This window comes from Podarcis erhardii, assembly GCF_964252035.2.
Source record: "Podarcis erhardii genome assembly, chromosome: 6".
NCBI lineage: Eukaryota > Metazoa > Chordata > Lepidosauria > Squamata > Lacertidae > Podarcis > Podarcis erhardii.
This window is the reverse complement of record NC_138510.1, coordinates 38,913,675-38,985,763: the sequence shown is the minus strand read 5'-3', so window position 1 is coordinate 38,985,763 and position 72,089 is coordinate 38,913,675.

Genomic DNA, 72,089 nt, shown 5'->3' with positions numbered 1-72,089 from the left:
CTGTAAAAACTTAACTATTAAAAGTAGAAATCCGAAATCAGCAGGGAGGGAAGTCAGATGTTTTATGTGTAATGTATTAGTTTTTTTCTGTTTTGCGGCTTTTTGTGTTTGTCTTTCTTTTTTTTATAATTTTTTTTTTGTTAAGTTATTTGGTGACTAGTTGTATCTATTCTTTTCTATACAACTGTATTTGCTTTTCTCTTTTTATTTTTATTTTTCCTTTTTTTTTTTGGGTATATTGTCTCTGTATGTGTGTCTCAAATGAATCTCAATAAAAAAAAATCAAAAAAAAAAAATCCCATATCGTCCCGCCCCAGCCAGAGGACCTCTGTCTTCGAAGGATTTAACTTCAACCGGCTCCCACGTAACCATCCAGCCACAGCTTCCAGACATCTCGCCAGTGTATCGGGGGCCGAGTCAGGATGGCCATCCATCAACAGATAGAGTTGGGTGTCATCGGCATACTGATGGCAACCCAGCCCAAAACTCCGGACAAGCTGGGCGAGGGGGCGCATAAAGATGTTAAAAAGCATCGGGGAGAGAATCGCACCCTGAGGCACTCCACACACCAAGGAGTGGCGCGATGACAATTCCCCCCCCGAGCGCCACCCTCTGTCCCCGACCAGAGAGAAACGAGCGCAGCCATTGAAGGACTGTGCCCTGGATCCCCACGTCGGCAAGGCGGTGGTCCAGGAGTTCGTGATCGACCATGTCGAAGGCTGCTGACAGATCTAGAAGAATCAGCAGCCCCGACCCGCCTCGATCCAGCTGAATAAAACATTATTCATCCCTAGTAAAAAAGCACCATCTTGTTCTATCAGCTCCATGTTTACCATGTTTGGTTAGTAACCTTATGGATATGATGTGGTTAGCTCACCTCATCAATATAGATCAGCCAAGTGGATAACTTTTGAGTGTTACAAATTCCTTGTCATAACATATTTGGTCTCTAATTATTGTTTGTTATATAAGTTCGACATATATATTTTTTTTTAATATTTATTAAGGTTTTTAAATATAAATGCACACATAATAAACGATCTTACTTCTATCACAACAATTTCATCACTTCTTTGGACTCCCTCACGTCTCCCGCTCCCATTTACATCGTTAAAATTTTTTTCCAAACAAATTATCAACTTGTTTACAATCTCATGTCCACTCATTCAAATATAATCTAGCACTTCTTCCAAAAATTTTTATATTTTCTTTAGTCTCACTTATCATCAAATTTAAATCTAGTTTAGTGGTGGCCAGTTTTTTATAATCTAGCATCCTTCTTAACATTCAACCAAATTACAATGTTTTTGTAGATACATCTTGAATTTCTCCCAGTCTTCCTCCATCTTCTCTTCTCCCAGATCACGGATTCTGCCGGTCATCTCGGCCAGTTGCATATAGTCCATCAGCTCGACATATAGACATCATTTTGGATAGATGAGATCAATGTCATTATAATTTCACAATTTTTATTCATGTTTATTGTATGATCATTTTGGAGGGATTAAAACTGTATTTTTTAAAATACCTTTTAACAAAATTCTTATACATTTTTTTTGCTCTCATTCAATTATGTGTCTTAAGTCCAAAATTTTGTCTCTTAACATTCCTTGCACAGTTGTTTGGGATAAAATGGGGAAGAAGAGAACCATGTACATTACCTTGAGCTTCTTGGAAGAAAGTTGGGAAATAAATGCAATAAATAAATAACTTGTATGTTGTCCCTGATATACTTTTGGACCCTATACTTCATCACAACAGCTTGTGTTAACATTTTGAAGGCTATGGTGAGCTTTTCATGAACTAAAAGTTTATTTGGATGAACTTGAACTGAATTAGTTCATTTTGTAAAATGACAAACCTGAAGGGAAACTAGTTCCTTTTGGGACAGGATGAACTTCAACTAGAATGAGTTCTTTTTAAAAGTGAATTCTTTAAGCACTTGATTTTTGGGGGGGAGGTCAGGATTGTAGCTGGAAAGGGAAAAGATAAACTTCTCATCCCCAAGTGCTTACACGACTTTTTTGGGGGGGGGGGAATGATTAACAACTATGCACATACCAATTTTCAAGAGTCTTGCTTCTGAAGTAATTTCTGCTACAGTCTGCATAATACTTTCTCTGGAATAATCTCATAGAATTCTTGTGGAAGGGTATTTGATAAACGGAAAACAAAAGTAATTTGAGTGCTGCAGCCTGTGTTAGTAATATTCCTGTTTATCATTGCTGCAAAACTGTGACCCTAAGGATTCAGTCTTTGGGGCTCAATAACATCCTGGCTCAGGTTTCATTGTAGCTCTCCTGCCATGGTCAATAGCATCTTTAATTTGCCATCTGAGCAGGTCTAATTCCATTTTAGTGCTTAGTGGTATTTACTGGCATCTGGCTACACAGTTCCGTCTGTTTCCACCATGTGCCCTCTATGCAAATGAAGAGTCACTGAGCCCAATCCCCACTGGGAAGTGGTCTTCTGCAGCTTCCACTCATTTCAGTGGGGCCCTTTCCATTTCATGTCCCCACCCAATCCCACTGTCTCCAATGCACAGCCTCTAAAGGAAACAGAGGACTTTGTGTTCATAAAGAGAAATGGAAAAACCATTTACTTGTCTTTGAAAGCACTAACAAGGGCTGAAATGGCAGGTACAGCATAATTAAAGGTTATGTTGATGAGATCAGCAATAGTTGTGTGTTTTCCCCCCTTTTCATTCCAATAACCCTTTTAAATCCCTGTCATCTTTGGTCACTAGTTTTACAGCTGTGACAAGTAATTTTAACAGAAACACTATTAAGGGTTGTAAACTTTAACGATTTTTTTTCTCCCTTTCTTTCTTTCTGTATCCTTGTTGTTGGTTGTTGTAATTAACCAGGTCTATGCACCTTCAAAAAGGGGGGGAACAAATTTAATATTACTATAAAAATCAGCACGGCACTTGGCGATACAAACCTTAACAGTCCTCCAACCAAAGAGCCAGCCTGGGCTGACAACGCAAGAGGAGTCATTATTGTAACTAAATTAGACCGTTTGTTTTCTCTCCCTCAAATCGAAATGTGTAGAAGCCTGCTTTATTGCAAAACAGACATTAAAATTCCAGCAAGACCTCAGAGAGAAAGTAATTTCTATTTTATCAGTGCTGTAAAGCTGTCTTTATGTTCTGAAGCAGGAAATATTGCAAGGATATTTATAGCTTCAGCACCAAAGCCAGTTTGAATAGAAATGTTACTGCGGTCGGCAGAGCTGTCATGCTGCTCAGTGGAGCAGGGAATTTTAGTGAATTTGTGAATTACTGTTGCAGTCTTGACAAGTCTTTCAGTGAGGCTGGTGTGTGACTGGATGTTCTGTGGGACTGGGGTAATGATGAAAGCCTTGGGTTGTCTTCAAGAGGCGATTGAAGTGATATGGTGGAACTAATCAATTTCATTAGTCAAACACCTCCCACCAAAGTCCAAGATTCTCAACATTTGTTGTTTGTCCGTCCCCCCAATTCTAAATGCCTCATTCAGTGTGCATTACTATCCAACACACACACAGAACTATAGGAGTAGTTCAGTCCTGAATAGCTGGCTGTTCTCTATATCCAGTGGCTGAATTTTTCCTGTGGGAATATTTTTTATTTACTGATTACGTTGTTATCACAATCTTCCTATACAGGTCAGCATACATGTCCTGTCCCCAATTTTGTCCTCACAACAATCTTTGAAGGCAGAATGGGTGAAATATTGTCTTGCTAGTCATCTGCTGAGTGTCCTGGTTGAATAGAGATTTTCACTCAGGTTAGCCCAAGTCCAGCACTCTATCTACAACCTCAGACTGGCACCCTTTATACAGAGGTGGCCAATGTGATGTGTTTCAGCTGTTGTCAGACTCTGTAAGCCATCAGCCCCTATCAGCATGGCCAGTGGTTGAACTGATGAAAGTTGTAGCCCACAACCTCTGAAGGACACCAAGTCGCCTACCCTAGTCATACTGCATAGGAGCAGGACTACAGGAAAACTATTATCTATGCTATGTTTAGTACTTATATTCGATGTTTTAGCATTCTTCTCCTTGTTTACTTAAATTATTCACATTTTTTTTTTTTACCTCAGTTCCTTAGTAGTCTGTGTGTTCTGGCAAAACTGCCACTCATGGCTAAGACCACACACAAACACAATCTTTAGACAGGCAGATTCAAAAAGAAAAAAGAAAAAAAAGGCACAAACAATAGGATGACGATGACCAGACTAAACACTGGCATATTAGAAATAGTAAAAATCTGCATAAAACTCAAACATGCAGATCACTAAAACAACTGGACTGTCAAATTAACACTAAAAATAATTTATTTTTCTGTTGAGTCCAAAAGAGAATACTATTTTTGTTAAGTCACTGTTTTGTGTTAATAACATCATAGCAAGGATAGTTATAAACAATTATATGTCAGCTCGGACGTACTGTGTATTCTACTCAATAAAGTGTGTACCTCTTTTGCTGATGGAAATGAAAGACTACAGCAGAGCTCTGAGCTCTCTATAGGTTAAAATCCTCCCCCTACCGTTTCCTTTAGAGATTGAACTGGAAGCTTTGCAACTCTTTAATGTTCTCAGCATACAATTCAGAAATACACAAAAGGCAATACTATTAAATTTACAATAAATTGTTACCTAAAATAGCAAACATTTTTATACCATTGTCAGCAATCACAAATTACAACTTCTATTAAAACTAACTAGCAATTTTCTTTTGGACCAATCATATATCAGCCACATCTCAGAACAGGCACTATAAGCAACAGGATCAGCCATAGGGCTTCACCTGTGTTCAGTGGAAGAATCTTCCTGCTGAGCCCAGCTGAAGTGATTGGGGACTTTGTCCTCACAACTGCAAGACCTACTGGGAAGAGTTGTTGTGATCACTAGGCCTGTGCAGTTTTTGTTTCTTTGAATAAAGAGTTAACTTCATTGACATGTTTTATTACTGATCCACCCCTGACTGTCTCCTGACACCATCCCACAAACACAGACAGCTGTGGCATTCGCTTTCCACTGAGGTGCATCTGGTATCTTCATTATACAGTTTCTGTTGTATGCTGAAGATGTACCTTTGACACCTGAGATGGACATTTTTAGGACCCACCCTATTCTTGTGACTGTAGTTTGTTTTAAATTATTTATAATATTGTATTTTCTATAGTTGCAACCCATCCAGGGACCTCATGGGGAACGATGGGTAATAAATTAAATTAGTAAAAGTCATAGTAATGATAACAATTATTATTTGGAAGTATGTGTGATAATGCGTTCAAGCTACACTCCTATACACACTTATCTGGGTATAAGTCCCATTGAATTTCTGTAGACCTGTTATAGAACTGCACTGCAAGCATTGCTTGTATGGGACACAAACTGTTTAAGCAAAGAGAAATCCATGTTTTCTCCTTTCCATTAGTGGAAAAGGAACCAAATATCTCATTTGAGTAGAAAAAGTGGCAGTGACTGAAAAGATGGGTTGCAAAGATGGGCGGTGGGGGTGGCAGTGTTAAGAGCAGGAAGGGGGCACCTATTCAAGCTTCACACACTTCATTACAGAAATGAAGAATTGGAAGAAGAGGAAGAGACCAGCTGGGAGTAGAATTAGACTTGTCAAGTGTCTGATAAATCCCAAACCTGACAGTAGTTTCTGGTCCATAGGCATTTATGGCTGGCAGGGAAAGCCTCCTATTGAACTGTGAATGTCAATTCATGACATCTTCCTAGTCTTCTGGGGTTGAAGTGGATGACCCTGCAGAATTTGTGCTCTGTAGGGTTGGGATACAGGCTTCTGATAGATAGCACTCCTCAAGGCTAGAATCGTTGCACTGTCCCATCTTGATAGGATTGAGCTAGTCTCTAAACTAGGTAAGGGGCACAATATGAGGAAAAATTAGTCCAGATCTATTTATATGCTTACATTTATGAAGGAAATGCTCTTCCAAATTTCTCTGCCCTGCTTAAAGATTTGACCTTCCTGGTTTGTGCTGGAAGAGCAAAGTTTGTCTGAAGAAATCAGCTCTGGTGCTTGTCATTTGTCTTTCATTCTGCTTTGACACATATGTCTCAATCCTGTGAAAAGACAGGAGCTGTGACTTCTAATTTACTTACCTGACATTTCCTTAGCAACAATCCTCATTGATTGATTCATATGAGGTAGTTTTATCAGAAGTCACAGCACTTTGATTCACAGACTTTCCGGACAAATACAACATGGACAGCTTGTGGACTGTGCTTACAATATTGGTCTATTCCAGAGCCTTTTTTTCAGCAGGAACTCACTGGAACTCAGTTCCGGCACCTCTCAGGTGGGCACCATTGCCATCATAAGAGAACAAGGGATGTATTCATGGTGAGTCCTTGCAACTCTTTTTCTAGAAAAATAGCACTGGTGTATTCCCTTTGTGTGTGACAAAGGGTCGTGAGCCAAAAAAAGGGCCTGGATGAGCTCCCTTACTCCTTTGCCCGCTGTGTTGATAATAAAATAAATTATCCCCATCAGAACACCTGGGACAGCAGATGAAAAACCTATAAATGATTATGCAAGAATTATTCCAGAGACAAAGGCCAATAGCTGAATTGAATAAGTGCTTTCTAACCATGCGAAGTCCCTGTTATTGAATCTATTCCAGAGATTTAAGCATGAATCAAGTGGAATTACTCTTCTACCACCACAGTTCATGATAAAGCTCTCTCTACTAGCAATCTCTCAAGTTTCCCCACAGCCTGCACATAAGTAAGACTTCAAAATTTCAAGATAATTCTCTGTCAGGCTATGTTTTTCAAACCCTTCTCTGAAAGGTCTCACTTATCAGGAAGATTGGCATATACCAAGGATGTGCACTGGCTCTGTGTGGGTAGTGAATGATGAGGCAAATCACAGTGGTCCAGGAATCTTCTCCCCTTAACCAAGCTGAAACACCATGTCAATAAACTTTGACTCAGGTCAGGATCTTCAGAAACGTATTGTAAAACCTTGCTGTGTTGCCACAGTGTGCAGCTGTAAACATGCCCAGAAGACGGCAGGGATGGAATCCCCTCATATATTACACTTCACCATATTTTTGATTTGGTTAATTTGGCTTTATTAGACTGGCTTGCAGATTCTCTAATTTGTTATATTTTATAAATGTAAGCTGTTACATTCCAATAATGCTGAGTCTTCTTTCCAGTATGTTGGCAAGACCTATTTGTCTGCAATTTGAAAGGCTTCATCCACTCTAGGAGGCCTCCTGGACTACTACATTTCATCTGCATGGCCAAAGGGGGAGAAAGTTATGGATTCCCTGTTGCAGAGAATGGGGAAACATGGAGCTTCATTATAAACAGAGTGACTTGGTGCCTGAATTACAAATCAAAGTGAGGGGAGCACAGAAGAACTCAAAAGCAAATCAGAATTTTTAATTTTTCAAAGTTAACATCAGGAATTTAGAATTTAAATTCAGGATTTTTTTTAGTCAAAGAAGTGTGTGTGCATATGCATGCATAAACAGTATATTGTGTAACAATCTGATTGTTGTTGTTTGGTTGTTTAGTCGGGTCCAACTCTTTGTGACCCATGGACCAGAGCACGCCAGGCACTCCTGTCTTCCACTGCCTCCCGCAGTTTGGTCAAACTCATGTTAGTAGCTTCGAGAACACTGTCCAACCATCTCATCCTCTGTTGTATATTGGGATCCACTAGTATTTATCAAAGCAGCCATACTGCTGTAAGCCATGTTCTGGGCACATTACACACAGGGTGATTTTGTCCAGTGGCATGTGACTTGGAGAGTGGCAAGGGAGAGCAGAGTTCTTTCTCCATGTCTAGGCTTTTGCCTCCCACAGAGAAGTCCTTTCCATGAGATCTCAGAAGAGAGGGAAGGTGGGCAGAAGTTCAAGGCTATTTATTTCCACCCACACTTGGGTTAGATTTTCCCCCTCTCAATCTTAATTGGCCCTTGGTTGGGTTTTTTCAGCTTTCCCTCAGTGAAGCGTATGTCTTTAGATTGTTAGGAATCAATAATGTTTGTTATGGACAAGGTGGAAATGACATTGGGCAAGATCAACAGAGTGAAGGGCCAACCCTTCAGGGGTCTCAGGGGATGATTGTCTATGGCATGCCCTAAGCTCATGTTGAGGTCTCTGCCTGGCTGGAATCTTCACCCTAGTCACCCAGTGTGACCCAGGGATCTTGGCTTGCACCATGACAAGGTTCAACACTGGGCAATTCCCATGGAAGGAGTTTGTCGCTTCCCATCCCCAGAAAATTTCAATTCAGCAGTAGGGGGCTGAGGGGAATGATGAACTGATCCTTGCCCTACTGCCATGCCAACCCAGGTTAGAGAATGCATCTGCCAGGGCAATCACGTCATTGCCCATAGCCAATTCTTAATTTTATTAGGCCGCAATAGAGACACTGAAAGAATGCATGACTAATATTTAAAACTTAAGAGTCCTACTTCCAGTCTTTAAATCTTTACTCATCGTTGATTCTAAGGATTGGTTTCATTTTCATAAGTCTAGTAGCTGAAACTATTTTTAAAAACTTCCATAGATTTTCTTCAGGGCAGTTTTAAAGTTCTGATTGTAGGCACTAGATACCCTTTATGAGCTAATATGCATCCAGTACCTTTCATCTGTGATTTCCACTGCTATAAACTGATAAGAGTTTTGTGCACCATATAATTTTGATAGTGATGTAGTCTCAATTCTAATGATAACAACCAGTTATAAAATAGCCAGACCTGAATAATATGTTCTTTTTATAAGTGCTGCCTCATAGTCTTTTGCATTTTAATGCAGCTTGGTCATTTTAATGCTTAATGTACTAGCAGCTAAATAATGATTTAATTCATTAGCTGCTTCAAACTCATTTGTGCTTTTCCCCACCAAGTAGACCTATCTAGTTATAACTTCTTTAGGCCTAACAATGTGATGTTGACCTAAGATTTGTGTCTCTTTGAACTCAAAAACACAGAAAGTGCTGGCTTTATCCATATTATAGCCTGGGTCCCTTCCTGTGTTTTTGAGTTCAAAGAGACACATATTGATTGTTATTTGAAGTCTAAAATATATTAATACTTCCCAAAACCAGCATCATTAAGATGCCATCTGGATTTATGGAAAATATTCTGTGAATAGTATTAATCCGTAAGAATCTATTTGTGGACAGGACATGGAGCAGCTTTACCCATAAAACTCTTCCATTCTGAAGCAACAATGATAGCCACAATGTCAAAAAGAAGCTATATAACACAGGCTCCGTGACTTTCATGGTCAGGTTCTAATTGATCAACATATTTGAAGATGAGACAACAATATTGCTTGTTATATTAATATCTCACCTTCCCTCACTGCGTTATTTTTAAGTATCTCGAGCAAGTCAGAAAGAATATTCAAAGGACCATATTTCTGCCAGCTGTAAATGAGATGCAGTAGCTCTGTAAGCTGGGATGGTTTATCCTTAATTGGAATTTGTATGTACTGTATTTATCTCTCCCCCCAATCTATAAATAAGTCTTGTGTTTTGGCAATTACTGATGTCTGCTGTCATTTCTCAAGGCTGGGCTTTTGATGAAGCACTCAGTGTTATAGGCTAATATTTCTCATTCCTATCAGCTCCTAATTCTATTTCTGTATGGAAATATAGCCAAAGCTTTTTGCATGATGATTTTCTTTTTCTTTTTTTGCCTCCTAGAGAAATAAAAAAGATGGAGATGGGAAATGATTGAGGGCTTCGGGTTCTACTCTACTCAGTTTTCTTGAGGGGAAAGGTTCCATGAGGCAAATCTTTTCTTGAGGAATCACTAAATAAAGAGATGAGTCCCCCTAGCTTTGTCTGTTGTGCCGTGAAATTTTATTGCAGAAGAAGTTGGGGGAGATCTAAGCCAGCATTCACTAACCCTACAACAGGCTACAATTCCATTTATAAACATGTATTCTAGCAGGTTTCATATTTATTTTTATATTTGATATGCTCTCTAAATTGAAACAGCTTTTAATGCACCTCCTTTTTTACCTTTGCTCTATACATCTCTCTCTGTGTTGCTCTTCCTCATATCTTTCTTTAGCTTCTTAGTCCTAGTTTTAAGATTGGAATATTCAACATTCAACAAATATTATTCACATGTCTTTATACCTCATAGAGGAGATGGGCTCCATGCATTGTCAAACTAGGGATGGATGAATCTGTTACGTAATTTCAGTTTCTCTCAGTTTCTCATTTTTTCACTCTTAAATTCAGTTCACTTCATTTCCACATCAGCTCGTGTGTTTTTTAAAGCCTGCATGAAAATGTGTACACATATTTCCATGCTTTTCACCTAAAATACATTTTTTCTAGCAATCCTTTCCTAATGATCCATTATTTTCACTAATATAATCATTTCGGTGCATGCTTTTTCCTAATACATGTTTTTCTGCACTCATTTTTGCTTGCAAAAATTGCACTGTAAAATTCAAATAATAGCTGTCTTTTGGTTGGTTTGGTATATGTGAATTAGGTACATTTGTATTAAATGCAAAGTGAATTAATTCCCCCTTCATCTCTAGTCCAAACACACCATTTTAGTTTGATGAAGTTTCAACAAGTCTGATATACTGACCAAAGCACATCACCCTCAGATCTGTAATTTCATTCATAGCTTAAAGCCATGTCTTTCACACATGCAAAATAATTATTCAGCATGATATGGGAATTATTACATGTTAGGATTGATATGAAACCTGACATTCTTGCTCTTTTTCACTATAACACTTCTTTCTGTCTCTAAATTCTGCTATGTTGATTTTCAATAAAGGCCCAGTATTCCTAACTGTAAAATGTAGTAGATGCTAGAGGGCACCTGGGCTGGATCTAGACACATCAAATAAGCGTTTCAGTTAAACGTGTTGCAAATTTTGTATGAGAAATTGGGTTGACAAAAATGAAACTCCACAGCACCATCTGATGTCACAGTGTTAGAATATATAAACAACACATATAAAGCCCTTTTTCTTTGTCAATGTAGCTGAGTCCTTGGTAGCTGTCCTCCCCAAGCATATTTTCAGTTATAATTTGATCCATCTGCTTATCCTAAGATAAATTTATGGGGTACCCCAGATTTCCCTTTTCAAGGGTAGATGGCAGGATAACAAGAATGAGTCTTGTGTGTCATAATGGTCACAAAGAGACGTAAAGCATAAGTCTGGTTGGTTGGATAAATCTATGCTGTCTATCATGCAATAGTCCCAAAACATTAATGCCCTTGCTACATATGAACATACTTTCTATGAATACTGACTTCACTTCGATACACATATGGACATTTAAAAGGCATGTACTGATCTAGATGTGTAAGCTGAGATTGATGCACTGGTGTTGAAAGCATTGCTAATGTGAGCTGGTGGGCAGGTATTTTACCCTTCTTTTTTCTTCTCCTTGTGTTTTCCTTCTTACTTACTTCCTCCCCCCCCCCCCTTCATGATTTTGCAATAAAAATAATGTAAAAATGAAACAAACCGGTCTGCATTTATCAGGACTGATGGTGTGGTGTCATAGAGCCATCCTCCCCACACTAGCCTTGCTTCCACACAACAGGACATTGTGGGGGCAAAGCAGGGTGGCAGCCAGGTTGGACTGTGCAGGCACACTGGCAAGAGTGCCAGATAGCTCAACTGGTGTGCCCATGCAGCCCCGACATTGCTGCCACCCTGGTAATTGGCAGCTATGCCAGTGTCAATAGAGTACCTCTGCAGCACCACCCTAACATGCCAGTCTGGAATGTATTCCTTTCTGTAGGTTGATCTTTCTTCTCCATTCAAATGAATGAGAATGCCTTTTGAATGAAGGGACTTCGTATCTGCAGTGGGAGACAGGATTCTTTAAAAAGTTGAATACTCTAATAGTTCAAACATTTGGGTGGGGGGATATTTCCTACTCACTTGAAAGAAATAACTATTTTTGGTCCCAGGATCAAATGGGAAAATATTCAGCACTGCCCTATTCATAAGATCCCACTGCAGAACTGGGTGAATTATTTGTCTTTAATTATGATGAGCAAATTTCTTTGCCTCCAGCGAGCTCAATAAGAAACCATTCCTCAGAAAGAGCTTTGAAGAATGATATATGAAAGATGCCACAAAACATCTTGAGACCAACAGCTATAATTATCCTTTGAATAATTTCCCACCATTATTCAGCCCTTGCATATTGAGCATATAAAGGGCCCTTCCAGGCCACCAAGAAGCTCTTGGGTCTCAGGATTTACGGCTCATTGTGAAGGAGTCCAATTTTGTTTGGTGCCCCCAGGAAATGTATATTTAAATTGTCAATGCGATAAAGAAAAATGTGGTACTTTATTCTTTATGTTCTTTGTCTTCTGATAATTTTGGTACATTGCATTTCTTACTAAGCCTGTGAGAGCAATAAACATGAAGGCCTACACCTTAAATACGCCCCTTCATTCACACAAACACCCTGGAATGAAGATCAAAGCATATATGGAATGAATAAAGGGCCACAATTTTATTGTTTATTCCAATATTTATTATCTAAATCACCTTTCAAGCAAGGCATTCAAGGCGGGTTTGCAATTTTAAAACACTAAAACAGCAAATGGAACAAAAATATAGAACAAAAGATTTCTTTCAGGCTAATGGCAGGTGTTATGGCATGAAAACTATGGTCTAGGCTTCCTGGCTTTTGGCTTCCCTCAGAGCACGTAGATCTTAACTATCTCTGGGAAAGGTAGTTCTGGACACAAGAACTAGGAGGGCACTGACTTCTTCAAAATGGTCAAGATCACCCTTGCTTCAAGCATCATATTCATGATTTTCTTTGCTGCTCATCCAAAGGTCTGCCAATGATGTTTTCTTTCACTGTAGCTGGTGATCTAGATAGGACAAAGCTATCCAAATCTCACATATTATGCTGCAGGAGCTGGGACGAAGTTGTGCAGACCCACAAACATTGGACTGGAAAATGAGCTTCTAGGAATGATATAGAGAAACTCCCCCAACCTTTACTGCTATGAGTTTCAAAAGAAAACTAGTGGTGGAGGGAGAGGGGGGGAAACGTGGGATGAGAAGATTCCAAGGTAACTAAGTTTCAGATCGGTGGTGATAAGTGAAACCGAAGAAGTGGTGGTCAGTGAAGTGGTGGTTCTGTTGTTTCAACAATCTCATCCATTGATCTGTTTTCCACACCCCTTTGTGAAAGGGTCTGAAGCTGTGAGCAAAAAAGCTCTATCAGAAGAAAGATGAAACAAATTCCCACTGCAGATGCTACCTTTCCCTAATACTAAGGCAGACTCTTTATGAGCCAAAGTAAACATGGATACCATTCATGCAATTAATTTTTTTGTGATTGGGTTTTTGAAAAGTAAATAGCAGGCACATGGGGGTGATTTGGATAGGAAGGCTGGAGAGGACAACACTTGTCCTATGTCTGCTATTTGAAATGGCAAGAGCAGAGCACCAGATCTGGATCGGGACCGTATTGCATGTTCTCAAGCAAAAGCCATTTATTGATTGAAACATTACCTGTAGAATGACTTATTTAGAGTTAATACATAACTATTTAGTATAATTTGTGTAGCGCTGAACTGAGATCTTATCTGCGGTATAATTTGTCTGTACTTTGTAGGAGACACATTTGTTATCAAAAAGATGGAAAATATGTTTAAGCATTCAAGGACTTGTTACTGTTTCTCCTCTCAGCTGAATAAAAGGAATTGTGGAGTGGCAATTATCAGTTCAAGTTTCTTCTTTTCAATAAGGGATGAATTTTGAGAAGCAAAAGGGAACTGGTATTAACTTCTACTCATACTTCTAATCTTGTGCTCATAATAATCATACTTGGATCCACTGATGCCTCAGATTTTGGTCTGCATGCTTTTTATAAAGCATTATTTAAGGAGCTTGAGAAATTCTTTGATGAAACAATCATATTAGTGGAGGGCTCCAGTGCTGTTTAGAATGAAGAACAAAGTAAATTTTATGGAACTGGGTCTATTTAGCACTTTTATTACCTAATTCTTTTTGAAATCAAGTTAGATAACTGAGTATAACAGAAAAGATATGCGCAGCTATATCCATAACTCAATGATTATACTTTTTACTCATCAGGATCATTCTTCTTTTTCAAGAATAAACTTTTTAATGGATGTTTAAGACACCAGCAAGGGTAGATCTGGAAAATGAGAAACCTGAAAAATAACCAAGGTCTTCTTTTGTGTTTTCTGTTGTCATTGGTGCCAGTATGAAAATAATAGGTTTAGAAGATCCCATGGTGATTGAACAATATCAATATTTTAAATGAAAACATTTTAAATGACAAACAATATTTAAATGACAATATTTAAATGACAAACAATATTTTAAATGACAATCTTTCAGAAGGAGAATTATCAAAGAGGTTAAGATTTTCATAATAACAACACACAAGGTCCAAAGTTTGGGAGGGAGGCAGAAAAGACCTCAACCAAATAGGAATTTTGTTAAAGAAATAGAAGCAATTGCCTAAAAGAAACCAAGAAACTGGAAGAAAAATATAAACTAAAGTGGAAGCATGAAGCATTTTAGGGCACAGAAAGAGGCTGTGCAACACACCTACCCACCCTCCCACATACACCCTTTTTTGAGAATTTCAATGAAATATTTAAAAATGTTTTTAATTTACTAGTAAAGTTAAAATTTGAACATTGTATATCTCCAATTTTCTAAAAAGAAAAAAATTGGAAGCCATTAGCTACCATGTAACTGAAAATTGCTTCAGAGTTTAAGATTTATCATCAACAATTCTATTTACCAGACAGAGCCAGCACCTGATTCAGGGGTCTCTGGGCAAGATGTCCTCAGTGCAGAAGTGGCTCGTTGGGTGGGGCAAAGTTGCTGTGCCAGTTTCTCATAGGTGGGTCACTGATGCTTACTGGGAGTGAGTGTGGGAGGTAGTAGGGAAGATTGGCACAGTGCAAATGCACCGGTGGAGCCAATCTGGCATTCCTGCTGGTGTGCCTGAACCAACCTCCTCGCCAGTTTGCCACTACTCCTCTCCCTCCTGGTAAGCAGCAGCAACCCACCTGCTGAGAACCTAGTATAGTGGCTCAACCCCACCTGCTGAGAAGTGTCTGCCTCAGTGGGTTCTCATCAGTCCTGCCCAGGTGCTCTGGTCCCATTCCACACCAGTGTGTATAGGGAAGTAGCCAGGAAAGTGGGGGCTGCTGCTGCTGCTTCTCCTTGATCCTGTTCTGATCTCCTTGATTGCTCACTCAGAGCTAGAAGTGACAGCAAGGGGAAGGAGCAGACCTGTGCAGTGGCGGTGGCGGGGGCGGCGGCGGGGGAGGCAGGCCAGGAACTCAGATGGTTAAGCTGGCTACTTTTTTGTTTGAGTATTATAACTTTATTCTAACAAGACTCCCACCCACTGCAGTGGACTGAGAAGGAGCAATGGGCCCGGTGGCATCAGCAAGGGCCTTGGCAGACACCTGGTTATGCAAACTCCTAAAGCCAACTTTGCTAAGTATTCTTAAATCATGTGTTTCTATATCTTTTCTCAAATAGCATGAAGGTGCTTTAATTCACTCCTGAACATAAACTTTCTGTTGAATAGTCTGGTAAGCACCCACTATCCTATCAGATGAGAATCATCCTATTGGATTCTTTTATTATTGAAACAGCATTTCGAAGTTAATTATTTTTCCTAATCATCTAAACTCTTTCATAGCTAATTATAATTATGTCAATCAGATGGATTTATTTTGGTCAAGGGAATGACTGATTAATATTACGTGAGTTACTGAAACCATTTTATAGTCAAATTCAAAGCTGTTCCATTTCCAGATCTTGGACTTTTTTGTTAAGTTAAAAAAAAGGCTATTGATAGATTAAATTGGAAATATATTGATTATACTGTAAATGTTTTTGAGACTGGTCTCATTAGGAGATTGATTGGAATGAATTTTATCTCACCAGAAGCTAATGCAGCCATTAATGGTTCATCGTCTAGTACGTTTTATTTGAGGAGTTGAATTTGACAGGATGTCTCTACTGCCTCTCTGGTATGCTTTATGTATAGATGTGGATGAAGTAAATTGAGTTTTGAGATATAAAAAAGTAATGATGGGCAGATCAGTCCTGTGCTGTCCCATCAGTCAACTGAAATTCTCTATACTTTGCTGTGTCTTGGAAGTGGGAAATCATTTTTGTGTGAACTGACTGATAAATTTCCTGGTTGGTGAATTATACCTTGCTATACATTGCACATAATGTGCCAAAATGAAGTTGTATGTACATTTTTAGAGCATGTCTGATTAAATTAATGTTTGGATGAGGTCCTTTGTGTGTTCTTTGTGATGACAAAACAATGTTCATGAAGAAATTACTCTATGTTGTTCATAACATGCAGAATGACATATAAATGATTTAGTTTCATGCAAGAATAAATTCCTGCATGTGCACATTTACAAGTTTAATGCTGGGAACAAGTTGTAGCATCATAATGTACAGCAAGATGTTATGCATCATTCACGTTCCCATCCATTCTCTCACTGGCTGTTTCCACTGTGTGATCCCTCCCTATGTTGTAGGCACTGTCCTATCAAAAAATATTGTAAAGATTGCTTTCCAGAGTTAGCTTTGCCCAGCAGTGGTTTGGGTGGTGCAGGCACGTTGGCACTGCACACTTGGTTTCCCAATGCTGAGTGTCACTGCTGGTCACTGAGGGGTGGAGGGGCAAGGCATGGGGAGCTCAGCATGATGCAAGCACAGTGGCAGGAGCATCTGGTTGTATGTGCCATTGCACCTGGGCTGAGCTCTCTGTGCCTTGCCCCTTCCAGTGTCCCTCTCAGTAATCAACAGCGATGCTCTGCATTGGGAAGCCAGATGTGCAACACCACCACTGCATAACTCATGGCTGTTGGCTCTGCTTAGTCCTCCTGCTGATACAGTCATTGTGTCTGTTTCTCACCCCTTTTGATTCTTTGTTCTGCAACCTAAACTCCTTTTTCTTGCCTTTATTTCACCCTTGTCTTCCCTGAAGCGTCTTACTGCAGTATGAAAAGTACACCTTTTCTTTCGTGCTGGGAAACATATTATTGTAAATAGCCAGGAATTCTTTTTCACAGTACATATGGCCAGATTCAAGTAATGAGTCCTGCTAGTGGAAGCTCGCACAAGGACTCCCACTAACACAACAGGCCTTTTCACATCAGGCAAGCAGAATGATGGAGTGATCTCCTTAGCACTACATTGAATTCTACCCATAATATTTTATTTGGACATGTTTCCTTTAATCAATAGTACATGATTGGCTTTCAATATGTTTTTCATGCACACCCCTTGACCAGTTTACATGGTGACTGTTCTTGTGTGTGAGGGATGCTCACATTGGCCCTTTGTGGCCCTTTGTTGAGCTTACATGATTTTAAACTTAATATTAAGTTAATATTAATTATTAGAACCAAAAGATCTCAGTGCACAGACATCTGACAGATCATCAATAATGTCAATAATGTCTTTAGCATGTTACAAACATTTTTGCATGGCTGTATACAGAAAAATGGATAAGAGCATTATACAATTTTTGCAAAGCTCCATGTCCCATCCTACATCTTCATTGTTGCACCAAAGCATAAATATTAACAACAAATGAAGCTGTGTTGCCTGATCACTAGGACCTAAGGCACGACCCCTATCGGTGGCCCCAGGGGAGCTCCTAGTTGATGTGCATCAGCAGGACTCCCCCTACTGGTGGTTAACCCTTCACAGACTCCGCGCAGATGGGCGGGAGTCAGATATAGTCGGTTAGCCTAAGCCAATACCACTCACAATCTGCAACCAATAAAGTTGTGGCCTTTTTAAGCCCATTAACCTAAAATACTGGTGTCAAGTGTCTTTATTCAACCTCGGGGGGGGGGGGTCGGGACCTTGCCATGCAACTGTGTAGTCATGTTCTCTGCAAGCGTTCTCTATCACCATGAGAAAATATTGTAACAAAATGTGGTGTGGCTGGGTGAGCACGATCTTTTATTTAATAAGGCTAAACAAAATAAAAAAATTCCTTCCAGTAGCACCTTAAAGACCAACTGAGTTAGTTCTAGGTATGAGCTTTCGTGTGCATGCACACTTCTTCAGATACACTGAAACAGAAGTCACCGGACCTTTCTATATAGTGAGAAGGTGGGGAGGGGTATTACTCAGAAGGGTGGTGGGAATGGGTGATTGGCAGATAGCTGCGATGAGCCTGTTGACGACTCTTAACGACTGCAATAGGTCTAACAGGAAAAAGCAAGGGGTGAGAAGGTGAAAAATGGCTTTGTCATGTATAATGAGATAAGAATCCAATGTCTTTGTTCAAACCAGGTCTCTCCATAGTTTTAAGTTTGGTGATAAGTTGCAATTCAGCAGCTTCTCTTTCCAGTCTATTTCTGAAATTCCTTTGTAATTTGTAATGTCAATAGACTGGAAAGAGAAGCTGCTGAATTGCAACTTATCACCAAACTTAAAACTATGGAGAGACCTGGTTTGAACAAAGACATTGGATTCTTATCTCATTATACATGACAAAGCCATTTTTCACCTTCTCACCCCTTGCTTTTTCCTGTTAGACCTATTGCAGTCGTTAAGAGTCGTCAACAGGCTCATCGCAGCTATCTGCCAATCACCCATTCCCACCACCCTTCTGAGTAATACCCCTCCCCACCTTCTCACTATATAGAAAGGTCCGGTGACTTCTGTTTCAGTGTATCTGAAGAAGTGTGCATGCACACGAAAGCTCATACCTAGAACTAACTCAGTTGGTCTTTAAGGTGCTACTGGAAGGAATTTTTTTATTTTGTTTTGACCATGGCAGACCAACACGGCTACCTATCTGTAACTAAGGCTAAAGAAGAGATTAAAAGTTGTACTACCAGTGAAAAAACCAACAGGCACCGAAGAAGCTAACAGGATGTCATAAAACCAGCCAAACGAAAAGGCCCAGAGGAGGAATAGCGAAGACACTGGATACTTTGACCACAGAGGAACAGTTAATGGAATGTGGAAAGATGAAACCATCAGTGACAACCTGCCAGAGGTGCTTCCAAATTCAGAGACCTGGGTCATGGGAAATTCCAGTATAACTAATGACAAGAAGTCTAGGTCCAGTGAAGATAAATGCAACTGGATTCTGGTTAAGCTGCATAGTAAATTGCCAATGATTGCCCCTTCACCAAATCAACTACAGCAGGGCTGACTCCCTGATCATGTTCTAGTGTGGATAACAATCAGAGATGTTATCAAAACACAAAAGCAGCAACCAGCAGATCAGCAATCATATATATATTTGAAGCAGAAAAAAATAGATAAGCCACACAGCCTGGAAGCCGCAAAACTGAACAGAATGCATTGCTAGTTCAATGTTGCCCTTCAACATTGTGGAAAGCAAAGGTTTTAAGAAGTTTGTAAGCACACTTTGGCTCCAATTTCATATAACTACTAAGCAGTCAGTACATTGCTGGCCCTGTCACAGAGCACAGAACAAAAGAGGAACAGAAAATGCATTAAGGAAATCAGTTGAGAAAGCAGTCTACTTCACAAGTGACTGTTGGATTGGTAACCAGATGAAATCATACCTCTGCATTGGAGTGCAACTTCATTGATTCCTGTCATTATTAACAAAAAACCAAAAACAAAATTGCAACGGTGACACTTGGATTGTTTTATGGAACACACGATGGTGACAATATATCCAGACAGTTGCAGGAAGTGATAGATGACTGGGTGACTTCATTGATTTTAGTGGAGGGCTGTATTGCTTCCGATAATGGTTGCAATTTCTTTAAACCTGTGAGACTAAGCAGCATGAATCATGTGCAATGTATTGAACACTGCCCACTTCTGGGTGTTCATTCTGCTTTGCCTCTGTAAGAGTGAGAAAAGTACTGGTTAGCTAGCAAGAACAAAGCTAGCAAGAATAATCTGTGTGCACTTTAGATAGCTGCAGGCTGCAATGGAGACCATAAGAGCAATTCAGGTATGACATGGCCTACCAGAATACTAATTCATACTTGATGTACACATGGATTCCAGACAAACTTCAACTAATACCAGAGGAGGAGGAGGAGGAGGAGGAGGAGGAGGAGGAGGAGGAAGCAGCAGTAGCAGCAGCGGCGGCATGGAACTTTACCAGACATGCTTCCAGTAATGACAATGATACTGGGGTGGAGGTGGGGGGCAACACTGGTGATGATGAAGGCACATTGTGTGATTAATTCTACTGGGAGGACACCACAGCAACAAATGAAAGTATTCAAGTTGACAATATATTTAACATGAAAAAAATTGGTGGTTGTTTGCATACCTGCTGTTAAGCTTCTCTATGGTAGTTTGTTATTTTTGAATAAAGTGTGCTAATGGTAACATTTACTTCAGTGCTAATGAGTTATTCTGTATACAAATACTAAAATAAACTACAGGCACAATGAATTACAACCCAACATGCAGTGCTGATCAAAAGAGTTGAATATGTGAATAGATAATATTTTGAGCCTATTCATGACCTGCACACGTCTGCAAATGGAATGATTAGTTTGAAACACTGTCTGCTATATCTTCATTGTAATATTTTATTGCTGTAAATGCATAGTATTATGTCAGATTCATACTTAGTACTGTATAAGTCTTGCATTTAAGAGTGCCCCACTTAGGTAAAGGTAAAGGTACCCCTGCCCGTATGGGCCAGTCGTGTCCGACTCTAGGGTTGTGCGCCCATCTCACTTAAGAGGCCAGGGGCCAGCGCTGTCCGGAGACACTTCCGGGTCACGTGGCCAGCGTGACGAAGCTGCTCTGGCGAGCCAGCACCAGTGCAGCACACGGAAACACCGTTTACCTTCCCGCTATAAAGCAGTACCTATTTATCTACTTGCACTTAGGGGTGCTTTCGAACTGCTGGGTGGGCAGGAGCTGGGACCGAAAGACGGGAGCTCACCCCACCACGGGGATTCGAACCGCCAACCATACGATCGGCAAGTCCTAGGCACTGAGGTTTTACCCACAGCGCCACCCGCGTCCGCTTAGGTGTTTGTAAATAAAAGTACTATAATGAGGCCATTTTTATTTTATTTTTAAACATCAGTCTCATGCTACCATAGATTCTATCACAGCATAGATGTATATGATGGCATTATCACATTATGCTATCAGCAGTTTCATTTTCAATTCCTTTTCTAATGATCCCAACATGGAATTTCTCTTCTTCACCACTGCATCACATTGGATCAACATCTTCCATGAGCTATTATGACCTCAAGGTCCCATTGTTTACTCTGAATTGCATTTGCAATTTTACCACCCATTCACTCAGTTTGCTTGTTTTAACAACCCTGAACAATTCAGTATCATCAGCAATGAGGCATGATGACTGTTGCAGTCCAAGAGCAGATGGAGGGCCACAGATTCTTCATTTGGTTCCAGAAATTTCTGCACTGAACAGACCATAACCGATGCTCTAGATATACCACAAGACAAGCTAAATGCATGAAGATTCACCAGCTAGCATAAAGTAATCTTTCTGAAGATGGCTGTGAACAGGGCTATTTTTCTAGAAAAAGAGGTGCTGGAACTCACCATGAATACCATCTTTGTTCTTTTAAAATGGCAATGGTACCCACCTGAGAGGTGTTGGTGCTGAGTTCCAGGGAGTTCCATCTGAAAAAGGCCCTGGTTGTGGAATTTATGTTGTACACTGTAACATGGTGTTCTTCTCCACTGATGAGTGCTGCACCCCATAGTTGCCTTTGACTGGACCTAACTGCCCAGGGATCCTTTACCTTTACCTTACATTGACCTAATCACTTACTTGATCAAATCCATGGTGCCCTGCTTTCTTGAGTAAAAGTATAAAAGGCACTATCTCTCAAAGCTTCTGCGACACATATATTTATTTAATCAAATTTATATACTGCTTGATTGTAAAACAACAACAACCCTTGCAACAATTTACAAAAATATAAAACAAAGCATTTAAATGATTGATAGAAACAGTTTAAAACAGGTATTTGAAAACTCTCAAAAGATAATTAAAATCAACCAAAGCTAAAAAGCAGTAAAAGGAGATATAACTTCTACATGTCTGGATAGGCTAGCCTAAACAAAAATGTTTCAAACTGGTTCCAAAAAGGACACTCAAGGTGCCTGTCTGATAACTGATGCCTGCAAGTTATGACTTCTGTGCACTGTCCCTTCAGGCTAAAACCTGCAAGAGAAAATCACACTAGGAAATGAATTTAATTGGATTTTGTTTTTTTAAAAATATATTTTATTTAGTTTTGTTTGAAAAGTTCACAAGAACTTTTTGGAGCTTCATAGGCAATTTTGTGTGGCTGCAACAGCAAAAAAGTGTGAAAGAAGAGTCATACAAGCTCCTTAATTGGTCTTAATTCATAGGACTGAGCCTAGTGAGCTAGAAAATAGAAAAGAAAAGAAAACTAAATGTGATGAGATAGATGTGCCTGCAGTATTTCAGCTAGAATACATTTCTAACTGATAATGGGTCACTTCCAGTGGTCAGAAAGTTCTGTTTTGTATCAAAACCACTTCAATCTGAAATCAGCTACAAATACTTCAAAGTTTTGAAATAATCTAATGAGAGATCTGTTTCTCAAAATGAACTGCACCATAAAACACTCACAGCTTTGTAAAATGACAGTCTACATGCACCCAGGCAGACGTTTTAAAGGAAGAAAGGCAATTTGGAAGCTACTCTTGCCTCTAGTTTGAAGACAAGAACAATGGGATTCTTGATAAAACTGAAAAGCCAGCCACTTCAAGGGAAAATTCCCTTCCATATGTGTAATTAGATTGTTGAATTCACTGTCACAGGAAGTGGCAGAGGCAATAAATTTGACAAAAAACAATTGGGGAATTTTGGATGACAATAATAGCTGAGGACTCATTAATAGTACCAATTTGGGGTAGAGAATGAAAAAGTCTGATTCATTATGCTTTAGCAATATTAGGCATGAAGATTAGACCTATTCAGGGTCTGCTTTCCACATCCGCATGACACTGAGGGACTTACAGCTAGAGATGAGGGCATTTCACCCATTTCAGCCTGTTCCTTGGTTGTTGTGTAAGTTTTGCTTTTGTCCCACTCCTCACAGATTCCTGTTCTAGAGCTGAGTCAACATTTTGAAAAAAGACCAATTCCTGGTGCAATGATTTTGGAGATTTTTCTTTCTCACACCCCTTGTCCCAGAAAAATGAGACAAATTCATTCCAAATATTCTCCACCATTTTCCCAACCCCAATGAAAAGAAAAATTCTCCTCACAAATAGGATGGACAATTTCAAAAGTTCATTTGTTCATTGCACTATGGAAGAATTCTAAAATAAACTTCAGCAGTGGTGAAAGCAATTTGCATACCAATCCAAAATTTCTCCAATAAAAATGGGGCGTCCTATTCCTATAATAATTTTATTATTTATACCCCACCCATCTGATTGGGTTGCCCCAACCACTCTGGGCAGCTTCCAACATATATAAGAAAATAATAAAACATTAAACATTTAAAAAAACACTTCCCTATGAAGGGCTGCCTTTGAATGGTGCGGGGGTTGGATAACTCCATACCCGCTAACATTTCTCCAATGAAAATAGGGACATCCTAAGGAAAAGTGGGGCATTCCGGGATCAAATCAGAAACCAGGACAGCTTCTGTAAATCCAGGACTGTCCCTGGAAATTAGGGACACTTGGAGGGTCTGAATTTGCCACATCTTTCCATTCTATTTCCTCCTTCTAGTGTACATAAGGCAGCAGCAGATGGAAGGAAGTGGAAGAAAAAACAGCTAGCTGAAGGAGTGGGGAAAGGTACAGGTTAACATCAGGCCCCCTGCAGAAGCAGCTATGTCTAAGAGGCTGTTCTGAAAGGAATTTAATATCAGAGCTAGGCCTTGTCAAGGCTGTACACTATCTGGCTAAGTGGCATCTGCTGCTCAGGATGTAAGACAAGCCTGCCTGGGGCAGGGGGTGCTGGTGGTCCTGAAGGAACAATGCCAAAGAAGGGCAAAGGCAAGGACCCACCCCCTATTCATAGCTGCATTGGGCATGGTTTTATATTTGGCATTGTTTCTTTCCCTGTGGGGTTGTGTTTTTCTCAAGGCCACTTCTAGTGTGAGAGGCTGGACATGGTCTGAAGTGGCGTCAGCACCAGATTTAGGGTGGCAATGGGTCCCCCCCCCCACAGGGTGTCATGCCAATGGGGCACAAAACTGAGAACATCCATAACTGAGAAGTTTCATTTTGGGGCACTACATTTTAGCCTTACTCAAGGTGCTGTATGTCTACAGGTGTCCACCTCTGATTATGTGTGTTAATAGAAAGTGGTTTCATGCCACTGAAGTGAGAGTCTAATATTGCATGGAACAGTGCCCTTGCTAGGTGGGAGGCAGGTGACAGAGTGGTGAGTTTTTATCCTAGGTGAAAGCTGGATTACAAGTCCTGACTGATTATTTATCTATTTTTTAGTAAGTGTTGCCTGATGCTATCTTCTTCTACATGCCTGCTGTCGGTGCCAGAATGCCCTGCCACTTCCAAAATAGTGAGAATTTTTGTCCCAATAAGGAGGAGTGGGGTGCTAATGAAAGCCATTTTCAACAACTCTCCAATATAAAGCTAAATGAACTTCAAAGCCTCATTTATCATGGTGATGTCTGTAGTTGTAAAGGTTCAATTATGTTATGTTTTAAACACATGTTAGCTTCACCTTTTTGAAATAAAACTTGTAGATTGTTATAGGGACTGAAAAGTTTTCCTGGCTCTACCATGAATGAAAGAAAATCCCAGCTGTGATGAAGAAGCAGATTGGCAGGGGGTTGAACTCGATGGCCCTTGTGGTCTCTTCCAACTCTATGATTCTATGATTCTATGATTCTATGATTCAGATGCTGTGGAACTAGACAACTTTTTGCACAACCTTGTGTGGACCAGTGATGATTAATGAAACTGAGGGTAAAGACTGTGAATATTTTCATTACCTATTCAGGTTCTTGATATCAGTCAAATGGCTTTTTGGACTTTGCAAACATTATTAGATTACTAAGAAGGCTAAAACATATCATGGTAGACACAGAGGCTACCATAAAAATGAAATCTAATGATAATTATGCACACCAGGCTAGTCAACCAGAAACTCTATTAGCTAATGAGATTAGACAGCAATCCTGTCCAGTGCCAATTAATCACACACCAATGCCAATATACCTGAGTTTAAAAGGGCACCTGATTATCTGGGAGGAGGGAGAAATAACACTGCAGCATCAGAATCTTGTGGTTTATTTAAAACCCAGTGAATTAAATTTAGGGAGGAATTTCAGTTTAGAAAACAGGAAAATAGAGGAAGGGAAACTTAAGATGTACAAAATTAGGCATGTTATGGAAAAAGCTGAAAGGGAAAAGTCGTCCCCCCCATAATATTTTAGAGGAAGGGGTCACCAAATGAAGCTGAATACTGGGAGACTCAGTTCAGACTAGAGGAAGTACTCCTTTATGCAATGCATACATGCAAAACAAAAGGACCACACAATGGAATATGTTACCATAAAATGTAGTGATGATCACCAACTTTGATGGCTTTAAAAGGGGGATTAGATGAATTAATAGAAGTTAAGGCTATTAATAAGGGACACGGGTGGTGCTGTGGGTTAAACCACAGAGCCTAGGCCTTGCCGACCAGAAGGTTGGCGGTTTGAATCCCCGCAACGGGGTGAGCTCCCGTTGCTCAGTCCCTGCTCCTGCCAACCTAGCAGTTTGAAAGCACATCAAAGTGCAAGTAGATAAATAGGTACCCTTCAGTGGGAAGGTAAACAGTGTTTCCGTGTACTGCTCTGGTTCGCCAGAAGTGGCTTAGTCATGCTGGCCACATGACCCGGAAGCTGTATGCCGGCTCCCTCGGCTAATAAAGTGAGATGAGCGCCGCAACCCCAGAGTCGGTCACGACTGGACCTAATAGTCAGGGGTCCCTTTACCTTTACCTAAGGCTATTAATTGTGATAAGGCTACTAGTTGTAATGCCTTTGTTTTAGTAATTGTGAAGCAACATGGCTGAATTAAATAATGTTGAAATGAGTACTAAAATGCACTATATTCCATTAGCTTTACATGGTGTGAAAGCTCAGCTATAAGGGAAACACTGTGGAAATGGAATAAACTGCTATGTGAATGCAACCTAAGTCTGTTGAAGCAAAAAACAACAAAGAGCATTGCGTAACCTTAAATAAGGGGTGGGAAACTTGAGATCCTCCACATGTTGTTGAACTCCAACTCCAGGCAGCCCAGCTAGCAGGATCAATGGTCATAGGAGATTAGACTTGTAGTTTAGGAGCATCTAGAGGGCCAAAGGTTCCCCACCCCTGACTTAAAGACTAACAAATTTATTATAATAGAAGGTTTCATGAACTGCCACAATCCCCTTTGTTGTCCTTTATGCATGTAGTTATCTGTAGGCTTCTCTTTGTAACTCTCTCGCATTAAAATGTGAGCCGCACAGATACACAGTGGGAAACCATCCAGTGTGTATCTTACCAGTATATTGAGTAAGAAAACAAATTAACCAAGGCCCTTTGATCTCAAGATTAGCTACTGGTCGTTTACCTACGGGATTTTATCTGAAATGAAGCTCTAATCACACTAGCCACATACATGGTTTAAGAAGAGATTAAAATTAAGTTTCTCAAATATGCCCTGCATTTAAATTTCATATTTCCACACAACAGGGCTCAATCCTGAATTCCTTATGCAAGCAATATTCTCAATGGAATTAAAGATTTCTCTGAATACGCATAATGGAACAGAAGATCCATGCTTGATAAGGATTAACAAGGCTTTCAGTTCCCTCTGTATGTTGGATGGATACCCATCCAAATATTTATTATACATTTAATGGCCTGGGCAATGTTATTTACATAGTCATTACATTTATCTAGGAGGGAAGAATAGTATCACAACTCAAAATGATGGCTGGTTGATTATGTAGATCTGCTCAATGACAGATTGGTCGTCCCTAAGAACGGCAAGAGCATATGAATGCAGGAGTCAATGCTATGACATTTATGGAAGGGGTACAAAAGATTCTACTGCAGGGCTGAAATGGATCATTTCATATGAGGTATTAGGATCAGGCCTCTGGGGAGCAGATTATCTTGTCTCATTCTATTACAACGGTTTTGCATATTGCTTTTCAGAATTTGAATATAGATTCAGCCCCTGCAAATTAATAGTTGGTCAGAAAAAAGGGATCTTTGTGGTAGCTCAAAGTCAGCTCTCTAGTTAAGGACTGATTCCTATTTTGTGAGATACAGTACAAGACTCTGCTAAAAGAAAAACAGGGGTTTTGTCCACAATGTGTATGAACAGATGCTCACACATTCCTGCAACCATCAAAGAAGCGAGGAGAAGCAGCTGTGGCAGCTTCCAGGTTCCAACGAGATTACGTGGAGACTTCTGGAGGCCTCACATGACCTTACCTTGCTGGTAAGCAAGGAGCTCTACCTCGCTTACTGGGGTCTTGAGAAGTTCACATGAACCTGGAAGCCACAGATATGTGACCCCAGTAAGCAAGGCTTCGGTGGGGGGTAGCAAGGACAGGTGTGTGGTGTATCCACAGGGTGGCACCTTCCCATTTTGCCTCCCTGGGGAGGAGAGGGGAGGGGAAATCCATTTGTTCTAATGCTAATTCTTGTGCCTCTACAACTATTTCATTAAATACCTCCCTGAATTTTTTTGAATCTGTTTTATAGCTGAAGGGGAGATAAAGTGGGGAAGAAGCAAATATTACTTTAAATATATATTCTTAAAAAATACTGTCAGTTGCATGATAGTTTCACAGTCCATCTTCTAGACATAAAACACACATGTCAAAGATTCAGACTTCATTCTAGAATTCAAACCTGGCAGGGTTGATATTTTTAAGCTTTAGCAATGACTTAGACGCATACATGTGTACAGATCTGTAGGTGCAGACCATCCCCCAACCCAAACTAGTTCTCTAAGAAAATCCCCAAACTCGGTCCCATGGGTGAATCTGTGTCATCTCTCTGCGGTAGCTTATATTAAAGTTTTAAGTATATATATTGTTGTACATTGTTTTAAATGTTTGTTTTCCTTCTGGGATTGTACCCCCAAGTGTGTTTTATAAGCTGGTCTCCGACCATAATAAATTATCGTAACTTCCTACGAGAGCTGGTGACATCTCCAAAGCAATGGTGGATCAGCCACAGCACTGATTGCAATGGAGACATCATGAGTATCTGGTGCTGCCAGAGGATGACATGCAGAAGCCAAATCACATAGCAGCCTCCCATGTTCCCCTTTTCATCATTATTCCATGTTCCAAATGTGGCTCCTTTAGAAGTTCTTTATGGTTTGTAGCTATGAAGATTGCACACGATTATGATCATCTGACATATTTGCTCTTTTCATTCCCTTGGTAATCCTGCTACAAGATATTTGTAGGAATTTCTCTTTTATCTTTTTTGTTCATCCTCTCTGTTCAGTTGGATGGCTGCAAGTGGTATATAGGGAGATATGCCCATGTTTTTTAGATCAGTACTTACCTTCTGCATCACACAGGAAGCCTATATGAGTAGAAGCAATTCCTCACTTCAGAATGTTGCCCTTCAACTCATGAGGGGTGGGCAAGGACAAAGGACAGAGTATTCCTGCATCGCTCCCTGCACCTGCTACTTTAACCAAGTTTTCTGAACACATGAAGAGGACTAAAATGCAAGTCAGAAGTCACCTCATTCCGATTTTTACCAGCTCAAAGATGGTTTTGTGAATCAGTTCCTGTTCTAGAGATGTTGGCACATTTTCTTATTTATTCTTCCCTGACAGCTCTCTGTCCAACCTGCAGATGGATGGAAAGAAGGGTGTGTAAATGTTTTAGAACAGGTTTTAAAGTGTGGTGGAGGAAGCATCTGGAATTAGTAGTAAGCAGAAACGATTTTGAAAAGTGAATGCTTTCCTTGTTCACAGCGAGATCCATTGCCTGCATGAAAATCAGCAAACCCATTTCTTCTCATTTGCACTCTTTATGCAGAAATAGAGAATTAAAGGTCTGTACTGGTTACTAAACTATTTCATCTCCCTGGGACAATCCTCCCGGTTGGTATTAAAAAATATCTTTGCATAAAAGCTATCATGTTATGTATATTTGGCTGATGCTCAAAGTAAGCATATGAAGGGTGTTTGGCAAATAAAGAGATGTAGGTAACAGCACACAAATAATATAAAAGGTAAGAAATGAATAAGGAAGCAAAAACATAACACCTAAATCCTCATAAAGAATAATCTGTTGTCACTGATAAAAGCAGAAACATATACTCATGACTAACAGTTCTCATTGATTTCTGTGGGACCTAAGAGCTACTACTTGCTCTGGATCCACATAGTAATATATGCCTTAGTTACAACCAAGTTGGACTACTGTAGCATACTCTGTATGGGGCTACCTTTGAAGGTCTTTGGAAACTTCATTTGGTTACTAATATACAATTCAAACTGTTGGTGATTATCTTTGAAACACCAAAAGCTCCCTAAGATCAAATGGGTGGAAACATGGCTGGGTGGGACAAGAGAGAGGACCTTCTCAGTGACCACACCTATATTTTTACCTCAGAAGTGTGGGATATAAATGTTTTAATAAAACAAATATGCATTTAAAAAAGAGATAAATGCACTGCCCAAATGTATGTGCCATATACAAATAAACTTGTAACTTGACAAGGAAAAATACATGCTTCCATGCAGGGTACCTGTCGTGCACTGTGTAAATAATTACTGGAATATTCCATCTCATTTTTTATTATGATGAATAATCAGCTCAGGACAATCTCCTCATTTTACAGCTATTTTCTGTTTTTGTAATCTAAGATGAAAGACTCTAGGATGTATGTCAGAGATGGGCCATCTCTTTCTGTGTAGGTTGTAACTATTGCTTCTTATCCTGTCCACACTGGAAAGATAGGTTGAACAAATATTTCCTGATTTATCTAACATCTTTGAGGCATTTGAATTAGCTGTCAGTAAACCTATGATTAATCTTCTGGCTATGCAAAATATGGGCACTTTCTTCAGCTTGTACTCATACCATTCCCACCCCCACCCCCGTACATTGCTATCAATTTTTTTATTATTCATTGGTAACTCTCTAGCTAATGCCTCCCAGTTTGTCAGCATTTTCTTTTCAACTGCATACCCTCCAAAATTCCTCAGATGGAAATAGGGACATTTCTCACCCCCCCCAACTGATCCTCCTTGACCCCCCATTTTTTGTCTCCTCCCCACTGAGCATTTCCACCACCACTACACCAACAGGAAACAGGACATACACACTCCACAGTCCTGAGAAAAGCCCTTAATCCAGATTTTATTTAATTCTTTGGTATGTTTACAAGAAGAAACACACATGCCAATAAATGCATTTTTAGAAAGAGGCAAGATTAGACTGAATGTGCAATATATATATATATATATATATATATATATATATATATATATATATATATGTTTGTGTGTGTATGTGTGTGCGTACACACACACACACACACACACACACACACACACACCAAGACTCCATTCTGTTCCTCCTTTCTTCCTGCCCAGGGTGTCCCTGCACTTCAGGGCTGTTGCATCATGCGAGGCTGGTCCTCAATGGCAGCAGCCTCTCCTCCTCCTCTGTTCTCCAGCAGCCACTACAAGCTGCCCAAGGGAGGAGGCCAGCGGTGACAGTCATGGAGAGGCCTGTTGGAAAACGCCCTGGGGTCGCCTGCAAACCTCCAGAACTCTGAGTGTCCTCCGATGTGTGCAGCACTGGAAAAGGCATCTCCCTTCTTCTCCAGGGCGCTCAGTGACATATATCAGCTTGATATAGGCACACTAATCTTCTGGCATAACACAGCAAGAAGAGTGAGACATCGTAGATCTAAGCTATTATTTATTTACATACTATATACAGACTACAACAGAGGTCAGCAACCTTTTTCAGCCGTGGGCCAGTCCACCGTCCCTCAGACCATGTGGTGTTCCGGATTATATTTTGAAAAATATATGTGAAAGAATTCCTATGCCCCACAAATAACCCAGAAATGCATTTTAAATAAAAGCACACATTCTGCTCGTGTAAAAATTGCTGATTCCCAGACTGTCCACGGGCCAGATTGGGAAGGCGAATGGGCCGCATCTGGGCTCTGGGCCTCAGGTTGCCTACCCCTGGACTACAGCATAATTGCGCCCGTTCTCTTCAGCTCCGAGAGAACAATCAAAGTGAAAGTACGTTACAAAGTATATACAGAGGAAGAGAGATAAGGTTGTCTTCTGTTCCCATAGTCTTCTCAGACAGGCGTGTGATTCACACCAGTCACTTTTGCAGCATCGGCTGCATGAGATACTAACAAGGCCACAGAGAGGCAACAGGATGCTCTCTCACTGCTGCTGCTTCTGAGGACTAGTGCCAGCTCATCCTCCTCCATGAGCTCGGCGGCGGCACTGGTGGGCGAAATCAGGACATTCCAGGATCAAATTGGAAGCTGGGATGGATTTTGTAATTCCAGGACTGTCCCTGGAAAATAAGTACACTTGGAGGGTATGTGACTGTAATGCTCACAACTGAACATAATATAAATGAAGAATGATATGGTACTATAGCTTATGAAGCCTTGGAGAAAGTGACCTGGTTGGCATTGGGTATTTGAGTTTCATAATATAATTGAAAAGGTTTGCAAATCTGAAGAGTAGATTTCTCTCCCCTCCCCCCCACTAAGTTGCTAAACTTCCAAACTCAGGATACCGACTGCAATTAGTCTAATTCTCAAAGAAGCTTTTTGTTGTGTTGAGGATAGTTTGGGTGCCCATTCATTTCCACCTTGCCTAATTTCCACTCACCTCAGCTCATTTGATCAAACTGCATTTAATTCCAGTTTCTTTAAAATCTCTAGGAGAATATGGACTTTTTTGGTTTTCAAATACGTTAGATTTTAATAACCTGCTGGAGGATTTAAAAGAGATTTATTCTACAAAAAAGTTAATTACTAATTAGAAAATTAATTTACACAATATAAATTAATTTTATCAAGCACCAGAGCAATAAAATACTTTAAATGCTTTTGGCTCATCTGTGTTTTAAACAAAAGATGATTTGATTCACATCCTCCTTTGAAACCCTGGTTCTATACCTTGTATTCTTCCCAAGAGGGCCTCTTTATAAAGTAATTTTGTAATTAGGAATAAATTGCTTTGAAGAGTGACACTTTTTCTATTTCACAAGTATAAAAATGGCCTACCTTTCTCTCTCTCTCTCTCTCTCTCTCTCTCTCTCTCTCTCTCTCTCTCTTTTGAGTAAGTTCCATTTGTTTTCAAAGACAGATTGGAAAGAGACTGCAGATATAATTTTGGAATAATTGCTTTTAATACGTTTGGTTACAAAAGACTGAATTATACACACTTTACCTTCCCTTTGAAGCCATTACCAATCTTCGAAACTCCCAATAGTTAAGTTGACACTTCGCTGCACTGTGGAATTCAACAGAGGTTGATGCCAATGTAATAATCCAAAGCTATTGCCTACTCATTTTATACTGGTTCAGACAAGTACCCATCAAGAGTATTATACTGTCTCCTATAAAGGTTAGAATTTAATTTGTTACAATTGCAAGAGGCTTGCCTTATCTCATGATAGAAATCCACACCACTCCTTCATGTTCCTTGGTAGGCCAAAATGATTACTTAGAATCATAGAGTTGGAAGAGACCACAAGGGCCATCGAGTCCAACCCCCTGCCAAGCAGGGGATAGGTTCTTTGCTAGGATAGGTTCGGGACCAGGTTCCAGTAGTGGCTGGTAGGGTGGCAGAGGCAGGACAACGCAGCTCTCCCAGCTTCCAAATACAACATGCCCTGAAACTTACTGGGAGCAGGCATGGGGAACTTGATGTTGTACAGGCACATAATAGCCAGAATTAGCTCTGCCATGCTGCACTGCACAGCAGCAAACCTCCCATGTCTCACCTCTCCCACCGGTAAGTGCCAGTAACACACAATGCTTGGAAGCTGGGAGAGCAGTAGTGCCCCACCAAATCTTTCCAATTTGCAATTTCCAAATTAATATGAGAACCGACATTCAGCCATTCATCAAAATAGCACATATCAGAATTTTGCAATGCACCTCTCCAGTCAGATAATATTTACAAAAAGATGCACATTGTAGCCAAAAGTTTGCATAAAAATCAATATTTTTCTGAAAATAGCAGGAAAATACACCATATTATGTGAAAATGCTTATATTGGTTACAATTGCATGAAAAATTGTGCCTGTGTGAAATGCCAAAGATTTTCCATTATATATATTTTTAAAAAATAAATTCATGAATTGCAGAAGAAATCTGGGGAAATGAGTTTAGGACTGGAAATGTGAGAAACGGAGATTCTATCACTCCTGGTGGTGCTTCACTTATGGAACCCCTTCCCAGGGGAGCCCCTGAAAATCTCACTGAGGCCTCAGAAAACCGGCCATGATACCACATCTATGTCTAACAATCCAAGCCATCAAAATCATTCCCTTGTAACCTTTTTTGTTGCTGATGGAACCAATCCTCCTGTGTCCCACTTCAGGTTACCATTGTTTGATAGCAGTGGGATAAAGACCCAAAATAACAATATTCAAAAAGATATTCAGTCATCAAAAGGATTTTAAGATGGGGTAAAACCCCCAGATTTTTACAATAAGGTGCTCAGTGGAGAGGACAGCTGCAGTGATAAGGGTTTACTGGCTCTGGTGTAAAACAAACAGTTTGTCTTGGCAGGGATTTGGCAGGCATAGACTGTGCCTGCTGAATTATGGGCTTATTACACACAATTATGTGTGTTTATAAAGAGCGAGTGGCAGGCACAGACAAAGCTGACTCCAACATCCATTCACTGAGCAGGTGACAGGTAGGGGAGGAGGGCAGTGCAAGTGAAGCCAGCCAGCAGTCATTAGGCTTTAAATGGGTTCATTAAAAGAGGATTCTTTAATAAGATTCGTTCACTAAAGGCCAGAAGTTGCCTGTTAAGGCACAGCCTAGCTGTAGAGGTGACAGGTAGGGCAACCACAGATGGAGAGGTCCTGCTTTAACCATGTGTCATAATGTTTATTATGTTGCTGAATTTTCATGGTGTTTTCGTGTGATGGTGTGCCCTTTCACAAGGGAATAATTCTTCACCAAATTAGTTCCCTATTATTATTTTTTAAAGAAAATGGATTTGTTTATTTCCATACTGAATGCTCTTCAGCCACTCACCATGAACTATCTCTCTGAGTCCAGGGCCACTGTATTTCTAGGAAAAGAGTCAGACCACAGATAAAGATAGACAGCCTCCAGCAGATGAGCTGAAACCACTTATGCTGTGCTGTTCATAAAGAAGTCCCATAATAAGGGCACAAGTTCTATGTGCAACCAATCTGATACATTTAAAAAGCCCTGTTTACTACCTTGTAAGAGTCACGTCACGTCATGCTTCAGCAACTAAAACACATGAGTTAATATAGTCAAGTGCAAAGGGCTGCTTCAGATATAACAAACCACAGTTTCCTGCAGGCTCCTTCTCTCTTCTTCTGCCTGCCAGATGAAACTGGAAGCATCTACTTCTGGTTTTAAACAAGCCACAATTCTTTGTAATATCCAGACTTGGAAAATTGTGGTTTGCTTAAACCAGGATCAAATGAGTTGAACTTCATGTGACTCTCAGCCTACTTTCAAGGTAGTGGCAAAGAGAGGGAAACAGAGGGAAAAGGAATGGCGGAAAAAGAATGGGGTGGCACACACAGACAAGAGTGGGTGGCAAAAACAGAGAGGGGAAAGATGTCATGCTCAATTTTGGTTGCCACTCACTTTTTGATCTTGCCCTGCCCACCACTGGCTTTGCCCCCACCCACTGCTGAGGTGTGGATTCTGACAGGGTAACCCTGGCAGTACTCAAGAGGGGTAGGTGTTTATCACTCTTAGCTTAATATATGGTGAGTAAAAATGACCAAGATGAAACCTGTTTATTTAAAGACCTTTTATCAAGCGCTTCAATTTATCTACCAGTAGCCATAGCACTACTCATGTGAAAAAGTTTTCATTTCTCACCATTAGGCAAGCAGTAAAGAAGGTCAGAGAGATATCCCTGGGGAGTGCATTCCATAAACCCTGTTTTTCATTTTACTTCTTATTTCACTTATTCCACTCAGGACTGCACTCCATGCATCTGATGAAGTGGTCCACAAAAGCTTATGCCATTATAAATTTGTTAGTCTTTAAGATGCCACAATAGTTTATGTGTACACTTTTATAGTCCTTGGCATCACACTTCTCTCTCTAATACTGCACACACCAAGAGGGTTGCAGCATCACCAGCTTTAACACATACAGCCCCACATTATGTGTGACTCTGCTTTTATAACTGCTATTGGCTCTGCTTGCTAGTTTGTCTTTTTTAAGGCTATATTTTTATTTTGTACTGTGTCAATTTTGTCTAAGTTTGCCTTGTGTGCTTTTGAAGAAAAGTGGGGTGATGATGATGGTGATTCCAGAGAACTTCAAATAGAAGGTTCCAGAGAGCTAGGTGTCTCTGCCCCCACTTTTCTAGACTTTTGTGTCACTTCGCCTTACAGCAGCTACAAATTTCACTTAGAAGCTCCTGGGTTCCATCCATTTGAAAGATGCTCAGCTGGGCTGGAACAAAGACCTTTGCCTGAGATATTAGGAAACCAGTGTTCATCAGATCAGATGGCTCTTGGCTAGATGTGGTAAGGCAAAACCAAAACCAAACCCTCTTCTACCTGAACCATAGCAACTGAAACGCTACTACAGGATGTAGCTGTCCACCAAGAGGCAAGTTTTAACTCCATTATGCCCTCCTCTTTTTGTGAATCTCAATGCTACTTCAATTTTATTATTATTATTATTATTATTATTATTATTATTATTATTATTATTATTATTATTAATACCTCACCCATCTGGCTGGGTTACCCACTCTGGGCGGCTTCCAACAGAAGATGAAAAATACATTAAAGTAAAGTATTGTCTCTTATAACTATGGAACTGTTGAGGCCTAACTAGACTTATTGTCCATTGACTTTAGAGGTTTGGACTGGACACATACCCTGGGCTGTACAATCTTGACAAGAATGGTACAACATGCCTCACAATACCTTGCAAATTCACTTTAACCTGATATTGCCACAACTGTAAATAAAGGAGAAAAAATGTTTTCTGAAACCTGCATCTACCATCCATAGGTTTGTTGCATTTATTTCAAAAATTCAATACTTTTTTCTAACATTTTTTTGGTGGGGGTGTTCTTTCACAGAGCCATTGGCATTGTAACCCTGTCGCATACAAGGGATTAGCTATTTTCCTGGTCACTAGAGCAAGATCTAGCCAAAGCCAATCATTTCAAAGTCTCCCTATAACACAAAGGGTTAATGGTGACTGGACTTGATCTATTTTTTTCACCAGCTTGGCTAATACACGGTCCTTTTTTTTTTTTTTTTTTTTTTTTTGGAGAAAGTAGATCTGGCTGTGGTCTTTCATCCTCCAGACTACCTCCAGACTACTGCAATCTGTAGCCAAAGCATCTGCAAATTTTGGGCCAAACTGTTGATTTCTTATCTGAGATAGGTCCAATGGGAAGAATTTCTAGATTTAATTCAAGGTGCTGATGGTCACTTTTAAGGCCACAAATGGCTTGGTGCCTGGGCAATCCTGGTTCCCGAGCTGGAGAGGGGATTGGGCTTATCTCATTAAGTCCCTCTCCTTCTTGCCACCATGACCACTGTCCATCTCCCTGTGGGCCCAATCCACATGTTAGTGTTTATTATATGAAGTTCCACCCACCTTACTACAACTGATATGTTCAGAGCTGTGCCTTCCCATTTTATAACAGATGCTCATTTTAAGCCAGCTATTAGTCTGAAAGGATTTCAGTTTATCTTTATATGGAAACCACATCCCCCCATCAATTCTTTGCTGCTGCAAAGGAGGACTTCATCATGGCAAAAAATTGATTACAAATGCATTAGAAGAAATATGTACTCCTCCGTTAGTAAGCACCTGCTTCTAATGCCAAACCTTTAACTCTGATTGTCTATCTCTTATCCACTCTCTGAGGAACATTCATTGGCTAATAGCCAATTTTCCTCTGTGTGTCTCAGAGATATTTTTCCTTGTCTGTAACAAGGATGATTAAAATGTGTAGCTTCAGAAAGGGAATACACTTTAAAAGTTTGCATGTGGGCTTACTATATCGATTCAAATGTAATTAAATGTCTACGCTGCAAACGTGAACTTTGCAGAAAACACACGTGTTCTAGTGACTAACAAAACAAAGTTTTTAATTTCTTGTAGCAAACTGTTTTGGCTTCTGGCTTTTTCAGCTTTTCTGCTGTTGATTAAAGGCTGGTATATTGAAGATGGCACTTTCAGAGCACTGAGAATGGAATATTCAGGCATGTTGCATTTACTATAGCTGAATGATGTCAAGTATCCTCCTAGTTGAAGTTATGTGGTAAAATGTCAAGTCTATAGATGAAGAAGTTTTCTATTGTTTCCAGTTTACTTAGATCAGATGGTAGATGTGAGCCAGTGTTTCTGATTGATGGTTTAAGTACAGCTGTCTTGAACGGCCTGCATAGATTTGAAGGCTGGCATAATGCTATGACAGGAGGTTTGCTGATTACATTAGCAAGATGTTCAGTGCTCACCATCAGTGAGTAGCTTTCTGTTTGTCTTGTCTATTGTTTGTTGTTGTTTCAACCATCATGGTCTTATCAACCACCGAAAAAAGAAAATACATCCTATACAATATATACATCAATATAACATTAAAATACAATATCAACCTAGATTGATTGATTGATTGATTGATTGATCGATAGATGATAGATAGATGGACATAAACGAATACAAATAGGTTTTTATATTTTGTTTCCAATTAAATCTTTACAGTGCACCAATGAACATTCTCCTCAATTTTTGGACGGCAACTGCAAATCTTGCTACTTTATCTGCCACAAATTTGTCAAAACCAGACAAAAAACGTGATTTTCAGTTGGTCATCTGCAGAATGCTATAACAGGAGATTTGCTGATTACATTAGCAAGATGTTCAGTGAGTAGCTTTCTGTTATTGCTAGGTGACAGGAGGTGCTGAATGAAAATATCTCATGCATGGGATATGGTGTTCCTTGTTCATTGATGCCTCACTTTCATGAAGAAGAACCTCTTTAGAAAAAGATGTATGCCCAGGGGTGTTTCAATCATTGATATGTGGAGGATACCCACTGTGCTGAAGTTATTCTTTAAGTTTTCTGGTTCCTCTTTTGCAATTTTCTTTGTTCTTCCATATGCATTTCATTTGCTTCTCTTGAGATGTTTGAGAAGCAGGATTTCCATTTAGTTAGGTATATTAGTAGGTTTGGTGTAAAAATCCATGACTATTTTGTTGTTCCTGGTGGTGAGGACAACATCAAGGAAATGGCAGTGTGAATTTCCAGTGGTGCTTTTGGATGCAAACTTGGATTGTGGAATAAATAGAACTGATGTGATATCTAATTGCTATTATTACTGCTATCATGGTTATATGGAAGCAAATCTGCTGCAATGAAAAATAAGATATAGGCATTTATAGCCTATTCCTAACCTGTTGTTTGCTTGTATGTTTTGACTAGCTGCCTTGCTTTTTATTGTTTGGAAGTAATGTGAAAAGTAGGCTTTGGACATATAAAATGTGCCACTTGTTTTCACATGGCATCATGTAGAAGATGTTCTAAAAGAACTGTAAAACAGGGTGATGTGGAGTGGTTGTCACCAGCAGTGTATCATAAATCAGGTGGTCACTGCATTTTAAATTGTGTCAGTGACACCCCAGCATCCAGATATATGAGCTATCTAGTGTCTATATTATAAGAATCACTTCCTTCTACAGCTACAGACTGGCCGGCACCTTTCTGAGGTATGACAGAATGCCCTGGGGTCTAAGACAATTTCTGTTTGTCTTAATTAATAGCATTTCATAAGAGTCCCATGCAGTATAGCTAGCAGGTGTGAAAAATAGGAAAGACTTTATCTCTTTTAAAAATAATAATAATAATAATATTTATTACTTTTAAACACTACAAAAAAGAAAAGAAAAAAATGACAATACAATGCAATATAAAAAAATTACACAACACTAACACAATAAACTAAACAAAATAAAACAAAAACAGTTTAGCACACATCATAGAATTTCAATATCTTATCTTTCATTCACTTGTTTCAACGACCTCCTCACACCTCTCTTTTTGTATTCGACTTCTATTAATTGTTTCAGCAATTCCTTTCCATCTTCCTCTATTTTCTGTCCTATAATTATCTTAACATATTCTAACCTTATTTTTCCTTTAATACTCTAATAATCTATTTATACCTAATTCCTTATAACATTTCTACTAAAGCCATATAACTTCATTCCAACATTTTTCTAACATTCATTAATTTTACAATATTTCTATAAATAGTCTTTAAACTTTTTTCCAGTCTTCTTCCACCGACTCTTCTCCCTGGTCTCGGATTCTGCCAGTCATTTCCGCCAATTCCATATAGTCCATCAACCTGGTGATCTTCTGTCCGATGCTCTTGGCTCTTTTCCAAGTCCCTTCTGCAGATCTTCTTCATATTTATACAAAAACTTTACTTTGTCTTCTACTGATCTTATTTTCATTTTCCTTCCTTTAAAGCTGAAGGATAGACCTTGGGGAAACTCCCACCTAAAGATGATTTTATTCCTTCTCAGCAGGGCAACCAAATCTCCGTAATAATAATAATAATAATAATTTATTATTTGTACCCCGCCTATCTGGCTGGGTTTCCCCAGCCACTCTGGGCGGCTTCCAACAGAGATAAAAAATACACTAAAATGTCACATATTAAAAACTTCCCTGAACAGGGCTGCCTTCAGATGTCTTCTGAATGTCAGGTAGTTGTCCATTGCCTTGACATCCGATGGGAGGGCATTCCACAGGGCGGGCGCCACCACCGAGAAGGCCCTCTGCCTGGTTCCCTGCAACTTGGCCTCTCGCAGTGAGGGAACCGCCAGAAGGCCCTCGGAGCTGGACCTCAGTGTCCGGGCAGAACGATGGGGGAGGAGACGCTCCTTCAGATATACTGGACCGAGGCCATTTAGGGCTTTAAAGGTCAGCACCAACACTTTGAATTGTGCTCGGAAACGTAGTTAGACCTAAGATCCAAAAGGTATTTTGGGACGTCTTTAAAAATTTCCACTCTTGGCTGTTGTACTTCTAGGTTCTTCTGGTAGTGCCAACAGTCTCTTATTCTGTTCTTCTCTTTTTTCCCTCCTCTTCCAAATCTGAAGGCCCTCACAGTTTTAAACTCTTCTTGACCCAGATCCAAGTCCCAAAAATCAGCAAATTCCTGTGTGAAGAAGTCTATCAAACTTTCCTTCTCCAGTTCAGGTAGGGCTCTGATCCTCAAATTCGTCTGTTTTTCTTTAAATTCAATCATAACAAGCGTCGACTTATGGTCATCAAGTTGCCTCTGTAAGGCTGGGACTCTCTCTCTCTCCAATTGTGTTACTTTACATTCAGCAGCAACGGCTTTCTCCCTAGCTTCCTCCGCAGTCTGCCGTATCAAAGTAGATTCCTGTATCAATTTCTGGATTGTTTCTGTATTGATATTCACCTTTTGTCCCAGATTATTTATACTTTCTGTATTTAAGTCAATTTTAATAATTGCAGCGTCCACTTTTGCATTTGTCACATCTATTTTCTTATTAAGCTGTTCCAGTGAATCACTTATCTTACTTAATACAACCGCTAAGGCCTCTTCTGTCGACATTCCTCTTGATTTTGAATATACTGTTACAAAAGCAATAGCGGAAGAAGGAGGGGGGCCTGATATTGAGGCTCTCCTAGATTGCTGCCAAGTCCTCCCAGACCTTAATGTTTTTTCAGGAATTGACTAATCCGTTTTTCCCTTTCCATTTGCCATAACACTTAACCGATTCAAGGTCAGTCCCAGAGTCTCACAGCTTTTTATCTTGCAGCTGGAAATTCCCCAGCCCAGCTCTTGTAACAGTTTCAAAAGCTTCCTCTAGGGGGAAACAGTTTCTGTTTATATTAGTCAATAATGTCCTCTTTTAAACACAGCTTAGTTAGTTTCAATTTTCAGTTACTTTTACTCCTTTTTAAAAGCAGACGGAGACAGTAGAAACAATGTATTTCTCTTATTAGCTAGCTGTCAACGAACGTTCTAATCACTGTCAGTGAGCCTTTCAAAGAACGTCAGTCCTGCTAGCAGCTCGTTTCCAGGGTCTGAGCGGCGGTATTTTAACTCTCTTCACTCTCTCCCGCAGGCATATTCAGTTCACAACTTCCCCCCTCTTCTCCTGCCTCCAAGGGGGGGTTTAATGTTCTTTACCGATGGAAATTTAGTCCTTTACAATAGGCTTTCCAAGGCTTCAGCTTGCAGCCTCAATGCTTCAGTCTATTTACAAAAGGGGAAGGCAGACTTCCTGTATTGAACCTCCCCGTTATGATACCAAATTAAACTTTTAGAAATCCAATTCTCCCGCTTCAGCTCTACTCACGGGTAATTACTTTAAAATCAAATTGTCCACAGGAAAAAGTCAGCGCTCTCCGGCAACAGCTATGCGGCTTTGCTCCATGGAAGAAGCAAACGATTCGAAGCACCGCGCCACTCACCCCACGTCGCTCCGGACCCCCGAAACCGGGTTTCCCCGCGAGTAGGGGAGGCGCAAAAGGTGCCCGCCGAATCCCACGCTCACAGGCTTCTCCCGCCTGTGATTTTTTGCGGGTCTCCGCCTTCGCCGTGACGGCCAGACCCAAATTCCACGGGGCAAATTCCTCCCGATCAGAGGAATTCCGCCATTACCGGAGGCACCAACCCGGAAGTCCGAAAGACTTTATCTCTTAGATACGTCCTTAAAACATGCAAAACCCATCTGAAATGTTAGCTCTTACTCTCTGCAGAAATAAAGGAGAACACTTGCTTTTGCCTGAGGCTCTGAGAGAGAGATCACATGGAAGGACCATGAGAAGCAAGCACTTACACAATAAAAAGGGGGGTGCTCCAGTGGTCCCAAGCACAGTGCTGGAGGGTTCATAGCCAGCTAAGAAAGCAATATCACTTGTTCCAAGAAGACTATCACAGAGGGCTTGAGTTCATCTTTGGAACTGTCTGCATTTCCAGAGAAATTAAGGGGAAACTGTTTAGAGATCAAAGCCTGTGTGGACAGTCCCTTTATGTAGTTTATTCAGTAGCTTGCACTGAACTTAGTTGTTTCTGTTTTCAATCAGGTGTTTCCTGTGTCTGTTCTCTTCTTGTTGGGAAGAGAGGGTGAAGTTCTCCTGTTTCATGATTGGTGTGCTCTCTAACTCTGACATGACAAGCTATAATCCAATGGTTTTCAGACGTTTTATCTTCAGAGAACTGTTTCTATGATGTTCAGTCAATTGAATAAACCTTCCACATTTGCCACAGAACCACAATGCATCGGGGGGAGGTGAGGTGTGAAGGATCATCATTGTTGAAGAACACCAGCCTGGTCTATAAAACTTCCCTGTTGGTTGCCCTGCTGCAGTTGGAGGTTGCACCAAATTTTGGTAGTGGCAGACAAGCTGCCTCACCAAGAAGCTTGTCTTCCATTACTGATCACTGAGAGACCCCTGCAAAGCTTCCCAGGAATCTCTAGAGCACAGCTGGAAAACTCTTAACTATTAATGAAGGTAAAGTAAAATACTAAATACCGTTGCAGTAAGACAGCATAATCACATAGAAGCCTTCAGCACAAGATCCAAAATTAAGGATTACCTTTCCTCCACTCTTTCCAAGCTCTGCGTCCAAGGATTTATTTTTATTTTTTGCTCTGGAGCTTTCCCTGTGAAAACCCACTCTTTAAAGGTCAACTGGGGCAAATGGCAATCTGCGGAAAACCTGAACTGATGTTTGCTCTCATTGAGCACTAAAGCCAGTGCTATTTTTCGGGGGGGGGGGGGGGGAGTGCCGGAACTCAGGTGGGTCTCTCTCAGGCCCACCAGAGAGGTGCCAAAACTCACCTGAGAGGTTCCGGAACTGATTTCTGGTGAGTTCCCTCTGAAAAAAATGCCCTAGCAAAAGGTAATTGTGAATAAGCTCTAATGCACATTCCCCAAGGTCTGTTGGAGATTATGCACATTGACCATGAAATGTGCACAATACCCTCTTCTTTGACAGATTATGTGCATATTCTCCATGATCCTGAGGTGAATATGCACATTGGCCAACTGTTATGCATATTAACAGCTCAACTTACATTGCATATGTGTATCTGCTTTTGGGAATTTAATAAGTTCACAACAGCATGGTTCTCAATAAAATAGAATTGGTTCAACACAATTTGCAAAACAATGATAAAACCATTGTGTCTGCTATTTGTGTTGGAATAGAGATGGCTTGAAGAGAATGTTTAAAAGGCTTAGAGGATAACAAAGAACAACTTACAAAGCATTATTGGCAAATATTCATGCTTTTTTGACAGTTTATGTGAGTGTTTGTGGGAGGCGGGAAGAAAATACTAGTATGGAACAATGATTCCAGAAGCCATCCTGTGGGAAGGGAGAGACAATGGATTAAAAAATGTTTATTTTAGCGGTGTTACCAGATAATTGCAGCCACTTTTTGAAGGGGGGAAAGTGTGTGTGTGTGGTGGGGGAAATAATAAAATATCCTAACGTTATAAAAAATGTGTGATTATTAGCAATTGACAAATAGAATATTTATATAAATTTCTATATTTATTTTGAAAATATACGCTTCCTACAAACCAAAGTTCTTGAAGTGATAAACCTGCTGTGAGAAATCTTGTATTTCTAGATGGGGTGATTGTGTGGGGGGAAGCTGGTGCAGGGAAACTCTGGTTGAAATTTAAGTAGATGTCTAACTGCCTTTGTCTGAAAATCCCAGTCATTTTTCTCTGTGACATTCACTCTGCAATTTCACCCACAATGAAAATGTATTCAGGGTTTTTGTTTTTTGTGTTGTTTTTGTTTTAAGAAGTCAGTGGTGTCTGTACTTCCCTGCTTCCTGCAGTGGGAAATTTATCATTGCCCTGAGCACTGTGTAGCTGTCATTCCCCATCACCCCTTCTCACCAATCTTGCACGAAACAACTAAGCAATTTACTGATCGACAAAGCCTTGGGATAACTGTGTGGCCTGCCACCAATAGCGTTTCTAATTCTGTGCTGGCTTACAGTTTTACAGTTAGCTTACCTCTGTAGCTTTCATGTGGCTTTGATAGCTTTTAGTATTTCTGTCAAAGCAGTCAGGTTTTGGTGGGAGGTGTCAGTATGTATGCAAGGATAATTCTGCCTTGTGGAATGGGTTTGATAGCATATTGCTTTCCCCAAAGATTATATTTCCCCAAGATTATATATATTATATTTATATCCCACCTTCCCTCCAAGAAGCTCAGGGTTCTTCTTCCTCTCCTTCCTCTCCATTTTATCCTCAAAACAACCCTGTGAGGTAGATTAAGCTGAGAGACTGTGACTGGCCCCAGATAATCCAGCAAGCTTCATGACTGAGTGGCAAATTGAACCCTTGTTCCCCAGGACCTAGTCTAACACCCTAATCACTACACCTCACTGGCACCACACCATATGTATTTAGAAGTAGTTACTAGAAGTAGACTTTTCTCCATAACGTTTGCTTCTCAACCCTTCTTTTGAACATATGGGGAGGGGGGGATAGCATCAGAAGGACTTGTGTGAAGTTGAAGTCAGGGTCTGCTATGTCTGCAGAATTATGAAAACTTTCAAAACTCTTTCCTCCTTTCAATCCCTTCCTCAATGTAATGCCTTCTAGATGTTTTGTACTACATCTCCTGTCAGCCCCAGCCAACATAGCTGTGCCGACTAGTGCTGATAGGAGTTGTAGTAAAAATAAATAAATCTTGAAGGCACCAGGTTGGGTAAGGCTGCCCTAAGGAATAGATGACTATGGAGATTGTCCTATTCCCGTATCCAACCCTTTCCCTACTTATGGCACCACTGAAATAGAAGTGGGGACTTCTTGCATCCTGCAGTTCAGATCACAAATGATTATTCATCAGGACCAGGATTACTATGAAGTATCAGAAGTGAGCTCGACTAAAACACACTTGTAATTGAAACTTTTGAAGCTGAGGATCTCTGCCCTTCTCCATCTCACATTGGAATCTTGTATTCCCTGCCGCTAGTGAAACTCCAAATGGAGCTTATTCTGCCCGTTAGTATCTCCTACCCATCTCCATTACAATACTCTTCTTATGTATTTTACCTCACAGAACACCTGCCTCCAGAGTCAAAAATGAGGCACCAAAGTGCTAATGATAAATCAATCACATTTCTCCTTCAGTCAAATCTATGAGAGATAAATAGAGATTCAGGATGGACAGGAAGTAGGTTTCTTGAAAATGCATACAGGTGTGTTTTACTGATTATCCCATATATCCAGCCTTGGATTACCTAGTTATACCAGGAGCTACTACTGTCTTAAGGTGCACAGTAGGTATGTGTGGCATGCAGAATAATGAAACCACCACCCACACTGGTGCAACATATAGTGGACAACCACTGTTAATAGTGTATACCTAGATGTACAAGTATTCCATGGTGAACCTATCCATCTCTGTTAGTGTTCTTTTAGCCTGTTTTCAGTGGAATATGCCTTGAATTCCACTCCCTTTGATATCTCAGTTGTTGTTACTAATTCACAGGTTGAAAAAGGTAGATTAAATAGGAACACACAGGGTGATACTATATGACAGTGGTGAACTTAAGTGACAACTGATTGTCATAATCTGTGCTGACTTCATGGCTGCAGAATTTATGATGCAAATGGACATTAATCAAATTCATACCAGTTCCCTGGTGGTGGTAATTATTATTAGTAATTATCTTTGTATAGCATGTGTGGCAAACAATTGATGTCAGCCTCGATTGTGTTTATTCTTAGCTGTTTATGATACAAATCAGGAAGTGTCTTGAAGAGAAAGTCAAACACGGTGGGTTCAATGAAGGAGCAGAGCTGAAATGATAGTTATCACCACACTATTCTATTTACTTCCTCTTGACCTTGGCTACATGAAGAATGCCCCCTTCTCCTGCCACCCTTTCACCCCTAAATTGATGGCTATCTCTTTGCAGACAAAGCGGGTATCCTGAAGTCCAATTTTGAAGTCTGCTAAGAATTGCCTGCCCTTCATTTAAATTCCTTCTCCTGTCAAACTGACGGTGACATTAACAAGCATGCACAGAAGGGGGCTTTGTGCCAATTAACAATTTCTCGTTAGCTTAATTAGGGGACACATGTTTTTAATCACAGCTAAGAATGTGGAGTGATTGAAGAATTGATTCTGAGCTTTTGAAAGCGTCACTGTCGGTGCATGGAATTTAATTCGGCAGATGTGGTTAAAAAGAGCGAGGGAGCTCTTTAAGTGACTTTGCCTAAATGGCCTTAATAGTAGACTAAAGCAAAAGAAATGGCAATTATATGGAAAATGCTTCCCTGGCGTCATCATCACAGACAGAATCTCACTAGTTATAATAACTGGGATACCAACAAATGAATATGTATGGATACTTCTAAAAACACACAAAGCTTTGAATCTTTCATTCCATTCCCTCCCCCCTTTATAATATATTTGCTAATGTGTCAGCTATGTATAGGGGTTGCACAGGAGCAGTGCTGAATAGGGTTATTGCCTCTTGTGCAGCAGATTTCAAGCTGACATGCTGAGAGTGGGGAAAGGATCTGAATTCTTTGGGAAAGCAATTTGATGACATCTGCATGTTTTATCAATCTAGCAATGGTCAAGTAATAATCTCTCTTTGTACAGCCTATCTCCTAAATCAGTGGTGGCAAACCTCCAGCCTGTGGGCCTAATTAGGCCTGCCGGGCCATGAAGGGCAAACCACCCCCACCTTTCCTGGGCTTGATGATGTCACACCCTGGCAAATTCAAGCCATTGCTAAGAGGCAGAAGAATTGGAAGCACTCTCCAAGTGTTCCTTGGACTTGAACTGTGCCTGCAAAGGAGGAAAGGAAGAATCAGGAGTGCTTCTAGGGTGCGTTCCCAATCCTTTCTTTTCAAATTGAGTAACCCAATGTCATGATAATATCAGATAATTGACAAGGGCAGCCCTGCCCCCCTGTCAAAGTGATTAGAGAGTTCAGGATCTGGGTCAGGTCCTGTTCCCCTCCCCTTGTTAAAAAATACATTTGCATAACATTTGCATGTGCTGATTTATGTATATAGATGCACATCTAGAAATAATTAATATAACTTGAATAGAAATAAGGTAAAAGGTAAAGAACCCCTGGATGGCTAAGCCCAGTCAAAGGTGACTATAGGGTTATGGCACTCATCTTGCTTTCAGGCCAAGGGAGCCAGTGTTTGTCCACAGACAGCTTTCTGAGTCATGTGGCCAACATAACTAAACCGCTACTAGTGCACCATGATGGAAGCCAGAGCACACAAAAATGCCGTTTACCTTCCCACCGCAGTGGTACCTATTTATCTACTTGCACTGGCGTGCTTTGAAACTGCTAGGTTGGCATGAGCTGGGACAGAGCAACGGGAGCTCACCTTGTTGTGGGGATTCAAGCCACTGACCTTCTGATCGGCATGACCAAGAGGCTCAGTGGTTTAGACCACAGCGCCACCCACTTGAATTCACCCTAGCAAAGAAGACTGTGACCAGGTGATGTGTGCCTGCTCATTCTGCTGTGCAGGTGCTAACAGTTGATGGGTGACTTTGCATTGCCTGCATGTCCATTTTATGGTCCTTTATCTTTAAACCAGACTTGGACTAGGCAGCTCTTCAAACAGGGAACTGTCCTCTGTAAAGTAGCACACATGGCCAGAAAATCTACCTTTGCAAGTTACATATCTTTAACAGACTACAGCCCTTGAAACTATAGCCCTGTTTCTTTTGCAATATAGTTACCCTCTATTGAATAGGGCTTAAAATATAACTGTTTCATTGTCATTCACTAGTAACCACCTTCACGCTGACACCCCAGCTTTGGAACCGGCTATTCCTTGAAAACTGGTTACTGCCTACACTGCTGGCTTTTAGATACCCGGTGAAAACTTGCCTGTTTATGCAGATCTTTGGACACAGAAGCTGCCTTATATTGAGTCAGGCCACTGGTCCTTCTCACTCAGTATTGTCTACACTGACTGGCAGAAGCTCTCTGAGTTATGTGATTTTATGGAATGTAATTTTTAGGTGCCCAGAAATCACTGGATTTGGGGTGGGATAGACAAATAATCCCTGTGTCAATACCCTACTCATCAGTTGTGAGGAATAAACTACTGCTTTGGTTTTAAAGGAATTAATTTCCCAGCATAGCAAAGCTCTTTTTTATTTTTGTTTCCAAAAGTTCACTTTGCACTTGTCTCTTGATGATGCTCAAGAAAGACATACAATACTCTAGAATGCTATCTATGGCTTTTAGGAAATCAGAGAGCCAATAACTAGTAACATCACTAAAATGACATGTTCGCCTTGGTAATGTTAGGCTAGGTAATCTGGAAAGGTACTGTGGGATATTGTCTGGATTAAAGGACTCTCCCCTCTTATGCCCTGGAGAAGATTGTGATGGAACTTCACTACTGCAGCTTAAGATAAAATTAGATCCTAAAGTGTCATGAAATACTGTGTTTCCTTGAAGGCATAGAATCTGTATACTATCGGCTTCTAGGCTTAGTGGCTTATAGGCTGGAGATCTCTCCTCTCCCTCCCTCTCATACTACCCTGCCTAGTTCTTCTCCTGGCTCTGAGATTGCAGTTTGAAAAATGATTGTCTCTGCTCAGCTGATTTTTATCAACTTCCACTCAAAAGCCCAGAAAGACTGACAAAACTTTTAGTCCTATATTACTCTGCTCAGTCATTGCTTTAAAGGAGATTTATGAGATTATGGCCAACACTGCCAGTGTAGGAGGTCTTATGGGAACTATATCAGTAGGGCTGCCAACTCTTTGTACTGTCCCTGCTCCTGTGCCTTTAACAACAGTTGGATCTGCAGGCTCTTACTTCCATACCATGAAATGTTTTGCCTGCTGATTCATTATTCAGACTCCCCCATTTCCAGTTACACTTAGTAAGCCTAATTATCTATTTCCCTTGGTGTGTTTGTGTGTGTGTGTGTTTGTGTGTGTGTGTGTGTGTGTGTGTGTGTGTAACATTCAATAAATCTGAATTGTTTTTAGAAAGATCTGCAGAAGTTAGTGACCATCATCACTACCCTAACGTTTGATATTATTTGACAAGGGTTACATGGTGGTTCATCAACAAAAACCTCTAATCAGTTTTATATAAGATCACTAGGCAATGCATACAAATACTAAATGATAAAAGGCACTGTCTGTAAGGTTACAAATCTAACATGTATTTTAAAAATGAGACAGGAGAGGAAAGGAAGGAGGCAGAAAGGAACAGTAGAGAAAGGAAAGGATGGATAAATAGGTCCATTCCTCAATGGGATAATCTATATCTTGAATAACATAAATCATAAAAGGGATTAACTTTTAAGTAGAAAAGATGTCTTCAACTACCAGCTATTTGCTGTAGTTCTCTCTGTCTTCAGCTTCAAACTACCCTGTTTGCTGTAGTTCTCACTTTCATTTAGTAACATTTCTTAGCTTATTCCTTTTGTCATCTCTTTCTAACCTTGCAGTTGAAAAATGGGAATACAGCATATAGTAGTATGTGCCAGATGTGAGAAATGATGACATTTACTGGCAATAGTATATATAGCAATAAAGGCCTCAAGGTCTCCGATGGTGGTAAGAGTGTTTATGCATGTGCTACAATGTCTGTGAAGTTGCAACTAAAGCATATAAATGGAAAACCTGCCACTGTGGCTTAAAAACATGACTTCACTGGAACCTTTTGATACATTATTGTATAACGTATTACTGCTTTTACTCACAAGCATTTAGATACAGAGGTAGAGCTTTGAATGAGTGTTAGGGCTGAGCCAAAAAGGTGAGTGCTTTTTCAAAAGCTTTCAGAAGTTATGAAAACTTACCCCCTGTCTACAACAGTGGTGGGGAACTGTGGTTCTCCAGATGCAGGACTACAACTCCCATGAACCCTGACCAGTGGTTATGTGTGATAGAGGTGATGAGTTGGGTCAGACAACATCTGGAGGGCCACAGGTCCCCCATCCTATTCTCCCTATTCTAAGGGAGAGAAAATTCATAAAACTAAATGCATTTCTCAGAGTCAAGTGTTCTCACAAATACTTTCCTGCTACCATTTTTGAAATCAAACCAATAAGAGGTTATTTTTCCTCTCAGTTTTCACATGATAGCAGACTTGTGAAACATCTCCCAAATGTAAAATGGCAAGTTACTATGTAATGAAAATCATTAACTTCCCTAAGATTTAGGATGTAAAGTCAGTACTGTAAACGAGTTGCAGAAGATATGGCTGGCAGTGTTTCAAACAAACTGTCCTTGAATGCAGAATAGACTCACATTTCCTTGGACAATTGCTAGGATCTCTCTACGATTGAGGTACATTCCAGTCAGTTTTGAATTCTCTCTCTGCTCTTTGCTGTGAATGTGCAGTGACCTTGTTATGGCTTTGTTGTTTGAACAGATTTGGCACATATCACATAGAGTGAGGAATAGTTTCTTTTTTCTAACACATGCATGCACAAGCACCTCATTTTTCTGGGAATATCTATCTTTCCAATCTAATAAGTATTGTGGATGAGTAATGAGCTAGATGAGTTGCCTTAACTAGCCAACTGCAATCGTTCAAACTACAAAGCAAGCAAACCTCAAAACTAGTCCTAATTTCAAACAGGCCCCATTTGTTATATGTGTTTGCTAACTCAATAGTATTCACACAGATATGTATCACAGAAGCAGTGTTGGACATATTAAGATATTTCTTGACAAACAAAAAAAATCCAGCTATGAATTTTAAAACATAATTAGGAAAACAAAACACCAGCATGGGAGACAATGTTTGATCACATCCCACATAGCAATAATAAGCATTCAAGAGATGCTGAATTTCTAATAGGAACCTTTGCCAACAAAGCAGCAATTGCTTACTCTCATTGTACTAGTGGTGGCTGTTGCCCATTTGGAACTGATTGAGCAGAAGAAAAGGAGACCAACAGTAGACGGCGACAGAACAAACTGGAACAGCTTGGCCCTGATTTTAATTGGATGCTGTGGTCACCATTTTGTGGCTCCAGGAGGATGGTCAAGGAAGATGGGAAGAACTTCTAAAGGGCACAATGTTGACTATCCCTGCTCAAATACAAGGTCAACAAAAAGTTGCATATTTTGCACATCCATGAGTATGTAGTCAGTAGCATCACTCATATTTCTGTGGTTTGAAAAGTACAGCTAAAATGTTTTTTTCTCAAGGAAGTAAACAGTAGAGGAAAATACATACTCATAATAGCCGGGTCTGGAGATTCAACTTTCTCTAGTTGATGTTACCTATTGTGTTTGTTCTCTAGAGATATTTATTATTGGCATATTGTAAAGGTTACCTGACTCAACTTCAAGAGCCTTCTCATGAGGATATAGCAAAATACCAAAATGGAGTTTGGTCAATTATACTTGTGCCCTTTCCTCCTCTCTCGGGCATTTGAAGTGAAGCAACAAAATGACTTCATAGCTAGTAACAAATAAGCACCTGGTCTTTGAGGCAAAAGTCACTGTGCATCTGTTTGGACTTTTATTTTATTTTATTTTATTGCAAGCACATCCTGCCAAGCTCAAAGCCAGCTGAGAAAATTACCTGAGACTGGGATCATCTACTTCTTCCTAGTCTCAGAAGACTTTGCCAAAAAACATTCTGCGGCAATTTGCTTTTTTGTTCACAATTTAAAGTACCCACAAAAAGGCAAGATCCCAGTGAAACTTCTCATCTAGTGTACCGTAATTAAAAGTGTAACCTTCAGACTGATGACTGCCTCTCCAAAGCTACTGACTTTAATTGCAAATGAGAATGATGGTGCTGGTGGGAATGCCTGTTTTAGATTTCTCCTGCCAACTCTTCCTAAATTCCACTTCATTTAAGAAGAATTTATCATTTATTTATTTGTTGCATTTATATCCTACCCTTTTTTCCAAGCTGTCCAAGGTGGCATACATGGTTCCCCTTCTCATTTAATTGGCACAAACCCCTGTGAGGTAGTTTAGGCTGAGAGGCACTGACTGGCCCAAGGGCACCCAGTGAGCTTCATAGCCTAGTGGGGATTTCAAAAATTAATGTACAACTTGAAAGCCATGGCTCTCAGTTCCCTCAGTTTATTCATCTCTCTCCCCCCTTCCCGTGTTAAGTATGCGCACATCTGCAATGATAAAATGTTGCTAAAATGTAGGCTTAGTGCAACTGTTTGTATAATTGAATCAATATTTTTGCACGTTTTAAAACTGATGTGCTCAGGCGTTCCTTCATGATGGAACAAAAAATATTGTTACAACTGCATGAGTGATAGCCAAAGTCCATTGATTTTGATGGGTCTACTTTGAGTATGACTGTGTCACCTATCACCTAATGTATATACAATCAAATGAATTGGTAGTTTGGAGCAGGATTTTATCAATACACTCATGTGTACATGCATTATTGCATGCAAAACTCATCAAATGGTTTTTGCCCAGTTTTATCAATGCCCACTGGTAATTCAGAGGACACAAGAGAGAAGGCACAGAAAGAGGTGGCATGAACAGGATTCTGTACAAAATAATAATAATAATAATAATAATAATAATAATAATAATAATAGAGGAATAACAAAGAATTTCATGTGCATTGGTTCCACTTAAAAAAACAACAACCCACTACATTCAGAATTCCAAAGTCTGGAGAGAAATCTAGATAAGGAGAACTGCAGATGCATTTCTAATATAACTGGGTCCTTGGTTTTACTGAAGCCACTACTGTATAGTTGTGTCATTTTGCCTTAGAGACAGAAATACTACTAGCCCCTGCATGATGCAGAATGACACTGCTGCTTATTTTGAAACAGAAAGGGGTTAGCAAAAGTGGCAAAGTTCTGACTTTATTTTTATATGACCTCTACAACCACAGATGATGTTTAAACAGTTTATTTACTCAGAAAACACTGAAAGCTTTTTTGTTCAGTGGGAACTTTTCCTCCTTGACATGTTTCTGTCATGGCAATGAAGCCCTTAGTACATCTATGACATTAACTGGAGTTGATCTTCAAGCCCAACTGCATATGATGCTGTCACTTCTGGTGTCCAATCACGTGTGTTGGTCAGTGAAGTAATGGTCAAACGAATATATAAAATTAGGTCATAGGAAAGTATATTTGGGTAAGCCAGAAAAAGCAAAATTAATGGTGAGCTGAGCTGTTCACCATCTCCTTTCTGCAGAATCCAGGTTGTGAACAATGAGAAAAATCAGAATGATGGATCTTCGTATTAAGCCTGCTGGAATTATCCCATGTCTGTAAAGAACTTTTCCATTAGTGAACTATGCTCTGCTCACTTCTAAATTGTTTTGCAATTTGTGAGCTTTCTCAATGAGGTTTTTTTTTGGGGGGGAGGGTAGCGGGGGGGGTGTTCCAAGAGTTCTCTTCCAACTCATATGTAGTTGTAGCTCACAAAGTTGTACTTCTGGTGCAACCCACATGCACCTGTATTGACCCCTGGAAAGGGGAGATCCCGTTAACCACTAAACACAGACCATAGCTCATACATGCATGCCAAAAGAAACATACTTGTGTGCAACAGAAGACTTTAGTTTTTGGTGGGAGACAGTAAATACATCAAATGTTTGCTGAAGAGGGAGAGGACAAACTCAGCTGCTTCACCAGGCATATTATTCACTACAATCAAAAGGACATGAATTGATGTTAAATAACTTTTAAGCATGTGCTACAAAGCAGTTAGTTTATTTCTTTCATAAAATTTATAAACTGCTTGATTGTAAAACACACAAACACCCTCAAAGCAGTTTACAAAGAAAAATGAAACAATGCAATTATTTTTGAAGATGCCTGAACTCAGCCATAATAATTTCTTGCCAGGGCCTAAACTTTGTTCTTGAAAACACTCTTCAAAAGCTAACTTCCCAGAGGTCAGCAAGCAGAGGTTAAAGCCACAATTTGGAACCAGCACAACCAAGGAATAGTGCCAGCAGGTGAAACCTTACATCAGCCACAAACTGACTAGATGGCTTAAGGGAAGCCACTGATACTTCTCAGCATCAGTATCTCATTTGAGAAGTGTGGATAATTAATAATAATAATAATAATAAATAATTTTTATTTTATACCCCGCCCTCCCCAGCCAAGGCCGGGCTCAGGGTGGCTAACAAGCAATAATAAAAACAAATTGAATGAATACAACTTAAAAACAAGATTAAAATACAACATTAAAATTGAAACATTAAAATATTAAAATGCAGCCTCATCACAGAAGGAGAAAAGGAAAAAGGAAAAAGAAAGAGGGGGAGGGAATCAAATTGGCTCCAAGCCAAAGGCCAGGCAGAACAACTCTGTCTTAAAGGCCCTGCGGAAAGAAATCAGATCCTGCAGGGCCCTGGTCTCATGAGGCAGGGCGTTCCACCAGGCTGGAGCCAGTGTTGAAAAGGCCCTGGCTCTGGTTGAGGCTAATCTAACTTCCTTAGGGCCCGGGACCTCTAGGGTGTTGCTATTTATGGACCTTGAGGCTCTCAGTGGGGCATACCGGGAGAGGCGGTCCCGTAGGTACGAGTGAATGACCGTATGAATTTATGGAACCACCCTGAGATCTATGGATGAAAGGCAGTACACAAATTCAAGAAATAATAATGAATAAAAATGGTAATGATTACTCAGATAATATATGAAGTATTTTGTGAAATTGATGCATCATGCATTGACATTGCCAAACAGTATCTATATCAGGATGGGTTTCATATCTTTGCTAACGATGAGATGGAAAGGGAGATTCCAGACCAGCTGTTTATTGAGTCTTTGTACTGATATGTTTGTGCAGAGGTTATATGATGTTGCCAGCTGGTGGTTGTCATCCAGCACTTTCCAGTCAATTTTCCATCACTTTTCTTATCAGACCTTTTGCAGTTAAAAAAAAGTATCAGGATAACTGCAGCAAAAATGTCATGTATAACAACCACATTTTGTGCAAATAAGCAGCCTGCCTGGAAACTCCAAAAACTCCATTCTATTTATGGATATTACTGAAAATGAATAAATTGAGCTTTATTCGCTTTTCAGAAAAACACAATGACTAGAAACATACAATTTACAAGATGTGGAAAACATTTAAAGTAAAATGAATTCTAAGCAAACATATTTCAAGGAAATAAAAAAGATTTTTGTGTGTCGGAGGGGGGGACCCTTGTCTGTGAAAATTGATAAAATGCCTAATTCTTAATTTCCACCACATCTATTAAGAGCCAGCCATGTGGAGAAACTATTAGTACTGGTAATATTTCAACCTGTGTTCTTTTCCTAATTGATGTATTCTTTAATTAATGTTGTGCAGACAAAGTAGACCATGTTCTCACAAATTATACAAACCCATTAATTAAAGAGGCTTATAGTTTCAAAGAAAAAATCCAACTTTAGGGCTAAGCAATGAAAGGCCTAACTGCAGAAGTTAACCCTTCTGAATCATCTTCTCTGGTTTCCATAGGAACAAGTTGTGCCTATGAGGCTGCAGTGTACACAGCCATTCATAGAAGTTGATGGACTGATGAGCAGATCCATATGGCCAAACTACACATTACAAATATTTGGCTGCCAGGCCCCTACATCTCCTTATGTCTCCCTTCGTGCAACTCTTGGTATCATTCCATTTGATGCATGGTGTGATGCCACTGCTCTCAAGTTTACATACACCTTGCAAATGACATTCATCAAAGTAGAGTGGAGAGAAAGAAATGCTAGGTGCCATGATATAATATCTCACATCTATTTTAAGCATTACTGGGATTCACAGAGAAGAAACCTGGGGAAGTGGGTGGCTGCAGATTCAAAGTAACATTAGAATATAAGAAAAGTCTGATGGATCGTTTTTGTCTAGCAGCCAGTTCCACGTTGGCCAACTAGATGCCTGTGGGAGGTCCACAAGCAGGATTTCAGTCTCTCCATTCATGGTTCACTGCAATTGGCACATTGCCTCCAAAAGTGGAGGCAAAGCATAGTCATCATGTTTGTAGCTATTGATGTTCTCACCCATAAATTTGTCCTCTTTTAAAGTCATCCAGGTGCAATGTAATATTGAGCTGAATTTCCACCTGTGAAAGTTGTGTGGCGTGAAAAGGGAAACTTGGGGACAAGTCATGTTTATTAGCTTCAGTGGGTCTACTCTGAGTAGGACTAGTGCTAGGTACCACCTACTGCTCCTTCTTCCACCAAGGATATGTTTCCTCTCTTCCTGTTAGGTGCTGACACTGCAGCCTAGTGCCAGAAGAGAGAGAATGTTCCTAGTTACCTCAACAATGTGGGGATATAATTCCTTTCCACAGTGCCTGAGCTCATCACTGCTTAATACAGACACCCCTTTTGAAAGCCATAAGGCTGAAAAGGTAGAGGGCATCTCAGCTCATTCCAGTTTGGCCACTTGAGAAGCATTTCAGCCCCTGCTTTTGAATTAGTGGGAATTTTGCCACATGCTTACAATTTCTTTTCAAGTCTTCAGATAGAAGGATGGTCAAATCTGGTGGTTGTTTTTTGATCAAAATGTTATGACTTTCCTTAAACAATAGCTTTCTTCCAGAGGCTCCATGTATGCTAGAAGCCTGATTTTTCCATGATTTTCTATATCCTTCCATGCATTTCAGGGCAATTGGGATGGCAACAAGGGCACAGCTAGCCTACTTTTCTTCACACTTCCATCTCCTGCATCTTCATGTATGTGAAGAACACATGAAGTGGACTTATGTCAGCAAAACAAATCACTCAATCTGTTACCAATGATGAGTCCCATGAAGCAATTATTGAATATATTGCAGGAAATAATATTTTGAACCGACTTTAATATGAATACTGCTCACCTGCTGGTTTCAACAGTACAAGCTTTATACATATAGAAAGGCAATTTTTCATACTACATAAGACTTCTAAAGCTTTTAGAGCCTTCTGTGGAATCAGAAGAATTTACAAAACAATTTTGTATCAAACTTTACTAGGAATATGTCCAGTCTTAAAAATGTATTTTAAGAATTCGCTGTAGGGATTGAGAAATCCATCATTTTCAGATTCTGACAGTTTCTTGTTTTCCCAGTCTTCAGTTTATCCCATTTGCACATTGGAGTTTTTTAAAGTAAATTGCCCTCCATCCATAGTATGAAGTGATACTACAAAAGGAGGAATTGGATTTAAACAGTGACTTGTAAGCACATACCTTTGTCTCTAGAAAGACAAATGGGCCTAGACAGTCCATCTTGCTTCCCACTGCCTCAATCCCCCATCCCACTAAGGACTCCATTTGCTGCATTTTCAGTCATGGAGCTTATGTTTCCATAAAGAAATACAAGAAGATTTATGCAAGCATTTATTGGCAGGTGCAGGTCAATTAACCACATGTGTACTTGTCTATCCAGTCACATCCTGCATAATACAATTTCCCCATTTGTAATGGATGCTCCTAGGAAAAGTAGCTCTTTCAGTCAAAATGTCTTCACTGTGTCATTTTCTTCCACAGAAAACTAGAGAAGAGTAAAACAAGGCTTCATGCTGAAACTGTATTTTTAAAAGCCTGAAAGTTAAAAATATACATATTGAAAACATTAGATTGATTCTGTGTTCATATAATCAATTTTGTGACTATACAGCATCTGGTCAAGTGAATGACAACCTCAATTATTGTCTGGTTTCTTTATAACATGTGATTTCATAAAATGACTATCCAAACAGCAGAATACAATTAATCATTTGAGCCACTGCTGGGAAGGCCTGTTCTCATGTTGCCACCCTCCAGACCTCTCATGGAGAGGGCAAAGAAAGAAGGGCTTCAAATGATGATTGCAGGGTCCAGGTTGGTTCATAAGGGGAAAGGCAATATTTGAGGTATTGCAGTCCTGAGCCAATTTAAGGCTTTATGTGTCAAAACCAGCACTTTGAATTGGGCCCAGAAACTAACTGGCAGCCAGTGCAGTTAGGCCAGGATTGCCAAAACCATCTTGCCTCAATGAGCAACATCGCCACTGAATTCTGCACCAGCTGAAGTTTCTGAACCGTCTTCTCCAATAAAGAAAACAATGCCCGACCTGAAGAATTTGGAGCAAATGATTCAGCAGAGGAAACACAGCCCAGAATAACTAAGGAGATAGTACAAGAATACTTGGCTAGTTTAGATGTATTCAAGTCTCCAGGGCCAGATGAACTGCATCCAAAAGAACTGGCAGATGTGATCTCAGAACCACTGGCACTCATCTTTGAGAATTCCTGGAGAACAGGCGAAGTCCCGGCAGACTGGAGGAGGGCAAATGTTGTCCCTATTTTCAAAAAGGGGAAAAGAGAGGACCCAAATAATTACCGCCCAGTCAGTCTGACATCAATACCAGGGAAGATTCTGGAGCAGATCATTAAGCAAACAGTCTGTGAGCATCTAGAAAGGAATACTGTGATCACCAATAGTTAGCATGGATTTCTGAAAAATAAGTCATGTCAGACTAACCTGATCTTGTTTTTTGACAGAATTACAAGCCTGGTAGATGAAGGGAACGCAGTGGATGTAGCCTACCTTGATTTCAGCAAGGCATTTGACAAGGTGCCCCATGATATTCTTGTAAAGAAGCTGGTAAAATGCAGACTTGACTATGCTACCACTCAGTGGATTTGTAACTGGCTGACTGACCGAACCCAAAGGGTGCTCATCAATGGTTCCTCTTCATCCTGGAGAAGAGTGACTAGTGGGGTGCCACAGGGTTCTGTCTTGGGCCCGGTCTTATTCAACATCTTTATCAACGACTTGGATGATGGACTCAAGGGCATCCTGATCAAATTTGCAGTTGACACCAAACTGGGAGGGGTGGCTAATTCCCCAGAGGACAGGATCACACTTCAAAACGACCTTGACAGATTAGAGAACTGGGCCAAAACAAACAAGATGAATTTTAACAGGGAGAAATGTAAAGTATTGCACTTGGGCAAAAAAAATGAGAGGCACAAATACAAGATGGGTGACACCTGGCTTGAGAGCAGTACATGTGAAAAGGATCTAGGAGTCTTGGTTGACCACAAACTTGACATGAGCCAACAGTGTGACGCGGCAGCTAAAAAAGCCAATGCAATTCTGGGCTGCATCAATAGGAGTATTGCATCTAGATCAAGGGAAGTAATAGTGCCACTGTATTCTGCTCTGGTCAGACCTCACCTGGAGTACTGTGTCCAGTTCTGGGCACCACAGTTCAAGAAGGACACTGACAAACTGGAACGTGTCCAGAGAGGGGCAACCAAAATGGTCAAAGGCCTGGAAACGATGCCTTATGAAGAACGGCTAAGGGAGCTGGGCATGTTTAGCCTGGAGAAGAGGAGGTTAAGGGGTGATATGATAGCCATGTTCAAATATATAAAAGGATGTCACATAGAGGAGGGAGAAAGGTTGTTTTCTGCTGCTCCAGAGAAGCGGACACGGAGCAATGGTTCCAAACTACAAGGAAAAAGATTCCACCCAAACATTAGGAAGAACTTCCTGACAGTAAGAGCTGTTCGACAGTGGAATTTGCTGCCAAGGAGTGTTGTGGAGTCTCCTTCTTTGGAGGTCTTTAAGCAGAGGCTTGACAACCATATGTCAGGAGTGCTCTGATGGTGTTTCCTGCTTGGCAGGGGGTTGGACTCGATGGCCCTTGTGGTCTCTTCCAACTCTATGATTCTATGATTCTATGATTCAGAGGCACTCCCATGTATAATGTGTTGCAGTAATCTAACCCAGAGGTTACCAGAGCATAGACAACAGAAGTTAGGCTATTCCTGTCCAACAAGTCCATAAGTCAGAGATAACAGTTGTTGTTGTTCTCAAAACCTGGAGGGCACCATGTTGGCCAGTCCTACTTTAAGTCAACATATTGTGGGAGAACCAACTAATAGCAAGAATATTATGACTAACAAATATCTTAGAGCTCTGCATAAGATGATTCCTAAATAGTATTTCCTGCTATCAAACTGGACCTTGCATTTGAATTTTTGAATAGGTTTACTAAATAAGAGAAGATGTTTCAGTTCACCCATCAATGATTTTTCTTTCCTATTGAAATGCTAAGAGGCAACACTACATGACTCCAGCAAAACTGCTGACTAATTTTTTATAGGTCATGTGCTTTTCACTTTTCACTTACCAGCTGCTACCAGCCACATTTATTATGGAGTACAGTGAAGCAGCACTAACAAGAAGTAAAAGTTTTATGAATAAACAAAACCCCTTCAGATCAGCTGCTGTACAACATGACAGCAAAGTGAAACAGGAAGAAACTTTTCAGCTTAGAGTTTTTCCTTGCAACAAAAACAGCTATCAACAACTCAGCATATAACATTCACAAATATATTGACTAATGAACAATCTGTACCTAATGCCTTTAAGAAGATTTGGTTAAGGTAAGCTATTTTGACTATTCTCATAGTTATATGGCAACTGAAGCAAGGCTGTTCCTTCTTGGGAGAGTCAAATTGTAATGAGGACTGAAAATTCTGGTTGTCTGTCCTAGTGTGGCAGGCTATAATATATTTTGTAATGTGGAAGAGTGGGAATGTTTTGAATGGTTGCATTGATATTGGGAAATGGAAAATGAATAAAGAAATAAAAAAGTCAACACTAGAAGATCACTAATAGGAATGGAGAAGCTCAGTGATTTGATTACAATCTCTTTTTGAACTTTGTTGCTAGCTGAAGACATATTTATGTTCTGAACCACCCTGAGATCTACAAGTACAGTATAAGGTGGTATATAAATTTAATAAATAAAAATAAATATTCATTTATTCAAGCATTTATTAGGTATTAGAGCTTGGGCTGGTTTGTGATCTATATTATCATTGTATTAGCTGCTGTTTGTTTATTTTTATCTGCTTTTGTTTTATTACACTGTCATGTTGTTGGATGATACTGTTGGTTCTTTTTTTTTTAATGATATTTATTGAAGTTTCCATTAAAACACAAAAATACACAAACATACACGAACAAAATACAAGTATAATTTCAATCCTTTTTTCTCTTAAACCTTATTTCCTCGACCTCCTCACACCTCCCCCTTCTGTATTATAGTTTCATTACTCTCCGCTCAACAAGTTCTTATCTTATTTCTCACCCTTAATTTAATGATTTTGTTAAGCCATGGTATTATTTTCCTTTTCTTCTTTCCTTCATTCCTCAATTTATTTTTAAGACCTTATATCTATTTAATTTTAAAAACCCAATTTTAATTTAATCTTAAACCTTTTTCCTAAAGTCGGCCCAAATTTCCCTTCCACGATTTTTCCACATTCCATAAAAGTTACAAAAAAGAAATAAACACATAACCAAGATCTAAGCAGATTATATCACCCTTCGGATTCCCGAATCCCACCCTCCCTTTCCCGGTTTTGATCCCCAAACCAGTGTCCATAAATGTGTCCATTTCTCAGCCTGGATCCCAAACACCTGAGGCTTTTAAACCTCTCTCAGTTTCTCTCTGCCGGTCTTTTTGACAGTCCTTTGTATTCAACACCAACTCTCGAAGAAGCTCTGTTCCAATAATGTCAATTTTTCTTCCAAGCAGGCCTCTGTATTTAAGATTGGAGCTCAAATTTTGTTTCTTAAATCTTTTAAATCTATATGCCCCAAAAGCTCCAATTTCCATCTCAGTCAAATTTATGCTACCAGGCCTCTGGTCCAGCTTTGTCTTCTGCAACATTGTGGCTTCATCTTTAATTTCCAGCAAGTCCTCATATGTCTCTTGGGATTTTTCAAACTTCGTTTCCCCAGCTGCAGCAGTTTCTGTTTCAACTTCAAAGGCTATTGGTTCAGAAACGAAAACGTGTGTCAAATCTCTTCCTGTTCCCACAAGATTGTTTACTGTGTCATTCAGTGCTGTTGCCCTTGTTGTTAAGATGTTGCTCTGGTCCTGGAACTTTCCCAGGAGATAAAAAGTCCTATTCAGCTCAGCGAGTATTTTTCCACTTGCAGCCATTTCTTGCAGTATTCCAAAACTCCCCTCTAGGGGGATTCTGTTTACTTAATGCCTTTATAGTTTCAATCCAATAGACCAAAATGTAACTTATTTTCCTTTACTCCCAACAATTTATATCCAAATCAAGCCAGCAGAATCACCGAAAGCAACGTTTCCTTTTATTTCCCAGCTTTGACAGCTAGTTTGACAGCTGTCAAAGTCCGTATCTTTCCAGCAGGCTCTTTCACAGATCGCACCCGGGTCCCGGGGGGTTGCACTTTAATTTAAACCAATTCTTATCCTCCAGCAAAATCAAATATACTGTCCAATCGCGAAGATAGTAATTTTTCTTCCCAAAACTCACGGGTTGTTGCTTTTAGTCCGAATATTGAAGGAAAAAGTCAGCGCTCTCCATCCATGGCATGCGGCTTCGCTCAGCAGGGGAAGCAGAGGACTCTCAGCACCGTGCCGCTCCCCGCCCCCGTTCCGCAGCCTTTAAAAAGGCTACTTTGCGGGTCGGGGGGGCATTAATGGTGCCCGCCGAGTCACCACGTCCACAGGCATCCACACCTGTGGTTTTTAAGGGTCTCCGCGTCGCCAGCGCGGCAAAACGCGATCCCTACTGAGCCGATTCCCTCCGGAGATCGGAGGGAATCCGCCATTAGATGTTGGCGCTAACCCGGAAGTCGATACTGTTGGTTCTTTAATTGGTTTACCATAACCCACCTTGGGACCGCTTGCATTGAAGGGTAAGTTAGTAATATTATAAGTAAATAAATATCCTATAATAATAAAATAGCCTAATAAGAAGCTTACTAAATATATCACATGTAAGTTAGATATGACATACATAAAGATAAAGGGACCCCTGACCATTAGGTCCAGTTGCGGATGACTTTGGGGTTGCAGCACTCATCTCGTTTTATTGGCTGAGGGAGCCGGTGTACAGCTTCCGGGTCATGTGGCCAGCATGACTTAGCCGCTTCTGGCGAACCAGAGCAGCACACAGAAACGCTGTTTACCTTCCCGCCGGAGCGGTATCTATTTATCTACTTACACTTTTATGTGCTTTTGAACTGCTAGGTTGGCAGGAGCAGGGACCAATCAACGAGAGCTCACCCCGGCATGGGGATTCGAACCATAGAATCATAGAATCATAGAATCATAGAATCATAGAATCATAGAATCATAGAGTTGGAAGAGACCACAAGGGCCATCGAGTCCAACCCCCTGCCAAGCAGGAAACACCATCAGAGCACTCCTGACATATGGTTGTCAAGCCTCTGCTTAAAGACCTCCAAAGAAGGAGACTCCACCACACTCCTTGGCAGCAAATTCCACTGTCGAACAGCTCTTACTGTCAGGAAGTTCTTCCTAATGTTTAGGTGGAATCTTCTTTCTTGTAGTTTGGAGCCATTGCTCCGTGTCCGCTTCTCTGGAGCAGCAGAAAACAACCTTTCTCCCTCCTCTATGTGACATCCTTTTATATATTTGAACATGGCTATCATATCACCCCTTAACCTCCTCTTCTCCAGGCTAAACATGCCCAGCCCCCTTAGCCGTTTCCAGGCCTTTGACCATTTTGGTTGCCCTCCTCTGGACACGATCCAGTTTGTCAGTGTCCTTGAACTGTGGTGCCCAGAACTGGACACAGTACTCCCCGCTGCACCAAGGATTCCCTGCCTGAGCTGCTTCAGGTCGTGGCAGATGTTCTCCTCGAGACACCCAGCTTGGTTGTCCTAGGGGATTTTAACATTCATGCCGACACGACCTTACAAGGGGCCGCTCGAGACTTCGTGGAAAGCATGGCCTCCATGGGGCTGTCCCTGAATAAGTCTGGCCCAACCCATAGCCACGGACATGCCTTGGACCTGGTGTTTACCTCTATGGATGTTGGTGATCTGACACTAACTAAAAGCGAAACGAAAGAAGTGCCATGGTCAGATCACTTCCTGGTGCAACTGGACTTCTCTGCGACCCATCCCCTCTGCAGGGAGGTGGGACCAATTCAGATGGTCCGCCCCCGCCACTTAATGGATCCAAATGGTTTCCAGAGAGTGGTAGGGGATGCTTTATCCCATGTTGATGGCCTTTCAGCTGATTCCCTGGTGGCCCGCTGGAATGTGGAGTTAACCAGGGCTATTGACTGTTTGGCTCCGAAGCGCCCTCTCCGATTGCATGGAGCCCGGACAGCCCCGTGGTTTTCCATGGATCTGAGGGCAATGAAACAATCGAGACGGCTAGAGCGCCGGTGGCGGATAACTCATTCTGAATCTGACCGGACACAGGTTAGAGCTCAACGTCGAGCCTACCAAGTGGCAATAGCGACGGCGAAGAACAACTTCTTCACCGCCTCTATTGCATCTGCAGAAAACAGCAGCAGGAGACTTTTTCAGGTGGTTCACAATTTAGCGGAACCACCTGCAACATCGGGGCCCAGTACAGGCCACATGTTCTCCTGCAATGATTTTGCAAAGTTTTTTGCAGATAAAATCGCTCAGATTCGGGAAGAAGTAGACTCCACCGTGGGAGCAGGACCGGGGCGGGAGAGTGCTAGAGTTCTGTCTAGTCAAGTTGAGTGGGATCAATTCCAATCTGTTACCTCCGAGGATGTGGACAGGCTGCTTGGACGAGTGAAACCAACCACCTGTCTCCTGGATCCTTGCCCATCCTGGCTTATAAAAGCTAGCCGGGAAGGACTGGGCGATGGGCTTCGTGGGGTGGTGAATGCTTCCCTCCGTGAGGGAGCCTTCCCAGACCCGCTGAAAGAGGCGGTTATTAAACCGCTTCTTAAAAAACCATCTTTAGATGCGGCCACGATGGCCAACTATCGCCCAGTCTCAAATCTTCCATTCTTGGGCAAGGTGATTGAGCGAGCGGTTGCCGAACAACTCCAGGCACGCCTGGAAGAAGCGGACCATTTGGATCCCTTCCAGTCGGGATTCAGGCCTCATCATGGGACTGAAACTGCCTTGGTCGCACTGGTTGATGATCTCCGGCGGGCTAGGGACAAAGGTGAGAGCTGTTTCCTAGTTCTGCTGGATCTCTCAGTGGCGTTTGATACCATCGACCATAACATCCTTCTGGACCGTCTTGAGGGGCTGGGAGCTGGGGGCACTGTCATACAGTGGTTCCGCTCCTTCCTCCTGGGCCGTGTTCAGAAAGTGGTGATGGGGGATGAGTGTTCAGACCCCTGGGCTCTCACTTGTGGGGTGCCTCAGGGTTCTGTCCTCTCCCCCATGCTTTTCAACATTTACATGCAGCCGCTGGGAGAGATCATCAGGAGGTTTGGGCTGGGTGTTCATCAGTATGCGGATGATACCCAGCTCTACCTCTCTTTTAAATCAGAACCAGTGAGGGCGGTGAAGGTCCTGTGTGAGTGTCTGGAGGCGGTTGGAGGATGGATGGTGGCTAACAGATTGAGGTTGAATCCTGACAAGACAGAAGTACTGTTTTTGGGGGACAGGAGGCGGGCAGGTGTGGAGGATTCCCTGGTCCTGAATGGGGTAACTGTGCCCCTGAAGGACCAGGTGCGCAGCCTGGGAGTCATTTTGGACTCACAGCTGTCCATGGAAGCACAGGTTAAATCTGTGTCCAGGGCAGCTGTTTACCAGCTCCATCTGGTACGTAGGCTGAGACCCTATCTGCCTGCGGACTGTCTTGCCAGAGTGGTGCATGCTCTGGTTATCTCCCGCTTGGACTACTGCAATGCACTCTACGTGGGGCTACCTTTGAAGGTGACTCGGAAACTACAACTAATCCAGAATGCGGCAGCTAGACTGGTGACTGGGAGCGGCCGCCGAGACCATATAACACCGGTCTTGAAAGACCTACATTGGCTCCCAGTATGTTTCCGAGCACAATTCAAAGTGTTGGTGCTGACCTTTAAAGCCCTAAACGGCCTCGGTCCAGTATACCTGAAGGAGCGTCTCCACCCCCATCATTCTGCCCGGACGCTGAGGTCCAGCGCTGAGGGCCTTCTGGCGGTTCCCTCATTGCGAGAAGCAAAGCTACAGGGAACCAGGCAGAGGGCCTTCTCAGTAGTGGTGCCCGCCCTGTGGAACGCCCTTCCAGCAGATGTCAAAGCGATAAACAACTACCTGACATTCAGAAGACATCTTAAGGCAGCCCTGTTCAGGGAAGTTTTTAACGTGTGATATATTACTGTATTTTTGGTTTTTATGGAAGCTGCCCAGAGTGGCTGGGGAGGCCCAGCCAGATGGGCGGGGTATACATAAATTATTATTATTATTATTATTATTATTATTATTATTATTACTCCAGGTGAGGTCTGACCAGAGCAGAATACAGTGGCACTATTACTTCCCTTGATCTAGATGCTATACTCCTATTGATGCAGCCCAGAATTGCATTGGCTTTTTTAGCTGCTGCGTCACACTGTTGGCTCATGTCAAGTTTGTGGTCAACCAAGACTCCTGGATCCTTTTCACATGTACTGCTCTCAAGCCAGGTGTCACCCATCTTGTATTTGTGCCTCTCATTTTTTTTTGCCCAAGTGCAATACTTTACATTTCTCCCTGTTAAAATTCATCTTGTTTGTTTTGGCCCAGTTCTCTAATCTGTCAAGGTCGTTTTGAAGTGTGATCCTGTCCTCTGGGGTGTTAGCCACCCCTCCCAGTTTGGTGTCAACTGCAAATTTGATCAGGATGCCCTTGAGTCCATCATCCAAGTCGTTGATAAAGATGTTGAATAAGACCGGGCCCAAGACAGAACCCTGTGGCACCCCACTAGTCACTCTTCTCCAGGATGAAGAGGAACCACTGATGAGCACCCTTTGGATTCGGTCAGTCAGCCAGTTACAAATCCACTGAGTGGTAGCATAGTCAAGTCTGCATTTTACCAGCTTCTTTACAAGAATATCATGGGGCACCTTGTCAAATGCCTTGCTGAAATCAAGGTAGGCTACATCCACTGCATTCCCTTCATCTACCAGGCTTGTAATTCTGTCAAAAAACGAGATCAGGTTAGTCTGACATGACTTATTTTTCAGAAATCCATGCTGACTATTGGTGATCACAGTATTCCTTTCTAGGTGCTCACAGACTGTTTGCTTATTGATCTGCTCCAGAATCTAACCGCCAACCTTCTGATTGGCAAGCCCTAGGCTTTGTACCATGGTTAAAAAAAAAGAAAGCACTGTATTTGACTGGAATTTTACTAGATGCTTGAAATGTAGAACCCCTTCAAGCATCTGATCATAATATACTTTTTAAGATATTAAAAAGACACCCACTGTGATGTCATTGTGGCAGAAGCAGTGACCTTTTGGTTGCCTAGACTTTTCAACACCTAGTGTAAGGTTGCTGTATATTGCATTCATTCTGTTGAATTTAATGGGATGTTTTTAACGGCTGATTTTTTATTTTATTTTTTACTGTTTTATCTATTCAGCTGTTCTTTTCTTCTTTATCCTTTTCTTGTTTTATTACTCCACTGTCAGAGGCTTGGAGGTTTTACAGAAGAACTGCGTTAAAAATATATTAAATTAATAAATAAAAATTGATGGTTGTTTTGACAGCAAAATAAAGTCCTGTGTGCTTCAGTCACACTACTTTATTCACAATTATTAATTGGAGGCTTCAGCACGATGCACACTTACCTGGGAGTAAGGGTACTGGAAAATTCTGATGAAAATGGAAAAATGAGCATCAATTGCTTATTCCAGGAGAATGGAAATTCAACCAGTAAATACAACTGGCATTCACTGTTGTTGTTTTCAGCCCACAAATAATATGTAGTTGATTATATTACCTCCCCCCACCCCCCGCAATTTGCACTGTGTTTCAGTTGCACTGAAATGAATGCGATGGAATAATGTAATTTATGTAGATTACATAAATGACATAATTTCACCACAGCAAACAGCAAGATGAATAATGTGGTTTTTGGTGGAATACAAATTGCAGCAGAATGGAAACAGCATGTGTTGAATACAAGGCAGGATGGAAAATGATGCCTTCTTGCATCCCTATTTATGTATTCCTATTGAACTCAATGAGAATATTTGAGTAGTCTTGCCAAAGATGGCACTCTATGTGTGCTGTTAACCTCATTTCTTCTCTATGGTGGATACTGTATTTTGGGTTCAAGCAGAAATTTCTCAGTACAAATCTAGATGGAGTTTGCTGTCTAAAGTATGTTTTTTCTAGTTTGTTTAATAAAGAAAGGGGGGTTTCACTGAGGTTTTTGGTACAGAACTCTACAGGGGAATTGGATTTCTATATACATAATCATGTTCCTCCCTCAATCAAGTTTTCTTTGGAAACACAAAGCCGTGCAAGTCTAAAACTCCTGGGGAAGTATATATGATATTGAAGGTGTAACCTCTAGGTCAAAAATCTGTTTCCTTCACTGCTATGAGCCTTACACTTGACCTGAATTTTTTTCCCCTCTGGCAAAATCAAATCTTCCTGCCATGTGGCAGCAGAGCAGGGAATCAGGCAATGCTAGAGTGAATTTCACAAAGTGCAAACTATAATTTTTTTAGACATCAGCAAAAATGGCTCAGTTGGGTTGCATTACAACAGGTCCAAAAGGTAAAAATCAATGAAACCTATATATTATTACTATTGTTACTAAAATAATAGTAGCAATAATAATAAATTTGGGAATTGACAAATATTAGAACCAAGCGTAATAAAAAATTGGTCCCCATGTTTTTCTGGCACAGCACACAATCATAATACACACTGGTAGTATAAATAAACTTGGGAATAGACAATTATATCAGTGAACCCAGACTAATAAAAATTGGGTTCCTATATATAATTCTGTCACTGCACACTTCTTACATAATACACATTGGTGGATATACTAAACAAGGTTTAAAAGTAAGTTGAAGGTCTGTGGGTGGGGAATAAGAACGAGGTCTGAACAATGTTGCCTGACAACAATGCGGCAAAAAGCAATTTACTCTGAGGTGACAATCTGAAGGGGGAAGAAAAATAAACTAACAAGAGGGAGTTTAGGCTCATTAGCATCCTGGTCTCCATATTTCATCATTAATAATAATAAAGATGGATGGGTGAGTCATAATAAAGCACTGCTCCATTCTTTACTGAGTACACTATAAAAAGAGGCAGGGACAACTAGAAGTTAACATGAAGAATGGGTCAGACGTGACATCAGGCTGCTGTCTCCAAAATTATAGCCCCTCTGTAGGGAGGCAGCTGATTTATGCCAGCCATTGGAAAAGGCAATTAGGACTTTCCATCCTGCCATCTTTAATGTATCCTAAGGTCCACAGAGCACCAACTTCCAACAGCCGTGACTAGGATGTCTGAGGGTTCATCATTCAAATGATGGCAGGCAGTTCACTTTTGTGAATATCCGGCCTAATGTGAAATGTATTGTCAGTCTGAAGGGGGTTGGATGCGAGATTCAGAAATGGAAACAAAGGATAAATTTCTTTCATGGGATAGCAAGAGATAAGAAACTTGGGACAGCAAAATGCAGAACATTTTCAGCAGGACTTGGGGAAATCTTAATCCAAAGCAGTCTTCCCAAAGACCACAACCCCCTTATTGTTTTGTTTTGTTTTGTTTTTTAACGTCCTGTCATATTTCAGTCATATATTCTGCTATTTTTATATTCCAGTAGTTGCTGAGTTTGAAATCAAATTAGGCTTTGATTTAAATAAATTGTTCCAATTTATTTGATATTTATCTGACTCTGGTTCCTTTTCTGATTACCACCACTTGTTCACTGGAATAACATTGAAGACGCTCTCTTCAAATGCATAAGCTGCTTAGGCCACAGTGGTTCTGGAAAACCACAGACTGTGAGAGATAGATTGACGGTGCATTCCCAAAGTTGGTGGACTTGTTGACTTTGTAAACTTGTAATATCTTGGCTAAACACCAACTCATTGCTTAGCTGTGGATTATAACCACAATACTGCTGAGCCAATAAATTTCTCTGAGCCTTTTTGGCTCTAGGGGTGAGAATGAATCCCCCTTGCAAATTGAGAAGAGAAAAAATAATTCTGCTGAATTTTGAGGAAGGGTGATGGTGGAGGGTTTGGCACCAAGTGCTTACCTTAATGTTATGATTGAGAGATACTCTTCCATTTGAACTTTTTAAAAATCTCCAAATTGTTCCCTGGCACTCTGACTTCTGCCTGGCTGCCACAACTGCGGAAATGTTCATGGGAGTATGTTATGTCAGGACGTGTGATACCAAGAGAAGCTGCTTGTGGAAATGACAAACAGCAATTTATTTATTTTTAAGGTTAAAAGAAAAAACACCAGCCATCCTGTAATGTTATTAACATAATTGTCCAGCACCAAGCACCACACCCAGCCTAGGAATTTCACTGAAATTCTCTTGTTACCCCCCAAATGGCAGAAAAAATGTCAGCTGCTTTTGCAGGTTGGGGAGGGGGAAGAGTTTGGGAAATTAGTCAGTGGAATTTGGCAACTTCTGTTTTGTAATTCTTTGATTCTAGTTCTTAATTGACTAATGCCTGTGATGCACCAGGATGCAGTTTGAGCACGCTTGAATCCTATTCGTATCCCTCGGGTGAGAGGTGCTTGATAAGTGCAAAGCATTATTATGTTAGCACTTGGGAGTGAAAAAGATTATCATCATTGTGTCACCGAAAACATAATTAGAGCTCTGTTATGAAAACATGCATATGGTGGGAGTCAGCCTGCATTGCACCTCTCTCTTAATTATGCCTCAAAAAAAGAGACGTAAGCTCTGCTTAATTACAGAAAGCATAAATTCAGAATTACCTTTTATCAACACACTTTAGCTTTTTTAAATCTGAAGGGAAAATTTTAATAGGAGACAGAAAAAGACAACTGAAAATGAAATAGACCCAAATGCTGCAAGTCCTAAAGCAGATCCTGGCTTGTGAAGACAGTCATTGATTTTTTCTCCAGTGTGGTCCTACACCTTCAGACAGTCTTATATTTCAACCATTTGAAAGCATCTCAAAGCAAAGTTGTGGCTGAAAAGGAAAGGAGGAGTAGAATTTCACTTAAGAAATCTGAAGGGAGGGGCAAGAGTTGTGTTTACCATAGAAACTGAACAAGGTGGATGACCACTCTTTTCATTTGTCCAAACATTGTAACAAAGACCTGTGCTTCTTCACAGCACTGCAGGACTCTTTACTGATATAATTCCAGTCTGGCAGGGCTTCCTGGAGTGACCATGCGACCATGCGATGCCATGTGGTCACTTCAGGAAACTCTGTTGGGGGACAATCTTGTGCGCAAAGAGCTTTGCATTGCTGTGAGTGAGTGCGGGGCATTTCAAAATAGCATTTTTGGCTCTTTGCACATTAGGAAAGCCCCATGCTCACTTGCAGATACATGACGGTAAGTGCTGCTGTCCATACACCAATAGTTAGCACTCCCCAGAACTCTTCAAAAAGTCCCACTCACCCTAAAATATCTCTTATACACATCAGGGGTGTCGTTAAGAATATATATATTTTCATTTATGGACTGTCCCCCCTGAACCTCTCTTCGAAAGCAGATTCTCCCCCAACCTCCTTCCCATCTCTCATATATCCTGGGAGTGTCAGTATGAATGCACATATTTTTGTTTATGGCATTTATCTTTTCTAACCTCATTTCAAAAGTATATATGAGATTCTAAAAACCTAGGGCAAAACTCAGAAATATTCTTTTGAAACTGAAAAGGTTTCTTTTAGAAATCAGAATATACATATCTTAAGACAAGTATTTAGAAAATAGGGGGAACCATGAATATTAACTGTAGCTTAATTAGGCTGAACTTTAGCTTGAGAGATTAAAAATGTCCACAATCAATGCTGCACTTAGTGCTTACAAGTCATAATATTACCCACACATGTTTGAGTCAGAGTTCTTTTGTCTTTCACAATCAGCAAGGAAGCAAGGCCGCCTTACAGACATAGCCATTCAGCTCTGCAAAA